At 31.4% G+C, this 61,158-nt stretch overlaps 3 protein-coding genes and 2 long non-coding RNA genes across 6 annotated transcripts; 1 reads left to right on the top strand and 4 right to left on the bottom strand.

Annotated features, from left to right (window-relative positions):
* Nucleotides 1–4,874: 4,874 nt before the first annotated feature.
* On the bottom strand, nt 4,875–6,378 carry LOC125596861. The gene is made up of 2 exons (XR_007331288.1): nt 5,483–6,378; nt 4,875–5,229 (listed from the first exon to the last, which is right to left on the bottom strand). It is a non-coding gene; the product is annotated as an uncharacterized LOC125596861 (long non-coding RNA).
* Nucleotides 6,379–17,528: 11,150 nt separating this feature from the next.
* On the top strand, nt 17,529–20,261 carry LOC125596864 (phosphatidylinositol/phosphatidylcholine transfer protein SFH4-like). The gene is made up of 7 exons (XM_048771881.1): nt 17,529–17,738; nt 17,840–17,957; nt 18,061–18,149; nt 18,226–18,272; nt 18,368–18,459; nt 19,193–19,326; nt 19,472–20,261. Exons 1-7 carry the CDS (start codon nt 17,664–17,666, stop codon nt 20,120–20,122), a joined length of 1,206 nt encoding a protein of 401 aa, XP_048627838.1. The 5' UTR covers nt 17,529–17,663; the 3' UTR covers nt 20,123–20,261.
* Nucleotides 20,262–30,283: 10,022 nt separating this feature from the next.
* Nucleotides 30,284–36,376, bottom strand: LOC106352821 (linoleate 9S-lipoxygenase 5-like). The gene is made up of 9 exons (XM_048771876.1): nt 36,003–36,376; nt 35,572–35,870; nt 34,388–34,631; nt 33,962–34,300; nt 33,772–33,857; nt 33,554–33,661; nt 33,165–33,469; nt 32,808–33,071; nt 30,284–31,276 (listed from the first exon to the last, which is right to left on the bottom strand). Exons 1-9 carry the CDS (start codon nt 36,250–36,252, stop codon nt 30,508–30,510), a joined length of 2,664 nt encoding a protein of 887 aa, XP_048627833.1. The 5' UTR covers nt 36,253–36,376; the 3' UTR covers nt 30,284–30,507.
* A 1,371-nt stretch (nt 36,377–37,747) lies between these two features.
* On the bottom strand, nt 37,748–39,220 carry LOC125596857. 2 transcript variants are annotated; one of them, XR_007331287.1, is made up of 3 exons: nt 38,995–39,220; nt 38,386–38,886; nt 37,748–38,308 (listed from the first exon to the last, which is right to left on the bottom strand). It is a non-coding gene; the product is annotated as an uncharacterized LOC125596857 (long non-coding RNA). The 2 variants fall into 2 exon arrangements; XR_007331286.1 differs by having other exon boundaries at nt 38,386–38,912; nt 38,995–39,176.
* Nucleotides 39,221–47,440: 8,220 nt separating this feature from the next.
* LOC106355520 lies at nt 47,441–47,891 on the bottom strand (the record flags this gene model as incomplete). Its single annotated transcript, XM_013795454.2, has 1 exon — nt 47,441–47,891. A coding segment is annotated over one exon (451 nt), but the record flags the coding sequence as incomplete, so codon positions are not given.
* Between the last annotated feature and the right edge of the window lie 13,267 nt (nt 47,892–61,158).

Raw genomic sequence — 61,158 nt, 5'->3', positions numbered from 1 at the left:
AAATCGACTTGGGGATTTTTTTTTAGGGTTCTTAATCGATATAGGAGTTCGATTGAGGGTTCATTTAATCATATTCTATCGTTATTATGTGCTAATAATTTCGATTTGTGGCACAGATGGATCCGGCAGAGGAGAGAAGACATTCAAAGAGGCAAAACGATTACATCAACAGGTTAGGGTCCGTGGTCGATTCAGAGTATGGGATTCCTAGAAGGTGTCCATGTGGGGGGAGAATCATTGATGAGGTTCGCCGGAAGGACGACTACGACACTCTTCCGGGGAAGCGGTTCTTCACCTGCAAGAACTACGAGGTAAGTTAGATTTTACACGCTTTGATTATCGTTTATGGGATTACGAATCGACAACTCTCTGATATTTGTTTATGTTGTAACCAAGGCTGATGGGTTCCATTATCGTCAGCCTTGGGTGATAGGTGTGCAGGAGGAGATCGAAAGGTTGACTAAGCGGCTGGAGGAGGCTGAACAAGTGATGTTGGGGACGTTGAATCTCAGTAAACAGATTGAGACACTGGAGGTTAGTCAACTTTCTTTGCTCTTTCATTCCATATACATTATAGTTTTGTAGTTTTTTTGCGTGACTAACAGTTTTTCTTTGATGTTTCCATGTCCAGGAACAGGTTAAAATCCTCTGTGGGCAGGTAGATTACCTCACCGTGCAGGTGGCTACGCTGGAGAAGGTCAGCTTCGATTGAAAAGCAAAGGTAAGACTCAACAAACCTGTAGAGGTAGTTCGTAAATGTATGCTAGAAATTCTTGATTGCTATATGTGTGTTCGATAATGTTAATGTTTTTTTAGAAGTAGAGGTAGTTCAACTTGTTTAATACAAAGCTAACCGTATGAGAAAACTTAATGAAAGCTTAAGATAACTACAACTATAACTACAACTACAAGCCAAGTAAACTACAACGAGAACTAGTAGTCTAACTACAACTTAAAAAAAACTATAATTAATTCTCAGTTGGTTGTTGGTTGCTGTGATCAATTTGCGATTGTACTTAGCTGTAGTTAATATTTGCGATTGATTTGATGTGTATTCACTACTCTATGTGAACTACTTGTTCTGTTAAAAACTTTTCTAATGAATGTTTGGTAGGTAGACTTTGTTTAATTGTTCTATCCTATCACACGAAAAACTAGTTTATAAACATAGCAAATCCACAACTAAAAACACACTAACATATAAACACCAAACCAAACCTAAACGAAAATGGAACCTTTCTCCTTTAACTCTGCCGGGTTTGTTAACCTATTAGCTTCGCAGAGCAGTCCACTAATAGACGTTGACAAGGAAAAGATTGAAAAGATAATGAGAACTTGTGTCATATTACACAATATGATAGTAGAGAACGAACGACACGGGTACACTCAAATTGATACATCTGAGTTCGAGTCAGGGGAGTCAAGCAGAAGTTCCAAGGTGAAAAGGAGAACAAGTATTCATGTCGGTAATATGTTAGGCATTCGCAATGAAGTTCGAGATTCAGAGAAACATGATCGTTTGAAAGCTGATTTAATGGAAAATGTATGGCAAAAGTTTGGTAATGTAGATGAATAATCTTTCTATGTTCATGAATTTTCAATGTATTGAATAAAAAAAATTTAAAAAATATTTGGTTCATGTAATCTATTATTAATGGATTGAATAAAAACTTTTAAAATATTTTTTAAAATTATTTATTTTATTCATGTCTTGTTAATATATTAAAAAGTTAAAAAAAATATATAATATTATTTTATTCCTATAAATTCCTTCTTCAGGTTCAATAATGCAGGAGCACAATAGATAGAGGTTCATCACTATTTATGGTCCCACCAAAAAATATTTAAAAATTCCTATGAACCCCAAGAGAAAGTTCACTAATGCGGATGCTCTAATAGGTCCGGTTAAAAATGTAAATTATGCATGCATAAATTAATATGTAAAGTATGCATGCATAAATGCGTGAGTATACACATCACGTTTTACGCTAATAAGATGCTCTGGCCTTATGTCAGAGACAACATCTCCCTGCGTTCATACTTACCAAAACGTTTTGCTGGGATCAATTCGTCGTTAGAAGAAATCTGATTCCATTTCGGGTAAACTTCTTTTGGAACCTCTTCAGACCCTGCCAATGTCAAATTATGCTACTGGTTCATGTCTTCCATATGCCCAATCATCATGACCGGAGCCGAGTAAAATAGTATAACCCCAAACACTGAGTACGCCTGGTTTTAAGGGTGTTTCCACCACAACGCATTTACACCCGTGACCCAAATGTTTCATATTTTTAGCTTAAAAGGGCCTAGGTTTTGTAAAACTTTCACGGCCAGGTTAAAAATTTATAGTATATACCAAGAAGGTTTGTAAAAAATAAAAAAAAAACAATTCAGCACAAGGCCGAAATAATAAGTTGAGCCTGATCTAATTAACATACTGGAGTGAGTTAAGGTCGTTAAGGTTGTTTTCCAGCGGCAGTTATCAATAACATTATATACGATTTTGGAACGTATATGTTAAACAGTTGTCATGTGACAGAAACTTTGGATGCAAGTGAAACTAAGATCGATGTTCTTAGACGCGATATATGATTATGTTCCTTGTATCCGAATTGTGTTCCTAAATGAATTTTTGCAACAATATATATATATATATATATATATATATATATAATTTTATCTAAAAATTTCCAAAAGTCTATTTTATTATTTGTATTAAAAATCTTGAAGAGGGAAAATTATAAACAAAAATGTTTTGGAAAATATATCTGTAAAAATGTAAACGAAGTTGTCTTACAAAAGAAAAGTGGGTTTCCTAAATTGTTGACTGTCTAAAAAGCAAATGACCAACCGACTTCATCAAGTAATAAATAAATAAAAGTTTAGTACTTTATAGTTCTAAAATTTTGCAGATTTTAATTGTTAAATAAAATTTAGAGATGTCGAGATCTATAAAATTTTCATCGAGCATACGTGGAATTTGTAATTGTATCATATTATATTTCGTTGCAATTTTAAAGCTCATCTAGTATTCTTTTGTGGACTCATGTTATCTCATTTTTCTTTTGAAGATTGAGAAAGAATTTGTCTACATCCAGCAAAATATTGATGCGATCTTCTTCAATCGACTGTACTTTTTATATACAGTACTCTTTCAAAAGAAAAAAGCTTTATGAATCTCAAATATTGTAATTGTCCCTAGAAAAATTAGTACTGAAAGAGATGAAGATTAACCATAGTTAGAATGCTTCACTAGCCAGTGACGACCAAACTTCAATCTGTTCTGGCGACTATCTTCATGTTCCTGCTATAACTAACTTTTTGTGTCGGCAACGCCCCTCAATGTACTGTTCTAACTTTGGATCGACCTATATTTTTTTTCCTTTTACTCTTATCATATCTTAGTTTAAAGATGTGCCGGTTGTGTCTCCATATATGATTGACGTGGGTATATTCGTCTTCAAGAAACATTTCTTTTACTTGCCGACGCTTTGTTTCGTGTTTCACATTTTCCACAACATGTTTGGTCTTGATACGTTCAACTCATGTTTCTGTAGAATCGTTAGGTTCTTAATTTCTAATCATAACACTCTTCATCGCTCTTAGAAACATGTAACCTCAGTACAATTTAACGCATCCTGCCAAAGCATGCTCGTGTTTGGTGCAATCGAGAAAACTCATCCTACGAAATTCTTTTGAATCAAATTACCAAAACACATCCCTAGCTCCATAAATAAGTCACTTAAATCTAATTGTTATTGTCACATAACTATATATATTAAAGGGTGTATTCAATCTAAAGTTTGAGGTGATTTGATTTTTAATGAGGTTTTAGATAATTTCAGTGAATTGTAGAGTTTAAGGTGATTTTTGTTAAACTACTCTAAGATATCACCTAAAACTATGAGATTTGAATTTAAATATTTTAACTAAAAAACTTCATCCAAACATTCTAAAATCACTTGAAAATTTTAAAACTTAACAACTTTAAATATTTTCAATAACAGCGAATTTCATAATACTTTACGGAATATCAAATTCAGTAACAGCGAATTTTAAATGAATTTTTAAAATTTATATTCGAACAACAGTGAATTTGTCATTGTAATACAAAAAACTTTAAGAAATTCATCTGAATACACCCCCCCCCCCCCCCCCCCCCCCCCAAATATTTATCTCTTAGAAAAGGATTTTCCCTAGCGTCTGATAAATAATTAAATTGTATCTCTCTTAAGTACATCTAACACATGCTAGTTTTTTTTGCTACAATTTTAAGAAATTCTCGAATTATAGCCACTGGAATGAATGTTTTGATGTAATCCACACCTTCGACATTTAATGTGGTGGCATTTATGCCAGAAGAGTGGTCTGGTTTCATTTGGTTATCTCAACCAAACAAAAATAATAACAATAATAATAACTAAATCATAACATTCTTTTTTGGCTTCCCTCAATTTTTTTTTCTTTAAAGAATGCTAGCTTAACTTTCAACTTATATGTATAAATTTTACCTCAAGAAAAAAACTTATAAGCACGAATAGGAAACGCAAAATAAATTCAACCGCAAATTTCCAAAGTCCAACTAATTAACGTCATCAACCGACACAAGCCAACAATCTCCATGACAATTCAACTTCTATTCACTCTCCTTTCGCCATCAACCTTAACTTTTCATGTCTACCAATTATAAGAACATATGGTACATCTTCACTTGCTTTCTTGTCACGCAGACTATTATATACAGCACATTTTCATATACACAATCATATGCTTTTAAGTCATATCTAAAGTATTTCTCCTTATAATGCAATCTATATACCAATATTTTAAGTATGCATATACGACCTCAAGAGAACCGTACATACACCAATATTGTCACGAGAGAGAATATGAACTCTCTGAACATTCCATATACCAATATAGTCGCGAGAGAGAAAATGTATAAAACCATAAGGAATTAGAATCTCTGTGTATTTATATTGTTATGTACAAGTGAGAGTAACACATATATATGAATGATTCGCCAACAATTTTCTCCTTTGTTTCGTCCTTGAGCATGAACATTCCATATATGAACTCTGAACCAAAACGAGAGCTATGCACAATGGAGGTTTTATTGTTTGGGTTGCAAAGTGTGTGGGTGAGACTCCACGAGTATAGACCACAAAACATGCACATCTTCATATGGACATGACTTCACGTCCTCGTATAATATGTATATTCCTCTTCCTGCACATTATCCATCTTTCTACTTTAACAAAATACCGCATGCACACATATACATAGGTGATGCAAACAAAACTCATTTTCATAGTTTCATACAGAGAGTATATATGATCCACAAAAAAAAAAAGTATACCTGATCTACTGGGTCATTAATTATAAAGATATATATGTGTGTGTGTGAATTCATATATAATGCTGGAAAATATATATAGAATGGGTAGAGAGAAAGAGATAGAGAGGGAAAGAGAGGTCATACTCTTCTTTTGAGTAGAATTGACGCGAAACCATAGTTTCTTCAAGGGAGAGAAGAAAGAATTGAGCCACCCCATTTCTCATACAGTGCCTGAGGAGGCTCTTGCAAATTATGAATATTAATGATACTATCTTTATATATATAGTTCTATAGATATATGTATAACATATATGGACCCAAATCAAGAAACAACCAATCACAGCCACCTTGGATAGTGGAGAATGAAGGCAGCCACATCAACGTGTTTTATATGTTATTTTTTTAAGTATGGCCCAAGCCACCATCTCCTTCTACATCTATCTTTTTTCTCTTTTTCTTTTTATTTCACCATACAAATTTATTGTTAAATAAGTTTCACAATACTTTTAACCATGACACATGGATACCAGCTTGATTAAATATAGTAGTTTATTAGATTTCTGTTCTTCAGTTTTGATGAAGTATAACGCAATATCGAGGAAGAATGATGAACCTGTAACTTAATGTTTTATTGTGATGGGGTCTCTTTGGTATTAGGTGTTTGTCAAACATCTTTCTCTTTCTATATCTTTTTTAAGCTCACTTGTGCCTCAAGAACAATCCCATTTCACCTATCATGTTTTCTCTTCTACACTTCTTCTTTCTAGATGTATTTTAACATACATGGATTTGCCACCTTATATTTTCTCATTGAATTAGGCTTCATTAATTATATATACGCATGCATGTTTAATATTGTAATAATTTTGTTTTCTCTAGTGATTTTGGGTACCATATTTTTCTTAATTTCTATATCCATGTGTTTGTCTAAATGTAATATATATTTTACTTTGGTTAAGTAAATAAACAAGAGTTGGCCGACCAAAAAGGGTTCAGTTACAAAAAAAAAAACAGGGTAAATTTCTCCAAATTTTATGTCCTTAATATATGACTAGATTTCCACCCGCACAACCGTGCGGATATATATTTTCAAATTTATATATATATAAATATTTTTTTTACATAATTATTATATATTTTTAATGTTACTCACATATTTAAATGTTTGTATAAGTATGCCAAATATAATAATTTTATATTTTTCATGCTGTAAATTAAAATCATTACATATATATGTTGCTTATTATATATTTGTCTTATTGAATTTGCGTTTGATTAGTAAACTAAATTTTTTAATGCATGAAATAACATATATGAAAACAATTTTATATTTAATTTATTATAATCATGATCCATAATTCAAATCGCAATATTTTTAAGTAATGTTTATTAATTTTATATAATAAATTACTGAATATTAAAAAGTTTAAGATAAGTTAAATTTTTATACATGTATTATATAATTTAAATGATGGTCCAAATAAAAATATCACTCATCAAAAAATCATGATTTTTAGTTTATTAGAAAACAAATTTGAAAAAAATAAAATTAAAATAAATATTTATTTCTAACAAAATATTTAAAAATTATTAGTAAATGTATTTGTGAAATTAATTAATTTCATTTTATTTAAATTTTCGTTTATAAACCAAAACTATATTCAATTTTAATTTCTAATTATATTTTATGATAATTTAAATTAAAACTAACTAATTTTTGAAAGTAAATTTAAAAAGATTCTAAGAAGATTTTAAAAAGATTTTGTTAGAAAATTTTAAATATATTCATTTGTATTTCAAATAAAAAGATAAAGATATTAAAAGATATAATAATGAATTTATGTTAAATATGATATTTTCTAGGAATGGTCCAAACTAAAAAAATCACACATGAAAAGAAGTCATGACTTCTGTTTTAATATATAAGATGAGCTTCATACCAATTAATTCGAGAAGAACAATTATTTTCTATGAATATTTGGCTTTTCCATCTCAATTCTAAGTTTGGAAATTTCTTGGAGAAATATAATTTTTATCAGTGTAGACTTTCTTAGTGTACCTTTTGTAAGAATGCAAAGAGAAACAATTTAAATTTGATGTGTAATTGCATGTATATGAATGTAATTAATTGAGATGAACATTTTTGTGAAGGTGTATTTGTTATAAAATCATTTATTTTTATTCACTGAAACGTCTATTCAGGTACATGATCTATGATGTTGAATATGTCATTTGCTCAGTCACCAGTATTTTAAATATATCAGTTTAAACAATATACTTTCAGTACATAAAGGGCATAAAACCATATAACCATTATCAAATTCTTGAATAAATAGTACTAAATTTTCTTTTCTTTTTATAATAAATGTGAATATAATGGTGAGTGAAGAATTGATATCAAATGTATGTATTTTAATTAATATGGTCTTCGACCCCGCAAAATAAGTGCGTGAGCCAATCTCAGTAAGTAGACTACATAATTGTAGATTCCTGTTCAAGATACACCAGTGTGGAGTTTGGACCAACATCTAAAGATGATTATATTTTACTTAGGAGTAATTGAAATGAAAATGAAGAAAGAGTAAATATGCAAATGGAAGGAAATGACAAACGTGGAGATGATATAGCTGTGGTTATGTTAGGGTGCCTTAGAAGTCGTCAATCTGCTTTTTCTTTCCTTCGTTCAAAATCAATCTCACCAATATCACCATTTCTATACACACATACACGTATATGATCATTCTTTGTATATTCTAAAGATAATACGGTTTTTGCATAATAGTTCTGATATCCTTCCTCTCTTCTTTCGATTGAGGAGTACTTAACCTACAATTGATTAGATGGGTTTAGAGGATTAACAAGTATATTTATCTTAACATTGTGAGTTCTTTTGAAGAGTTGTTATGTCGTGAATGATTTGGTTAGAATATAACCGTAAAACTTTAAAATTTGCTATAAATTTGGCCTTGAATAATTGATGTTATAAATGTATATCAATTAGTTATAAAAATTAAATGAAAAATTAAAATATTTCTACAACAATATATACTATTATTTGCGAGTTGATTTTACACGTTCGAACTCTCAAGATTAAAATTTAGAGTGGTTAATCGTTTATACAATTAATGAATAAAAATAAAAAATCAGCCACAAAATAAAAATAAATTTAAAATTTTATGATTTTTTATGATTAGATAAGAGATTAAAATTAATAATAGTAAGAGATATCCAAATCTAAAATATATATATATTAAAATAAAAATATAACAAATTCTATATATTGTGATATTATCTGAAAATATATTTTAATGAAAAAGTTAAAAAATTAAAAAACATAAAACACATCTCTATAATATTAATAAAATAAAATTCTTAATTTTTTATAATTGAAAGGAGATATTGAGTGATTTCCAAGATTTGTTTATAACTATGAAATATAGTGTACAAATAAATTTCAAAAATAGTACGTAAGAATTTTCAAATAAAAATATAAATAGTAATTTATTATTATAGTGTAATACATTTCTAGAAAATGTAACTTCGCTACTTAAAATATAATCAATTAATCTAACTAAAAGAGAAAATTCTAAATATATAAAACTTAATTAGTATATAATATCGAGAAGTCAAATTTCTTTCTTTTAAAAATTGGAAAAATATTTTATAAATATATATCGAAAACTAAAATTTTCTTTGAAATGATAAATTATTATAATCTCAAATTTATTAGTTTGTGGAACTTTTACTGTATATGTAACAAGATTAAAATAGTTCAAACTATATTTATTAAGGAGAAAATATTTTATAACCAACTAATTATTTGGCCAGCGTTTGCAAATTATTTGGAAGATATAAAGAATTTGAAGACAAGTTTGAACAGCTCAGAGATCATTCATATACCAAAGGTGCATAACTCAAGGGCGGACAGTCTTGCACGCAGTGCAAGAAAACAACCGTCGTTTCTTGTCCACATGGATGCAGAGCTACCAGTTTGGTTTGCAGAGTCTATATGAGTTTGTGTATGTTTATGTTAAAAAAAAACATTACCAACTAAGTAGGATTCCGTACTATAAGGTTAATTTATTTTATTTTTCGTTGTCCAGACTGTGTTTCTTATAAGCTTTGAAATCTTATTAAGCAAAAGCAAACCAATTATAATAAGAATTGAATAATCAATTTTTGTAAACTAAAATTAAATATATAAGAGATAAAAAAGAATAAATTTTAGGTTAAACACAGTCAAACATCCATTATTTTGGGCTTTTGTAAAAGGTACATGTTCTATATGAAACACATTTGTCGAATTTGGAATGTAAATTTTGTAATGATCAAAGAGCAAAATATATTCACAATTTTCATATTTATTTTACGTGTGTGGATTAAAATATTAAAAACATATCAATACCTCTAGTTTTATTATCGATTAATGAAATATTTTATCATCTAAAGATATACATGAATATTTGAATTTTTCGACTGGTCCTAACTCAAATGAAATTTCAGCCAAAATAATAAATGAGTTTAGCCGAAACACCTTAACTTTTTTTGTTTGTGTAACTGTCCAAACTTAGTAGTTTATATTTTATAGGATTGTGAGGGTTCGGCCTGAGTTCGGCTATAGTGTCTCTCAAGAATATATATAATGCCATAAGCAGGCCCAGTAAAGGCCTAACTAAGTAAAAAATTATCTCTCTCTTTTTCTGTCAACGTTAAATTATATCATTTGTGACAAAAAAGCATGAGTGCTTTCAGTTTTACGAAGGTTTGGACAGATTTGGAGTAGAAATCTGTTATCGGCATATATTTTTTCCTGGATAGAGGGGTTTCTTTCATAGCACAAAATGTGGCTTGGTCGAATCCTACGTAGCGGCAAGCTGCCATGATTGGTTTGAGGTCTTTTTGTTAATCAAAGAACCTTGTATATGAAAGAAAAACAAGAGTTCAATTTTACCAAGGCATCGCATTATTAAACCTTTTTCCAACTTTCACTTTACTACACAACCAAATGAAAAGCTCCATTTTACTATTTTCTGCGAAAAAACCTCAATGTGTTTTTTCTTTTTTGCAATTTAACCCATAAAATCAAAAATTCACAAATTAGTCTACCGAGTGCTCTGATGACAAAAAAAAAGTCCACCGAGAGCTCTAGTCAAACCGCATTATAAACCATTTTGTGTATTGATGACGTGGCAACCGTTTACTTTTTAAAATCAAAATTACGTTGTTTTGATACTAAGCATTAAACTAAAAATTTGAATTCTAAAGGATTCGAACCTTGCACCATCAAACAAATTAACAAGCTACTTAACCATAAGGTTTATCAGACATCTCTTATATATTAATTGAGAAACACTACAACTTTTTTTTTGTAGCACATGTTATCATTAGGATGATTCTTAAAATCATTAGAGAAATAAGTTGGTCCATCTAATTGTATAATAAGCTTTTAATTAAACTAACCATAAATTTATTATTAATGTTCTTTATTATTTCCTTAAATAAAAGTTACAGAATTGCCTAATATGGCTAAAATATATATGACAATTAATGTTTTTGAATAATAAAGATTTGATAAAAATTAGTGTAGCTTCTATCATATTTTTTAAAATTTTGAACTATTAAAATAAACGAAACAACCACCATAAACATATAATGCTCACAGAAAAAAACATATGATAAAATTTTAGATTTTTATGTATATGTTAAATTTTGAACTTTTAAAAACGACTATAAATTAGTAAAACTGCAAAATCATAAAGTAAAAAGTCTAATTTAATTAATTATTAAGATTATATATATATCATTTCAAATTAAACTATAAACCATATAATAAATATTTCAGTTTCAAATTTACTTTGAACAATTTTTTTGATAAAATCTTTGAACGAACATTGACAACTTAATTTTTTTAAGATTATAAATTACTAAAACTATTAATCCCACAATGAAATTTTTGTTATTAGTAATTTAAAGTTTTTGCTATTAAATATACAAATGATCAAAAAACCATATGAGTAGAAAGCATCATTTAATAGACATTAATATTAAAAATATACTACGTATGTTAATATCATTTAAATTTAATTACATATCCTATCAAATAGAAAAAAATATTTTTTTGATTAATAAAATTGATTTATATGTTCGCACCAATTTAGTTATGTATGTAATATTTATTGACTTTTAATTATTCAATATATATTTATTATTTTAGAATATATAAAAATATATAATACATAAAATAATTTTTATATATAATGTTCATTCCGTGCAAGATGCGGATCTTAGCCTAGTATTCATTTATTTAATAAACGAAAAGTATATATACTCTAGGTTCCATTAAAACATCACATTTTTTCATTTTAATGTTTTCAACCGAAAATAACAAGTCTTTGAGATTCTGATATTGCAATTTAGGGTTTTTAAAGTAAGGGATTGGGGCTTTCAACTCAACCTTAAAGAAATTCAATTGATTCGGCAATTAATAATAATTTAAGGTGATTCTATCAGTTATGTGCTCTGCTTTGAGAATTGAATAAGAGAATCAGCCATGACGTTAAGAGAATTGAGTAGAAAAAGAGGCCATGGCGTTGAGGTTAAAAACAATATTAAAATGGAAAAAAAATGTTGATTTAATCGAAACACAGAATATATACACACGCTTTCGTTGATCAGATAAATGAATATGTCTGATTGGCATAATGGCTAGTTAACTTGTTTTGTGTTACTAGGTTCGGATCCCTTATGATTCAATTTTTTAGTTTAATGCTTAGTGTCAAAAGCATTTGATAAATTGACTCGTGGATTTTTCATTTTGTGGATAAAACTGGAAAAAAAAAAATCAAATTGAGAATTGTTTTGCAGAAAACCCTTTTACTAACATAACCTCACTGGTGGAAGCACCGTAGCCTACTGCTTAAGGTTTAAAGGCTTCTACACCCAAGTCTGTGGTTCGAATCCTAAACTATGCAATTTATTGCAGATTATATGAAATCCAGGTTTCAAGTCCCGAAGAGAGTAGTTTATTAAACAATTATGGTGCAAGTAAATCTGGCAAGACGTGGATCTTCATAGGACGGCTCAGGTGATGCAGTTAGGCGTAGATCTTCATAAGACATGTAGTATTGTCGGTTGTCAAATCGTCTATGTAATCTTTCTCAAAAAACATAACCTCACTTATAAATTCGAAATTGTTTATGCTTTTGTTTCTTAAGAAAAATTGGGGATATTCACTGACGGCTGGCCCATTTTATTACACATGTGACAAGTTGGAGTCAGAATCCCATTTCAACGTGCTCAATTTTTGCAGAGATGGGCATACTTTGCCACAAGGCTTGGCTGTCGTTTTTTTCTTGTAACTTCATGTCTTTGCTTTTTGATATATTTTGTTGTTAAATTGTCCTCTTATATATGTATATTTTGTAATTGTTAGTTTTTTCTTTCCTTTTCTAATTTAGGGATACGGATGCATGATTGAAGGAATGTGCAATACGCAGAAATGGTCGGTGTGATTGTTGTTTGTGTGATCAAGTATAAGAACAAACGGTAAAATTAGAATATCAATGGTAATTTTTTTTGTTTATCAGGTCATATGTTTTGGGACGAAACTTGATAAAAGAAATTTTGCCAAGAATTGATCACGCCATCAAATTATTGCTTATAATTAAATCATTTTTGAATTATCATTTCAAATTGTAGTTAAAATAATATCATAATATTCATTTTTAATCTTATTAAATATAGAAAAAATAGGATTACTGTTTCTCCCAAATTAAGTTATCTTACCTTTGTTAACTTCTTAAAACGAATCATCATGCACCCAAAATTCTCCTTATGATTAAGCATCATGATTACATAATCACTTTGCATTATCCCCATTCCCCACCACTTCCACATTGTATATGGGATAGTGAGGACCATCGATGCAATAAATTATATATTCATATTTTGAATTTTGAAAAGTAGGTTAAAATTTCCATCCTAATGAACGATTTTAGAATATAATTATCTGATTTGTATTAAAAGTGGAATTAAATTGTGGCTCCTAATAGTAACAGTAGACTGAGCGGTGCGGGACAAGCGGTACAGCTGCGGTGCGGTTCTGACAGTTAAAAAAACATATAAATATATGGTATATGTAAAGATTTTTGTTATTGTTAACTGCGGTGCAGTTCATGGCGAATTAAAACATTTGAATCCTATATATCACCTCCAATTAATCTAATTTTAAAATATTGAACTAAAATTTAGAGTTAACATTTAAAACTTTGAAGCAGCCATAAATCTTTGAAACCTTCTGCTATTAGTAATACAAAAAAAATTGACTTAAACACTATTGCTGATTTTTTTAATGATTGTTAAATTTATTCAATAAAAAGCTGTGTGGTACATCAAGTGCTACATTGTTTGAATGCTATAGACTATACTGATTTTTTTGTCATTATTCCTAATAGCTTCATTGTTGCTCTTTGTCACTATTTCTAACAACTCCTCTGTTGTTCCGTGCCATTATTATTATTATTATCAACGACCACAAAGCATACAGGGTAGTTTCGAAAAGAAAAAACAAAGCATACATGGCATATATATTTTAAATATAAAATTAGATACAAGAAGAAGAATTATTAATCTGAAAGATCATATATCAGGAAGAGTATACGCTGAATATTATATTTGTTTCAGAACCTATATAGAGTGAAACTATCAACTTTTATAGTCGTCTTTGATCATTATAACAGATCTCGCTGTCGAGGTAAACTTATTTTATTCGTCACATTCTTTAAAGATTTCTTGTTGCATTTTATATGACATTTGTAGTTAATACAGAAGAGATCATCAATTGTCTTTTGACTTTCTTTGTCGGTGTGTGGACACTAGACATAAAGCATTATAAACGAGCACGTGAACTCGCTTTTGTATTATCCTTGCCTTTGACACTTGGATATAGTATGATATATTACTGGATATTTCTGTAATTTACAAAACACGTAAGATACGAGCTAGTCGCCGCCGTGACGACAACGGTCTCTTTTCTTCAAGAATATTTACTCTCACTAATTGTCTTTTGGTTTTGACCATTAAAACTAGAGTTTAGAGTTAATAAAAATGGTTTAGTAAAATTAGCCACCTATTAGCTAAACATTGCGAGGTTTAAACTAATAAATTCAATTGCTGTTGTACGGATACAATAAACTAAAAAAGTTACCCGTTTGAGTGGGGGTAAATTATGGTGTAGTAATCAACACTAATATGGGTAACTTTACAAAGCAAATACGTACCAGGTGGTTCTTCTCTGTGAGATCGCAAGTGTTTATTTTTTATTTTGAACCACCACAAAAAGTATTATAGTACATGGTGGTTTTGTAACTTAACCTGGTTAATTGTTAGAGCATTTTAATTTCTAATTTTCAAATAGGGTTTTAAATAATAATAGCAATAATAATAATAATATAAACAAAGAATAATTCATCGGTAGTTCAAAACTTCAAAAAAAATATGTAAAAATCATATGAGAATCTCAAATTTTGAAATGTTCTTATATTATTTATTATTCTGTATTTATAAATTATTAGATAACTTTTGTTGTTTATTGTTTTTGAGAGTCCTATTGAGATAAGATGTTAGTATAGAAAAAGAAATAAATTATCTTTATTTTTACCGGATGGAAACTTAACCTGGAAGAGTCGAAGAGATGGGTACCATAAGTTCAAAAAGAAAGACATGGTACAACAGTTTGGAACTGGCAGGCTATACATTGCACCTACAATCGAGTAAGAGTAAAAACAATAGTAACATTTAGTCACATCAACAATTTCTCTTTAAATTTGGAAAAAAATACAGGGGATTCTCGTTTTTCAACTAGATGAAGACTTGAATAAATTATTTAATTGTATGGAACTGTATAATCTCACTTGGAAAATATATTATATAATTTGAATGAATCAAAAACAGTTTTAAAACTGAAAATATAAATGTTAAGATAATTATAAGTCACCGTCTCTACAATATGTCAAAGTAGATGACAGGTTTACTAACGTTACCTTGCAGTTGCAGTGGATATCTCTAATGGAATTTTTTTGTCATTCTTCTTACCGAGTTATAGAAATCTTAGAGTGCGTAATTGTAGATAAGAAACCAGTTAAATCACTAATATCGGTTCATTTTAGAATCATTTGATCAGAATCTATCTTATTAAAACTCAAGTACAAAATTGGAGTGTTTGGAGACTTAAATAGGACTTTTAAAAATTTGGAGTGTTTGGAAACATGGATTGCAGTCTTTTAAAAAAAAATATTTTTGTTTGAAAACAAGGATAGTAGTATTAAGAAAAAAAGTAATGGGCTTATGTTTTTTTTTAAAATTGAAAGTTATCTAGGCCACTTTTAAAATATACCAAAATGGGTCAATCTAATTCCCTAAAAAAAAATTTTCTAAACTAACCATAAAACAAAATTTAAACTTTATATACATATTTCAAATCAAAATAATAATTCAAATTTGATTTATATCAAAAATTGATTCAAAAATATACATATATTCACAAATGGATTTTTACTAAACTATTTTTCAATAACCATTATAAAAAAATATTGTCAATATATATAAGAAAAATATAATACAAAGCCCAATTTGAAATACCAACTCAAATTATGGTTTTCATATTTCATATTAAGTTTTAAAAATATAATATATGTAATTATTTATATGATGGTATGTATAAAATACTATTAATTATATGATTACTTATATGATGGTACATATAAAATACGATTAATTATATGATGATAAAATACGATATATAATAATGACTAGGGATGGGCTTTTGGATACCCATACGGGTTTAGTTCTGATCGGTTTGTATTTTGGGTTTTCGGAGTCAAAGATTTCAGCCTTATTAGAATGTTTCTAAATTTTGGTTTGAGTTCGATTTGGATCTTTGCGGGTTTGGTTTGGGTTTGGATAACTAATTTAAATTATTTTTAAAGTCTTAAATCATTATATATTTTAAATTTCTCAAAATGTATAAATAAAATAATATATTACGTATAAATTTGAATAACATATGTCATAATACTTAAGCTTAACATATCAATTGGCTTGATTTAAAATTTTGGATACGAAATCAATAATTATTTTAAGTATTTTTGGTGATTTGAGTATACTTTAGCTATTTCAGATATTTACTTTTGACTATCTATATATATTTTCAAGTATTTAAACCAATTTAAAAGTATCATTTTTGATGTTTTATATACGTTAAATCTAAAAATAATTAATATATATAAGTATATAAATCTATTTTTAGATAAATTCGGATACCCAAATACTTCGGTTCGGATCAGATTCGGTTCTCTAAATAACAAAATTTTGAATAATTAGAATATTTAATCAATTTATGTTTGGGTTTGGTACTATATGTTTGGATCGGTATCGGTTATGTTCCTCGGATTCATTTTTCCAAATCCTAATAATTACATGAAAAACAAATATCAACATATTTTTCAAAATATACATCCGCGCGCCTGCGCGGATCAAAATCTAGTTGTTATTGCGGCAAAAGCATTTAATTGGCTAACGTCACAGTCGATCATTGTAAGTACGTGAGCTAGGTTATTTATAGACGTTGACTACAAAGGATCTATGTATTATTATTTTAGTAATCTACGAGCTCCATACATTATGATGGATCAAGGCTAGAGAAACCGACTAAATTCATGTAACATAAAAATTAAATTCAATTAAAAGAAAGTTCTGAAAGAAGACATTGAACAAATTGGTTAGTACTCAACTTGCCGCAAGAGATTTACTATAATAAAACTATTTTTTTTTTATTTTAGATAACAATAAAACTGTATTTTCTAAAGATTAAACCTTCTTTGTAAGTTTGAGCTCAATTATTTGTACTAATAAATGGAAATAAACAAACATTTGACTAGCGCATGCATTTTATAATTTTTGTAAAGTTGAGAAAGTTAAAAATTTACACAAGCGGAGCCATTTAACGGCGTTAGATACCGTCACTGGCGGCCAACGGTTTGTAACACATCAACGTCCGCAAAACGACATAACGGCGTCATCGGCCAATAACTCCCCCGACATTTGTAAGGATTTGGCAGAAACCGTTTCCATAACACGTCATACTACTCTCTCTGTTTCTTCTCTCTTTATAGAGAGAGACATACAAAGGTTTTGCTCCAATAAAGAAACTTGCGGTACACACACATATTTACAATCATCGTCAGCTTCTTCTCCTTCCTCTCCAAGAACAAAAAAAACGATCTTTTTGATTCTTTATCGAATCTTCTGTTTCGTTCATCATCAAGAAATGGGCAAGAGAGATGAGAAAGCCGAAGCTGTTCTTCGTTTACTCAGGAAACAAACTCCACTCACTCTTAAACAAGTACGTACGTCTAGTTAATATCTCTTAACAAAAAACACATATATCTTCATGTCTATCGTATGTTCCATGAATAAAGCTTCCACCTTTGTACACATGTTTAGGAGAAGTTCTGTAACAGAGACTGCGTGGAGAGGTTCTTGAAAGGAAAAGGAGATAACGTCAAAAAAGCTGCGAAGCAGCTAACTTCATGCCTTTCGTGGAGACAAAACTTTGATATTGGTATATATTTTCGATTTTACATGTATATATATAAATATGTTTGTTTTCTTACATTAAAAACTTCTCTTATGGTGTTTGTTTTGTTTGTTTTTTATAACTTAAGAGCGAATAGGGGCAGAGGAGTTCTCGGCGGAGCTAGCCGACGGCGTAGCTTACATCGCCGGCCACGACGGAGAATCCAGACCCGTTATCGTAACTTTTTTTTCACTACCAACTTGTTTTCACCTAACGTAAGTAATATAATCACAAAGTTGAGGTTTATTTACAGATGTTCCGTTTCAAGCATGATTATCAGAAGCTGCGTAGCCAGAAACAGTAAGTTCTGATCATTTTAATTTATATATATAGTGAGCTTTTCTTATATATATATATTTGTTTCTTATGTTGAACTTTGTGTTTTTGGTTTGTAGATTTACGCGTTTAGTGGCGTTCACGATGGAGACTGCGATCTCGAGCATGTCCAGAAACGCGGAACAGAGCGTTGTTCTACTCTTCGATGCAAGTAAGCAACTGTTATTACGAATTTACATTTTTGACCCTCATAACCTTCCAAGTTCGTTAGTGGGGTCTGTACTAATCCGTAATTTACTCGCCGTATTTTGGGTTTTGGTTTTCTTATTTTGGATTGAGGCGTGTCGGGGACCGGGTTTCGGACATGTATTATGCATTTAATTTCATGTCCGAATTGTCCCTTTTATGTGTCAACGTCAGCTTAAACTACCCACAAAGCGTTAATCGTGTGGCAATCATGACTAATCACGATTCTCGTCTTCTAATTTATTTTTGAGTAATTTGTTGAACCAAATAGGAAAATATCCCGGTTTAAAATTGTATTGCTTAAAATTTAAAAAAACATTCAAGCCTGATTGTGTTTCAAAAAAAAAACATTCAAGCCTGATTATAAAATATTATCTAACTTTTTGCTCATTTTGTTTTAAAAGTATACTTTTATAAAGACCAATATTTTTACAATATAAATAATCTGTATATACGTTTACAAACAAAAGAACTAATATTGTTTTGCATCACGCTTATAAAGATTTATGCTTTTCTCTTAACTGCGCAAAGTTTTTAAAAATTTCACCTTTTACGATTTTCATTCTTTTGAAGGAAAATGAAGTACAAATTATTCTCTGCAAATATCTTTAAACTTTTTTTTTCAAACCTGATTAGACAATTAATTATTAGTGCCACTTGATTAATATTCTCTTTGTTTTTGTTTTTTGTTAATACAGGCTTTTTCAGATCATCCTCTGCTTTTGCAAATCTGCTTTTGGCAACCCTAAAAATGATCGCAGATAATTACCCATGCCGACTTCACAAGGCCTTTATCATTGACCCTCCCTCCTTTTTCTCTTACATTTGGAAGGTAAATAATGATTATACAACTAATAAGTCTAAGATTAACATTCTTATAATTAAACTCATTAAATTTAATGATTCTATAGTTAAACTCATTAAATTTAACGATCATAACTAAGATGGATAAGCTCATAATTCATACTACTCGACAGGGTGTACGTCCTTTCGTGGAGCTATCTACTGTCACTATGTTAATCTCGTCTCTAGACTACGACGAGCAGCTAGATATTAGCCACGTGTCATCATCGTCATGTCTTAGATCAGCTTCCCTACGTTTCGATCCATCGTCGATTAAATCAACGGCTAAGATTGGTTCAGCTTCTTCAAGATTCGCCTTCACCGTATCTCACAACTCAATGAAGCCGTGGTACCTTTCCTTAACCGACACATCACCGTTTCACGCCGCCGTCGACTCCACCGCTTCCAAAGTATCTCCTCTCAGCGTGCGTTCTCTATCTTTCGCGTCTCCGGCGGGGCGTGGTTTAAGAGACCCGAAACCAGCCGCATGCAGAAAGAGTTTGTTTCCCTCGACGCCGTTGCCGGAGAAGACGAAAACGGTTCCGCACCGAAAAACTCCACGTCCGTCTTTTTTTCAGTCTCCGGCGATGTTCTTTCGCGGGGAGAAAAATGTCGGCGGAGGCGAGAAGTCATCACGTGAAGCGTTCGTACCGTATCTGAAGTTTTATCGGAGACCGTACGATGAGACGGCCTATAGGTCTAAACTGCGGGGTCCACGTGGATTTGTGTCAGTCGTGTCTTCGCACAGAAGATGTCGCCACGTATCTTTATCTCAACGGTTCTAGTTATGACGTTCAAAGACCAGATTGGAGAGCAAAGTGTATATACTAGTTTTACATTTATCTGTTCCGACCACTCTCTCGTAGAGTAGCAGTCATATTACACTGGAGTATTATTATTCAACGAGCTTGTTTTATTTATTTATTTTTAGAATCTCAAAATGATGGTTAACATCCTCTCTTTTCTAATAAAATGCATGCAATCGTTTTTGTTTTTCATATCCAAATTAATATGTAGCTGGACGCAGCAAGACCACTAATCCGTGTCAATTCATGATATAACTGAATATTAAGCTGATTTGAAATTTGGTTATGAAGCGCTTAGCAAAAATATGATGGCAGTCACACTACAAGAAAACATCGGGATACTGAGGGAAAAAATCGTCGGTATGTCGTCGGAATAACGCTATTCCGAGGACATACCGACGAAACAAGTCCTCGGAAACATCTCCTCGGAATTTCATACTTCCTCGGAATTCCGTCGGAAAATTCCGACGGAATTATGAAGAAACAAAATTCCGAGGAAACTCCGAGGACACGAAGTTCGTCGGAAGGTTCCTCGGAAAATACCGAGGGAATTCCGATGGTCCAATCCTCGGAAGTTTCGACGAAATATTCCTCGGAATGTTTATCGGAAAATACCGAGGAACAAATGTTCCTCGGACTTTTCCGAGGAACTTTCTTCCCTCGGAAAATTCCGAGGTAGTGGAGTTTCTCGGAAAATTCCGAGGAACTTTTTCCCTCGGAAAATTCCGAGGAACTTAAAGTTCGTCGGAATTTGCCGAGGGGAGAAAGTTCCTCGGAATTTTCCGAGGAACTCCATTCCCTCGGAATTTTGAAAAAAATTATTTTTTTAAAAAATTTATTTTTTAAAAAAATTTATTTTTTTAAAAAATTTATTTTTTTAAAAAATTTATTTTTTTTTAAAATTTATTTTTTTAAAAATTAATTTTATTTTTAAAAATTAAAATTTTTAAAATTTAAAATTAAAATTGAATAAAACATAAAATAAAACATAGTAGATAATATTCAAATTTAAATAAAACATTCAGAGTTTTTGGAAAAAAAAAAAAACTACGGGTCTTGAATGTTCGGGAACGTCTCGTTCGGGTACATCCTCTTCATCATCTCCATCATCTGCTCGTTCAGCCTCTTCTGGGTCTCATAGCCCGCCTGTTGAGCTGCCATCTGGGTCTCCAACGCAGATATCCGATCATCCTTGTCCTTCAGCTGAGCCGTAAGAACTTCTGGATCAACATACGCATGTGGTGCAGAAGAAGGAGCAGCCGACCGGGAGCGACGACCCAAACCGACCAAACGTCCCTTTTTCTTTGGAACCGACTGAAATATAAATAACCAAGTTTAGATAATTTAAATTGATGATAAAATAAAAATCAAGAAATAATTAAATTGAACTTTAAAAAAAAAAAAACTTACCGATTCAACGATTTCGTTGATTCGAACCCGAGACAAGTTGGTCGAGGCCGTCGAATCGTCATCATCGGTTTGAAGCTGAGACACTTCGTCATACACCTGAGTTTGGACCAGGTCGACCACGTCCCTCACAAGACCATCATCAATCTGGCCGGTCTTCTTGTTGGTATACGCCCTTTTCATAAGGGCGAGATCATCAACTGGGTGGCCTTCATTTTCTTCCGCCTTGAAAAAAAATAAATTAGACAAACATTAGAAATTTGAAAATGCAAAAAAAATAAAATTCTGAAACTTAAATAATTGAAGAAAAAGCGGTTGAGCTTACCATGCGATCCGCCAGAGTGGCAATAGATTGAGCACCCAAGTTATGCTTGTAGATGCCCTTTCCTTTACGGTCGCTCCTGCGGTTGTTGGAGTTGGTGGAAGAAGTTTCTTTCGTCTCTTCTTTATCCCAATGCGCACACAACTCCTTCCAGACCGTGTCGTTCATCGACTTTGGGACCTTTTAATTTAAAAAAAAAAAGTTTAATAATTTTAAAAATAGTTTAATAAATTAAAAATTGTTAATAAATTAAAAACTACCTTGTTTACTTCCCACTTCTTCTTCCACTCGTACATCTGCTTCCCATAGTTGTCCATAACTTTATGGACAAAATGGTGATAGATAGAGAGCGTATCATCGGAATTCCAGTTGAATTCTTGCTGAAATAGTTTAAAAATAGTTTTTAAGCACAAAAATATAATAGTTTAATAATTACAAAAATCGTCGTTTTAATAAATAAAAAATAGTTTAATAATTAAAAAAATAGTTTAATAATTACAAAAATAAGTTTTAATAATATTTAAAATGTCTAATAAATATATAAATTAGTTTAATAATTACAAAAATAAGTTTTAATAATATTTAAAATGTCTAATAAATATAGAAAATAGTTTAATAATTACAAAAAATAGTTTTAATAATATAAAAAATATAATTTAAAAATTAGAATACTTACCGCAAACTGACGAAACCACAGATGCTGCTTCTCGACAGGGAAGTGAGTGAAAGTCGGATGTCCGCTGTCGAGGGCCGAGTACATCATACGGTTGATCCATGCGCTGATCCCGTTCCCGGATCGGTTGAACCTAATAAAAAAAATAAATTATTAAAAAAAAAAATAGTTTAAATAAAAAATAGTTTAAAAAATAAAAGTTTAAATTACCATGTTTGACCATGTCCATGTGGATACTCAGTGAGATAGGGAAGATGGTCACGACCGGGCTGTCGAACCAACTCCGCAACCCTCATCACTCCCGGAGGACCGGGTGCAGCAGCGGGACCAGGAGCGGGTGCAGCAGCGGGAGCGGGAGCAGCAGGAGCGAGTAATGGAGAGGGAGATGTATGGTATGAGCTGTGGGGCGAAACGGAATCCTGAACATGGCTGGAAGAACCCCGAGACTGGCTCCCCATACCACCCCGGCTACGACGCTGGCGAGGCCGGATCTGATCATCATTAGACCTGTAAATTTAAAAAAAAACATATTTAAAAATTAGTTCTAATAATTTTAATTTAAAAAAACAGTTTAAATAAAAAATAGTTAAAAAACATAGTTTTTAATCACAAAAATATAAATAGTTTAATAATTAATAAAAAAAGTTTTAATAAATAAAAAATAGTTTAAAAATTTTAAAAATAGTTTAAATAAATCCCAAAAACATAATAATTACGAAAAATAGTTTTAAAAATGTTTAAAATGTTAAATAATTACAAAAATAGTTTTCATAATATTAAAAATGTTTAATAAATATAGAAATTTATATTTTACATATAAAATACATAAAACGTTTTATAACAACAAAAAAATGTTTTTAAATATTATATAAATGATTTTTAATCTTAAAAAAAGTTTTATAGATTTTTAAAATGTTTAATAAATATATAAATGAATTTAAAATGCAAAAAATAGATTTTATATACAAAAAACGTTTTCAATATATATATATAATTTCAAATTCGATTTTTATAACCACAAAATTAATAAAAACTAAAAAAAAAATTCAAATCAAGTGAAATACATAATCAAACTCGATTTTACACAAATCTACCATTCACCCTAACAAAATCTATAAATCTCATTCCAAAATCATCAAATCTACTTAAAAACCATACAAATCTAACCTAAAAGAGTGGGATAGGGTTCTTACATGATTATGGGGGAGGATTAGGGGAGATTCGCCGGAAAAACGCGAGAGAGAACGGTGGAGTCGCCGGAAATCGCGAGAGGAGAGGCTGTGCGGCGCGGAGAGAAAGAGAGAAATGGGGAAGAAGATCGGGCTCGCCCTAATATTATGAGGCGTCCGACGGAAACTATCCGTCGGAATTTCCTCGGAAATATTTTATATTTCCGTCGGAATTTCCTCGGAATTCTTTGATTCAATTTTCCCGAAATATTTGGCGGCTTGGTTTACCCGGTTAAATGAAAATATTCCGACGAACCAGGATTCCTCGGAATACCCTCGGTAATCTCCGAGGAATTTCTGAGGAACCAGGGTTTGGGGTTTTAAAACATCGATTATTTTCGCCGTATTTCATTTCTTATACAATTATAATGCATACCATTGAGGATTCTTTGTATAGATGATCATAAACCATGAAATAACACAATTTCAAAAATAATTGTAAGTATTCCCTTTACCGTTTATTAAAGTGTATAAGTGTTTCTCTTATGTTGTGTGGTTTTCGTTCATGCAATCGTAAAAGTGTTTGTTATTGGATAAAACACCAAAGTTCATAGTTCCAAACATCATAATCTGGTTATGACACTTAATGAAGGTTATATACGTGTTATTCAATCCGTAAAACGTTGTTTTCGATTTAAAACCCCAAGTTCCTCGGAATTTCCTCGGAATATACCGAGGAGATTCCGAGGAGATCCTTATGTTCGTCGGCATTTCCTCGGAATATACCGAGGAGATTCCGAGGAAAAAGAATCTATAATCAAATCCCCAATTCCTCGGAATTTCCTCGGAATTTTCCGAGGAAATGCCGACGAACATAAAGAGTTCCTCGGAATTCCCTCGGAAAATTCCGAGGAAATTCCGAGGAACTTTGGGTTTTCAATCGAGAAGATCTATTCCGAGGAAATTCCGAGGAAAACCTATCTGTCCTCGGAATTTCCTCGGAATTTTCCTTTAAAAAAAAAAAAAAAAAAGGTCGACGCTAGTCTGTTTCCGAGTCGTCATCACCAGATGAATCTGAATCTGGATCTTGGTGAAACTCTCCAATCACTGGTTCATCCTCTACGTGAACGGCGGCTTCTTCTCCGAAGTCGGTTAAATCGACTACAAGGCCAACTCCACCTAAATCTTCTGCTGCACTTAAGTTGCCGGATGTGCTTGGTTGTAGTGGGTCTTCCAGCTCAGAACTTCCCTGAACTCGGCCTCTCGGGTTGAGTCTTGTAACAGTAACCCATGGATCATCTCTGTTCCTTACCCGGGGGTACTTGATATAACAAACCTGATCGGCCTGAGAAGCAAGAATGAAAGGATCATAATATTGCAGCTTCCGTCTTGAATTTACTGATGTAACACCAAATGCATCTGTTCTCACACCTCGATCTGGAGTGTTGTCGTGCCAGTCACAATAGAAAACAGTACAGCGCAATCCAACCATGCCCAAATACTTGATTTCCAAAATCTCATTTATGTGTCCGTAGTATACATCATCTCCTGATGCAGAACAAACACCAGCATCGTAAGTCGTACTCGAACGTCTCCTCTTCTGAGTTGTGAATGCATATCCTCGAGTACAAAATCTCGGATATGACTTCACAACAAAGTTTGGTCCAACGACCATCTCGCGTATCCAATCGTCAAATGTTTCACCTCTGGCCAAACCATCACTCACATAAGTAAACATCCATCCACCAAATTCTCTCTGCTTCATTTCTTCTAGTTCGTCCTCTGTGGCGTATCTATATTCTAACCGCTTTTCTGCCATGAAAATCCTTTCATATTGAAGAACATCTTCGCAGTTGGTGAGTAAATATGTTTGCAAATGACTGCGCTCCTGATCAGTAAGTCGACGGTCCTTTGGTTTTCCGCTAAGTCGTCCAACGTCTGTGAAAATGTCTGGAACCTTCCAATGATATGTTGCCCGTTCGCCTCTATCATCATGCCGAGCAGGTCTTCTGTTTTTGGTCTGAACTTCTGCTGGAAAGTAGTACTCGGCAAAGTTTGAAGTTTCTTCATTGATCATCTGTGCGACTATAGACCCTTCCACCCTACTTAAATTTTTCACCATCTTCTTCAAATGGAACATATACCGCTCATACAGATACATCCATCTATACTGCACAGGACCACCAAGTTCCAATTCTCTTACCAGGTGAATAACAAGATGCTCCATAACATCAAAAAATGAGGGAGGAAATATCTTCTCAAGGTTGCACTGAATCACAGCTATGTTAGTCTTCAAATTTTCAATACCTTCAAGAGTCACTGATCTTGTGCATAAATCGCGGAAGAAACCACTTATCCCTGCAATTGCTTCATGAACATTTCGTGGTAATAGTTCCTTGAAGGCAAACGGAAGGAGACGCTGCATCATTACATGGCAATCATGGCTTTTCAAGCCAGTAAACTTTCCTTCCTTTCTGTCGATACAGTTACGCAAATTAGATGCGTAACCGTCTGGAAATTCCACATCGTTTGAAATCCAATCAAAGAACGCATCCTTTCCCGCTGCATCAAGTCGGTATATGGGAAAAGGAGCCCTACCACTCTCATCAACATGAAGTTCTGAACGAGCACATATATCGACTAAATCCAGTCTTGACTTCAAATTATCCTTTGTTTTACCTTGAACATTAAGGATCGTGTTCATGAGATTGTCAAAAAAGTTCTTCTCGATATGCATGACATCTAAATTATGCCTTAGTAGATGATCCTCCCAGTATGGCAGATCCCAAAAAATACTTTTTTTGTGCCAGTTATGTAGGTTTCCAACACCATCTACCGGAAAATGCTCATGTCCACCGACGTCTGGCGTCCTTTCTGCACCAAAATCTCTAAGTTGTGTCTTCAAATCTTTCCCACGAATTTCCGGAGGTGGACTGTCAAACACCCTCTTGTTCTTCGTAAACAAATTCCTACTTCTACGATATGGATGATCTGGTGGTAGAAATCTCCTGTGACAGTCAAACCAACACGTTTTCCTTCCGTGTTTTAGTTGGAAAGCATCAGTGTTATCTTGACAATATGGACATGATAGCCTTCCATGCGTTGTCCATCCAGATAACATACCATATGCTGGAAAATCACTTATTGTCCACATTAGTACTGCCCGCATTTGAAAGTTTTCTTTATACGAAACATCGTATGTTTCAGCACCTTGAGTCCATAGTTGTTGCAACTCATATATTAGTGGCTGAAGAAACACATCAAGTGATCTCTTAGGATGCTCTGGTCCGGGAACGAGAATCGAGAGAAACAAAAACTCTCGTCGCAAGCACAAGTTTGGGGGTAGGTTGTATGGTGTAAGAATGACTGGCCATAGAGAATACTGTCTTCCACTCTTGCCAAACGGGCTGAAACCATCAGTACATAATCCAAGGTAGACATTTCTTCTCTCATACGCAAAGTCGGGATACTTTGATTGGAAATGCTTCCACGCTTTTGCATCTGAAGGATGTCTGATCTCACCATCTGTTGAGTGCTCCGCATGCCATCTCATTGGTTGCGCTGTGCGTTCAGACAGATACAGCCTCTGCAACCTTTCCGTCAAAGGCAAATACCACATCCTTTTATATGGTACTGGAACTCTTCCACTCGTATCTTTATAACGAGGCTTCCCACAAAATTTGCATGAAACCCGCTGTTCATCCGCCCTCCAATAAATCATGCAGTTGTCTCTGCATACATCTATTACCTGATACGATAAACCAAGACCAGCTACGAGTTTCTGAACCTCGTAGTATGAGCCAGGAGCTACATTATCTTCGGGTAGAATACCTTTTACATAATCAGCAATCGCATCCACACAGTCTTCAGCCAAATTATAATCCGTCTTAATGCCCATCAATCTTGTAGCAGATGATAAAGCTGAATGACCATCTCTGCAACCTTCGTACAATGGTTGCTTTCCAGCATCCAACATATCATAAAATCTCCTAGCTTCGGCATTGGGTAAATCTTCCCCTCTAAAATGATCATTTACCATCTGCTCAGTACCTACACCGTAATCTACATCCGTTCTAATTGGATCTTCTAATCTAACCGCTGGCTGAGGTTCGCTAGTACTACCAAGTTCATAATCAGTTTCTCCATGATGATACCAAATTTTGTAACTTCGTGTAAACCCACTCAAATATAGATGAGTCCAAACATCCCATTCTTTAATAACTTTTTTATTTTTACAATTAGAGCAAGGACATCTTAACATACCTGTTTTTGCTTCCGGTTGTCGGTGAACTAACCCCATGAATTCGGTTATACCTTGTTGGTATTCTTCCGTAAGCAATCTCGTGTTCGGATCCAAATGAGGTCGATCGATCCAAGAACGAAAATAATTTGAAGAAGACATGTTTTTATGAATCAAATTCGTGTGTAAAGAAAGTGAGAGGGATGATGAAGATATGGAGTGAATGAAGAGGAAGAGGGGTGCTTGTATTTATAGTTGAAATCCTGCCGACGGTCCGAGGAAATTCCGACGGAATTCCGATGCAAACGGCTAGTTCGTCGGAATTTCCTCGGAATTTTTAAAATCCCCCAACGGCTCTCCAACGGCTCTCTAACGTCTATAATATTTCCTCGGAATTCATCGGTTTTTTCCGAGGAATACTAGTTTCCTCGGTATTCCGTCGGAATATTCCGACGAGATGAATTTTCCTCGGAATTCCGTCGGAATATTCCGACGGAATACCGAGGAAGCAAAATTTTGTGTTTCCTCGGAATTTTCCTCGGAAATACCTCGGTATATTCCGAGGAATTCATTTTCCGTCGGAACGTCCGTCAGAATACCGCTGTTTTCTTGTAGTGTCAAATATGGTAAAAAAACATGCATATTTTGACTTTAGTGAAACCTAGACTCTCTTATTAGCCATACTCCCTATGAATTGAAAATTATCAAAGAAGAAGAACGAAGCTCGAAAAAAAAAGAGATAGAAAAGAGATTGTTAGATTTCTTGATTAGTCAATGTTTGACAACAACTTCTCTTTTATACTAGGAAACCTGGTATCAGTATGAGTTCATCATCAATAATAATTAGTTGTTAACCACGCTTGACCAATTAATATATTTCTCATATTCTGTTACAAATGACTTGATCGGTACTAGTTATGGATTCCTTCGAAATTCGTAAATTACATTAGCTTACAATTATATGTACTCTAATTACTAACCGACTAAGAGACAAAATGTATTCTATTTCAGCCTTATTGACTTGATTTTTTTTTTAACTGAAAACATTTATTGACTTGATTTTGACAAAGCGAGTTTTTAGCGAAGATGGAAATGTGAAAACAAAATAAAAAAGACCCTTTTGTATAGATTGAATTCTGGTCCCAAGGATCATTAACTTCATGTAGAATCCCAACTTGAAAATACAAAACCTAAAAATGCACGTGCGACCTTTGTAGGAATCCGAAGTCAATTGTCACATTTACATTTCTTAAGACAGCGTGGTCGTGACGTTGAACAACTAATCGAACAATATATATATGATGTAGTAGTATATTTGATGAAAACAGACTAGAAGCCTTAATATTATTATTAAATTGTCAGTGTCGTTCTTAAAATAAATGTGATTAGCATTTAAACAAATTATGGTAACAGTATAAATATGGAACGAGCTAAGTACGGTACAGTAGTACTCCATATTTTATCTGGGTGTTTATATGTTGATTGTTATATGTTAAATGCATTATTATAAGTTACAACAGGTTAAGGAAAAAAAATGGGATGCAAGTGGTAAAGAGTCACATAAATAAGCGTTTTTAGAACACACATATATATATAAGCCTTGAAACTCAGAAACATTATGGAAAAAGATTAAATATCTTATTCTCTCGTTTTATAAAGAGACTCTTTTTGGTTCCAATGTTTAATTTTGGACAAAGTTTTAATCCTTCTATATAAGTTAATTTTCTTTGGATTCAAGTCGTTATCATCTAACTAATTAATGATATACTGAATAAGAATATATTTGTGGAAACAATAATTTGTTAAATTAGTGTGAAATAGGTCAAAACGAAACTCTGTAAAATGGAAGACGGATCTATTATATAATTTGGAAACAATCCATGCAAATGATAACTAAGGCAATTCTTTGTTGAATGAATTTAAAAACTTTGTTAATGATAAGCCCTTTGTCAATTTTTTTTGTTAGTGATACTTTTGGATGCCGATTAAGGGTTTCGTTTCTTGGGCCGTTAAACAAACCCAGCTTTTGGTCTATAATTGTTATTATTGAATTGTACAGTTGTCGTGTCAGATTTCAAACGCGATAAAATCATTGGAAACAAAATGCGATTAAAAATGATTACCAAAAACTACTTTTTTTTCGTACGTGTGCCTTAGAATGGTCCTCTTCATTTGATGTTCTTTCCTCGAAAATAAAAAAACTTTATCGAACTTTAGTAGAGATTCTTTAATTTTAGCTTTAATATCTTATCTTGTGAGATTTTATTCCTTGAAGATACTACATAAACCTTTTTGTATAAAAACGTATATTATACTTTGTACCCTGACATTATAAAGTTGTTATATTAAATACGAATCCCACATACCAATTAGTACATTACCACAAGCACACAAAACCAATAGAAATATAATCACCTTGAGCTACCAGGTGATTGGTATATGACATATGAACAATGAACAATGGATAGTAACATTAATTAGTCTACAAACGACGCAAATCCAGACACATAATCGTAAATTAAGAAAATAAAAATAAAGAAAGAGTATAAATCTCTAAATAGAAACACTGTTTGGAATCCCTTTACCAGTAAGTCCACCCTCTCTCGTGTAGTCCGTAGTATTCGGGTACAAGAGAGTGTATGGTATGTTAACCGGACCGGTCCGGTTCTTGAACTTCTTATCATTGTTTCTTTGTATAATATTGTTCTCTATCAATTCCAAACTCTTCCCAAACCGCTTGAACGCCTCTAAAGGCTCATCATCTACCGTCCAGTTGGGTGAGTCTCTCTGCCCTAAGTAAATTTCGTCCGTTGAATGCATAGACAAAATCTCGATGATGGAGATACCAAGCAGAGTTTGTAACTGCGGCGTGATCGTCTTTAAAAACGCCACCTCCTCGTTTTCCTCCAGTTCTGTGTACTCTTCCGTACCCGGTTCAGGCATGAACCGACGGCTGACGGTAGGCCGGTTTGGGAGAAACCCAGCGTAAGGGTATTGCCCGAAGTTAACTGCTGCGTGGAGAGCAGAGGCGACCCAGATGATGATGGTGCAGGCTTCCATGAGGTCGTCGCAGGTTTGCATCGACGGCCACCATGACTCATGTTGTAAATCGCCGTGACCTTCGGTTCGAACCTCGTTCCACCATTCTTGGATCTCTGTATCGTTTTGCACAGCTTTGTCATTCTTGTAGTAGATTGTGCAGTACTCTCTCACCCACGTCTTAATCGCTGACCATATCTCTAAACCATCGACTGCAAACGGGTAGTCCTCAATCAGAAGCTCAATCCCGTTATCACTGCTTGGATTTTCAACGGCAACTCCACTGCGAAAACATGATATTTAATGTTACTTGTTACACAAAAAATTTAAAGGTTACTTGTGCATCGAATTAAAGAAAAGGGGAAATGACTTAGATAGCACAAAAAACATTACGATAAAAATTAGCAGAAATTGAGAAAAATGACTACATTAACACTAATTAAAAGATAAAAATGATTAAAATACTCAAAATCCTATTCTCTTACCCTAATCCCATCCTTTAAATACTAAACACTAACCTTAATCACTAAACCTATTCTAAATATAAAATAAAAATGTATCTTTAACTTGTAACTAATGCTATTTATTTTTGGGAATTCGGCCAAAAAAAGCATGAACTTTACACGAATTGCCAAAATAAACATGTACTCGAGCCTGGCCAATAAAATCCTAAACTTTCGTTGACTTTTTTAGTTTATTAAGAAACTTACGATTGACTGACCAAAATAACAAACCGTTAACCGACAGTTAAAACTGTGTTAACCCACCGTTAAATACTACCGTTTAGTGAAACGACGTCGTTTCATTCAGTTCTTTTGTTTAAGACAAAATCTTAAAATTGTTGTTGGTTGGACTCGAACCCACACACTCTTGGACTTAACAGAGGGGAGTTTTGCCACTGGGCTAGTGAGATATTTTAAAAGATTAGATACAAATTTGTTTTTATTGATCTAAAGACGTGGATGATTGAAATAAAACAAAACATAACCCTAATTTCTCATAAACTCAAAAAATTCTCTAAAAACTTTTGAAAAATCTTTAAATTTCCAAAAAATTGAAAAATAATTATTTTTTTTTAAATTTTATTTTGAAATTAAAAATAAACTTTTTCTTTCTTTAAAAAATAAAAAATCTTCCAAAATTTTCTTTTAAAAAAAAATCCAAATTTTTTTAAAAATCAAAGAAAATGCAAAAAATTAAGTTACAATTATCAGCTAAAAATTAAATTTTTAAAAAGTTGAAAATTTTGGAAGATTTTTTTAATAGAAAAATAATTATTTTAGTTTCAAAATTAATTTTGTAAAAAAATTATTTATTTTTTTCAATTTTTAATTTAATTTTAAAAAATTGAAAATTTTGGAAGATTTTTGTTTTTTTTAAAGAAAAATAATTATTTTAATTTCAAACGCCTTTAGCCCAGTGGTTAAATACATTATCATTTCACCCAAGAAACCCGAGTTCGAATCCAGGGTTCTATTTGTTTTTATTTTCAGATCATGTAAAACAAAAACGACGTCGTTTCAGTTAACGGAACAATAAACGACGTCAATTTTTTCTGTTAAGTTACTAACGGCGTGCTAAATTGGCTAGTCAATAAAGACATTGTTAATAAATTTTAAAGTCAATGAAAAGTTTGGTATTTTTTTGGCCAGTCCAAAAGTTCAGGTTTATTTTGGCAATTCGTGCAAAGTTCGTGCTTTTTTTGGCCGAATTCCCATTTATTTTTATTATTTGTGTGTTGATTTTGGAACAATAAAGTGTTTTATTGCTATTTATAGGGGTATTTTCTAAAGAAAAAGACTTGATATGCATACCGCTTGAGGAGATCTTTGGGGAGAGCCTGATCAGTGAAAACCCAATTCTTGTAAATTGAAGAAGACATTTCCATTGCGTATCGACCAGGGAACACCGTTCTCTCCAAAACTCCATCAGAGTTTATAAGGACATGTCGTGCCAATGCGTTGATGTTCATCGTGTCACGGAAATGAGGATGAAGAAGCTTATAGATCGGATGGACTACACTTAGTTGCCTATTCGACGCGATTATGAACGGTTCAATTACTGCATGCGTCTTCAACCTGAAAAAGACATGAAAATAACCGGTTATGTTTAGGTCCTACCCACTTAAACCAAACACTAATTGTTTTAACAACGTCTTTGTTTTTTCCTACCAGTGGCTTATAAGCTGGTGATAACCGGAATCATTAACCGCGGCGTAAGCCTTAGCAAGCTGCCAAACCGATCCCTCCACGCCTTTCTCTGCTGGTGTGAAAATCTTGCTCACCGCTCCGTGTGATTCACCTTGTGCGTGAGGAAGACTCAGCTCTATGGCTAGAGGCTTCAGTGTTCCGTCTTCTTGAAGCAACAGAAGCGTTCGGGTCGCATAAGTTTTAGTGTTTGTCGAGTTTATCCGTGTCAAGTACGGCATCAATGCATCATGATGATCTAATATATATAGCTTGTTCTGTCCCAAAGCCTTTTTTATATAACACAAAACAAAAGTTACGATATGATAAAGAAACTGTTACTTGCTAAACAAGGATTTGTATATTATACTTACTTCTTTGACACTGAGACCGTTCATGTGTGGTTTTATGTGCTCTTCTCGTATGGAACTGTGTTGGTTTCCATACCTTGTAGAGTCTAAATTGCTCTTTGGAGGAAACTCCTGCAAATTTGTTTTTGTATAATCACATTATGACTAATCATATAAATATATAACTTGGACCATTTTATACAATTGAAAGCAAAAATTGAATGATTTGATGAATGGTATGCCTGGAGACGACTTATAACCACTGGATTGAGTCCAGCCAACATTTCTCTCGCAAACTCTTCATCAGTCCTCCAAGCCGATCTACTTTCTGTAATAACAAACGTATCATTTATGTCAAAATCTATATAAAATTTTGCTCTGAATCCAATCTCTAGTTGCATCTTTATTTAATTATATACTATTTAGGTTTACCTTTAAGGACGTCAGGCAAAGGAAACTTCAAGAACCGTTCACCATCATTGCGAACGAGCTCACGAAACATCTCCCATGGGATAACATCACGTAGCTTAGATATGGTGTGACCATTGGCGAGTTTAATGCTACCGTCATAGAGATGGAAAACGTCTTCGAACGAGTCAAACTCGTTGATGGTCTTGTCGCAAACTGAGGCTATTTCAGGGACGAGCACTTGAGTCACCGATTTGAGTGCGTACGCGAGGAAATCAGAGAACTTAACATGGCTAAACCGCTCGTCCCTCGGCACGTAGATGTTCAGGTTTAGTAACGCCAGCCTACTCTCGGACTTAGGGTCTGATCAAAAAACGGTGACGTGTATGTCAAGTAACCCATTGAGTTTCGCAATATATGTGATGGTTTTTGAGTGTTGAGGTTACTAACCGGATTTGGTGGGTTTACGACCGGTTTTGCCGCGGCGAGGATAAGGAAAGTCAGGTGAACCGCCGAGAACCGGACGGGCTGAGTCAGGACCTTTGTCGGGTGCACCTAAGTCGTTGTAATAAGCGTAGTCGTAAACTCTGTCCCATTCTTTGAGTTCTCCTCCTTTCTCGTTGTCTCTTAGATTCTTTAGCTCTTCCTTTCTTAGCTCTTTGAGTAGCTCTGGTGTTTCATTTGGAAGATATGCCTTTTGTGTTTATGTAAAAGAAAAGAAAAATAATTGAAAATTAGTAGATAATCACCGTCTATACATTAATCGTTTGTTGAAATTTGGGTTAGGTACTAAAGGATGTTTAATGCATTATGCTTTTTGAGTTTGACTGTTAGGTGGTCCAACCTAATGCCTAGTTTAATAAATTAACGTTGTTGTAAAAATTAATAATGATAATTTAACTTTTAATAGTTGTCCCTATCAAGTTATAGAATGATTCTCTAAATTATAAAAAAAAATCGTAATAAAGGGAGAGTGCGACTTGTAAAGAGAAGACAGCAAGGTCCGGTTTCATTCCTTGGTACGATGTGTTAAACACGCACACGAATATTCCAACCCTCTATAATAAACATTTATAAAGATCATGTCATGTGGATTACGAATATGTTTCCTGTACTATATAGTAACCACTAATCAGTACCCATTAATAAAATGAAAGTATTACTTACTCCCCTCTACCTATCCAGACAATAACAAAACCAAAACAAACTACAATCTCAAAATTGAAAGATTAAGAATGACCTGGGGTCAAAGATTACTTTTGACAACTTTTATGCACATGGACAATCAGATCAATCCAGATTAGTTATAAATCATTACACAAAATGCCAAGTAGGATATTAGAAAAATAGTATCTCGGTCAAATTGGTGCGTTACATACTCCCTCTAATTTTTTTTTTAAATTGATGTTTTAAGATTTACACACCTATTAATAAAAATTTAATACATATTTTATTTATTAGTTTTTGTTATTTTTATTTGCTTTTTAATAAAGTTTTACCACTCATATTTTTAGGTTTTAATGTATGTTTTAGTTTTAAATAAAATACATTAACTAAAACTAAAACATCAATCTTTTGTGTACAAGTAAAAAATTAAAAACTACTACTAATCTCCATTCGTTAATAGCGTTTACCTTGTCAGAGAAGAAAACGCGGTCAGAGCGGTACCGATGGCTTGGATAGATCCAAGAATTGCAAACGAAGTGTATCGGACCGCCTTCACCGCCAGGGAAGTTGCGGAGAGTGAGGGACTTAAGGTAGAATTGGCTATGGTGGTGGTTCTTGATCACAAACGCAGCCGGTGGTCCCATTGACTCGTCCCAATCAAACGTCACCGCAAACGCGGTTTCCTCCGCGGTTACAGACGTTTTTATTTTTGTCACCCATTTTTCCAGATGTGCTGCTTTTCCAAGTCTTCCTCTCTTCTCATTGGCTGATTTATATTATAACAAAAAAAACATTACTATCTTTAAAATAAAACAGAGTATCCTCTGTTTCTTTAGTGAAAAATGCAGACTTAGTAGTACGAGGTGGATCTGATGAAAAACTTAAAAGAATGAAATACCAGGGTCGGGTTGGAGAGAGCTGACGAGGTGGAGAGATACGCGACGACCAAGAAGCTCATGGACTCGATCGAGAAAAGAAGCCATGGCGTCTTTGAAGTCGAGAAAGTTCTTCTTCATCACAACCACTTCTCCTTCTATCTTCATCGTTTTCTTGTTCTTCTTCTTCTTGACGTCTTCCTCCATCGTCTTTGTCCTTTTTTCCGTCTTGGGCTTCACGCATAAGATCTCTGCGATGTCGGTGTGGATCATGGCGTTATATATTGCAGAATTTTCTCTGAGTGAGAATGAAGAAAAGGGAGAGAGAGAGAGAGAGAGAGAGAGAGAGAGAGAGAGAGAGAGAGAGAGAGAGAGAGAGAGAGAGAGAGAGAGAGAGAGAGAGAGAGAGAGAGAGATTCTATGCTTGGAGAATGAAGAGAGAGATGTGTGATTATAGAATGTTCTTTTTCATCTCTTACGCATATATTTATAAGAGTACTAGGATAAACCCGCCCTACGGGCGGGCGGATAAATAAATTAATAATACAGATTTATTTAAGAAAATATAATTTACTTTTAACTAAAAATAGCATTAATCATAATTATCTAATTGTAATAAAATTTAAAAATATAATTATTTAATTTCTCAAGACACATAGACAAAATACCATGAAACATTTGATATTTTTAAAACATATATTTATTATTAAACTTTTTACAATATATTATTTTTAAATTGCCATTTTTTGACTTGTCTTATTATGTTTATCAATTTTTACGGTTAAAATAAAATATACATTGAGAGAAATTAAATAATTATATTTTAAATTTTATTATAATTAGACAATTATGAACCTTAATGATATTTTTAGTTAAAAGTAAATTTATTCGATTTCTCTTATTATGCTTATCAGTTTACGGTTAAACTATAACAAATAGAATAACTTTTTATTTTTATTTTTTGTTCATCATTCTGTTTATAGAGATAGTCTTAGCCATATGAAATTTATCATCCTCAAAAGAGTGTATCGGCCTGATAAACAAATAAATTAGAATTAATTTCACATACAATTATTATAGGTAACATTGGAGAACAACAAAGTGGAAAATAAATGTGAATTAGTGTCAATTTGCATATTCATGTTTGACAAAAACAAAAACACCGATTCTTTACAAATATGTACAGTATACATATTGTTTACAAATCAACTTTCATTTAACAAAAACAAAATTATAAATGTGATTTTTTTACAAAAAAAATATGTGCAGTATATATATATATATATTGTAATAATGATTAATGTCATGTTGCATATTCATTCATCATTTGTAAATAAAGATGAGCAAACCAAAAATACGAATAACAGAGCCAAACAAAAGTTTTTTTTTGACACAAAAGCTACTTACTAACTAAGTTAGAATGTTATTTATGATTAAGATTAAATTTTTGTCGAATGCATAGCCTACCAAAAAGCTTATGGTGACACTTGAGTTTCTAGCTAGAGTTAGAAAATTAAAAAGCTAACTTACTATAATAATTGGTACAAAAGTTTTCAAGTTTAGAGATCTTTTGAAATATAGAACGAAAATAGTGTAACAAACTTCATGAAACACATCAAAAGGAAAAAAACCATTTTTTATCCTAACTATATGATAGGTTTTACGGTACAAAACAACACATCTTCCACCAGTTCATTAACCACTATCAATTCTTCATTTCACATTTGATTAAATTCACACATTTGCAAGATACGGAAGACTGAAAAAGAATGCATTAAAACTGGTAAGTCAATGTATTTCCCATGATTTGACAATGAATCCTAACATTACAAAATCTAATAGTCTCATCTCAAATATATTATATCAACACACCACAACTCCAAACCATCTTTTTCCCATCCTATATATTCTTACTCCTCCATGTGAAACCTTCCAGTTTCATAGACATGGTACATCCACACAGGCTAAAGCAATACTCTTGCACTCTCGATGTTCTTCACTTCGTCTTGGTCTCTCTCTTCACCAATCTCTCGCTCTATTATCAGGTAAATTTTAGGAAGTCAGACTAACATTGGGTCAAGCTCTTTCCCCACTTTATCTTCTTCCCTACTAAGCAAATTCACGCAGAGAAAATACAACAACCCTCAAGCTGTACTGTAATCTTTCTTTTCTATACACACTGCTGAATATATCAAAAGAACATTACCGATTCCATCTACCACTTAGAATTACCTTTCACCAACAAAATATGGTATTTCTCAGCCATATTACGATATCAAAGATATCAGTCTAGGCCTCTGATGCAAATAGGACATCCCCTTGATGATGGCTGCAAACAAAGAATTAAATAAACGAATTTTCAGGATAGTGAAATCTATGAAATTGGTAAAGATCTTTTCACCTAACCTAATAGCAGAAACCGAGAGGGATTGTGGAGCTGTTCATAGACTGCAGGATCACTGAAACCAATACGACGTCGTTTTGGAGAAACGGCAACAGTCAATCTTTTTTTACCATCGAAACGGAGCTTCTCAAATCTCCGCCGGCGGGATAGCGTTTGGCTGAAGCACCTACGGATACATTGTTTCTTCCAAACAAAAAAAAATGAATAAAATTTCTTAAAACCTGTTCATCAAAAGTTGAGCTAAGTTGGAATTGTTGATTGCCATGATAAATCTGAGATCAGATCTGACCAAATCTTCGTAAAAATTAGTCTCAATCACTATGAACTAAATAAAGGAGAAACAATTACATCGCAAAGCATGTTCCTTGCAGTCGTCGTACCATCTCCGCCGAGCCGTACGGAAAGACACACGACAGTGCAAAGAAGAGGACCAAGAGCGATGTAACAATTCTTAGGTGTGAATATTGTCTGGAGATGATGCCCCACCTACTCACCAAGCATGCCTATTTATACAGTGAAAGCACCGCCTCTAAGATATTTAACACACATTAACTGCATATCGTGGCCGAAGGAGTAAATTAAATGTTTAATGCAATGGATCTCGAAGCTACCTCGTTTCGGTTCGTAGAAAGAAGGTGAAAGGACTTGATCAAAACCAACAGACGGAATCATCACACCGATTCTGAACACCAGTCGCTGTAATGGCAGAAAGCGACGATCATGGTGGAACCCTAAACTACGCCGTTAATAGCAGAGACATACCAACACAGTCTAACCTTAATCAGAAAACCATGTGGATCAATAACAACACGGCGTAGCATATATTAACGCAGTATGGGCTTGATATCTTCAATCACAATTTCAAGCCCAAAAACGTAAGAAATCGACTGACGACAAAACACATCGTTTTACTTACCCGGACAGGTGTCAGCTTGTGGGAATATTATTTGATGACGTGGCTCTCTCAGGAGAGAGGCCAACATCTTTATATATATATATATATAGATATAACACAAATCTGATGCGAATGTCATATTTGTATTTATACTAGATCCAAATAACAAGCAGTATTAGTTTCAGAATAAAACAATTACAACCAATAATATTGGCAACGTCAATCTTTCGTTTTTTGAGATAAAATATAGCTTTAAATTAACTGTAGATTTCGTGTGAATATACTTTTGTTTAAATTAATATTCTTTCCATTTTTATTATAACTTTTAGAATTAAACACATAACTTAAGAACATTTATTTTTACCATTTTAAACAAAAATATCATTAGTTCTTGATCTATACATATTTTGACCAATAATAAAACAAAAGATGCCATGATTATAAAACATAAAATTTATGAATTTATATTAAAATAAACTTCATCTAGTTTTAAATAACATAAAATTTCAAAAACATCATTTTAAAAAAAATGGATATAGTAATTAATTGAAATCAAATTTGTTTACAAGTCTATTTTTATTATTGTAAAGAATAAATATAAACAAAAAATTATATGTACGTAAAATACAAAGTTGATAAATAATTATTAGTTTTTGGAAATAATTATTTTAAAAGCATTTGAAGTCTTAGCCATTTTAGTTTTCATGTATATATGGTTGCGAATTTTGTTTTATATTAAACTCCAAATATTTTAGAATTTACATGGCTTTTCCCTTGACTAATTTAGTAAGAAAACAAGATAGTAAGATACAATAATTACAAATGAGAAACAAGTGTATATATTGTATATAACTAATGGTGTTGGAATCAATTTTTGAATGCATGTATACACATATAAGTATCATACATAATTTAGAACATCATGATCCTCTAGAGCGAAATAACATCGCAATTTCTTCTCCTTAATATCAGCACACCTTTTCTATAATAGAGGAAAATAATCCTATGAAGTATTACCCCTTATGACTTACCTGTGAAGGTTGGGGATGTCCTTTTCTCTAAGTCAAGGCCTTTACAAAAGTATTTTCTTTGTTCATATTGACTTGTTTACCTACTTTCTGCAAAACTCGACGTGATGAAAAACTTTTATATTTGGGAGAGAGCCTGGCAGATAATGAAATGGCCACCCAAATCTTCTCTTACGATTTGGTTATAATTTTAAAATAGAATTATTTTCTTAAAAAATATTATGAAAAAGAAAAAGATATTGTTTAATTTGTAAAAATATTGAGCTCATTTTACTCTTTTGTCGGCTAAAAATATTATTATTGCTTTTAAATCTTTTTTTTGTCAACCATTTATCTATATTCTATTAAAAAAAGAACATAACCAATTGATATAAGTATGATTCAACTATTTTAATACAATTATTAAAACATTTTATTAATCATTTAAAACAAATACTATACAAAGAATAACATAAATATGACTAAAGCACACACAAATATAAAAATTAAATTTCTAAAAAATGTAAAACAAAAAATATATCCACCTCTTAAATCAATAACATGCATTTCAAGGACTTTGAACAAGGGTTGTAACTTGTAAGGAATGGGAGCATTGTACTGTGGTGGTTTTCAGCTTAGCTACTCAGTCAATAAAATCATGAGTCAAGCCTTGCTCACTGTTATTTTAAAACCAAGGAGGCCTCGGGCTTGGACCGAAGAAAAAAGTGACACAATAATAATATTATTATAAAGTTATAAACCACGTCTTGGTTGAATATCATCATCTGGGGATCACGATGAAAGATCATCTGGGGATCACGATGAGGAATCATCTGATTCAAATGAAATAGTTATATATAAGAATGTGCATATATAACCAAGAGCTTTTGGTCTAGTGATAAGGGAACTTCAGCTGGAATGTCCATTCTGAGTTTAAGTCGTCTTGGCCATGTTCCCATCTATAACCGTGCGTGTCTGGATGGAATAGCTTTGTGGGGTACCGCTTGGGATCCCCACGAAAAAAAATGTGCATATATATTTAGTTTTTTTCATATTTTTATACGTTGACAATGGCACCATTTGCTAACAATATAGAGTTATGGAAATATATTGGCACATGAATAGCTGACTATCCTACTGGTAACCATCGTGAATCAAGCTATGAACTACCCTTATACTTTAGTTTCAAAGGATTCTCATCCATAATTACTTTCATATTAGTATATTTGAACGTGACTATAGTGTATTGAAAAAAGCATTCGCTTCAGACCCCCGATTAATATGATTGTTTTTAGGGCCTCAAAATTTAAAATAATTTCTAGTTTAGTGGTTTAGACTTATTTAAGAAAAAAACATTTCTACGAAAATTAATTAACTCACTTTCTGAATTTATGTATTTTTTTTTCTATATGATATAATATACCACATATTTACGTTATAAACTTATTCTTTTACAGTATTAGACTTGTGCATTTAGTGAAAATAATATATCATATTAGAAAATTGTTTTCATTATGGTTGTAAAAAATTTATTTTTAAAACTTGCCTTAGGCCCCTAAAACTTTTCGCACGGCACTGTATTTGATATGTCTGAATATACGTATACCAAATATTCTTTTGAACCAATTAAAATAGGTATAGACCATTAGTTATTTGTTTCTTTTGCTTATACGTTCACGTTTGTTTTGTTTTTCTAATAATTCACTAATCAAGATGCATGTAACAATAAACCCAGTTGTAATCTGTAAACCATGACCAACTAAAACTAATCTCATAAGAACACAAGAAAAGAATCGATCTAGACAGATCACCTTGCTAAAGGATTCGAATTTGAAGTTTCTAGTTATATCATAAAAAAAGAACATATAAATATTGTGATATTATTGAAAATTTCCCTGATTTTCATCCGTATCTTATAATATCGTCGATTATCGTCTTTACTTTTTCCAGTAGATATCAATTAAATATTAATCTTCTTAATTAGGTGGGAATATTATCTTTTTACGTGTTAACCGTGTTTGGAATCAAGACACCCACAACACGTTTGAAAAGTCCAATACTCCAATATATAAATAAAGAAAATCCCACAAAAATGGTTTAGCTGATGCTTATTTTTGCCTTCAGAGATGGTATTCATTGCTCACACACATAGAAAGCTAATAGTAATGGATAACAACTTTGAAAAGACACGAAAGGAATATTGAATTTTTAATTATCGTGGAAATTTTAGGTACTCGCTCTTCATCGCATTGAAATCAAATGAGAATTCCTTTTTGATGCCTATCAGTTAAATGAAGATTAAAGTGAAATGTGAATCACATGCACCTTGATAAGGACTGGCGGTGTGGATTTATAGCTGTTTGCATTATTACTTTACTAGGGAGCGTCCGCGGTTAGCACGGAATATTGTTTTATTGTTATTAAAATTATGATTTTTTGGATAATGTAATTATGTGGTCACTTTTATTTATTAAGAACGTTATTTAGTGTTTTTATTGTGTTATGTAGTAGTAATAGTGATATGTAAATATATTTTGTCTTTTTTTCTTTCAATATTGAGTTTTGTCTGTATAGTATTTGTTAGTACTGAATTGAGCCTATCAGTAAAAATATATTGAATTTCAATAACTTTGCATCTATACATTTGTTGATTTTAAGATTAACACTTTCAGCGTCAAAATTGTCTTTTTTCATATTTTTTCATATTATAATTTTTAAGATGTTTTTGCTTTTTTCCCATATTTAAACATTGATGAGTCTTCAACATCTATGTATTTTGTTTACCTTTCTGGTATGTGGTGTTTCTCATCATCACCGAAAAAGACTCACCTCCTGCTCTTGTTCTTTATCACCTTCTTCACCTTGAGATTTCTGGTATTTGTTGTAGATCGGGTTTAGGAGTTCCCAGTTGTGCGGTTGTTTCTCGCGTCGTTTTAGGCTGCTCCATTCAATATTGGATGCTTCTCTTCTTCCTTAGATTTCAGCTGATGTTAGGAAATGCATCTCTTTGGGTTGAGTCATAGTTTAGTCGTCATTGAAGTTGTTTTCCTCGTCGTTGGCTTACCATCGATACTCTCTTCTCGTCTTGGTTTTCAAGATATGATTTTTGGTGATCTGACTTCTATAACTCGAGGACGGTTCCACGATTTGATGATTTCGTTTTGTCTACCCTTCCATCTATGTTCCCTCATCTCGTTGCAGCTTTCATCGCTGCTTGCGTCTATGTGACTCTCCCTTTCACCATGTTTGCCACTCCAGGTTTGGATAGTGTTCTCCTCCGAGTATGCTCTGTAGATTTGGAAGATTGTTAATGGTCTCAAGTCTGGGCTCATGTTTCTTGGGGTTGGCTTCCGTTCTCCCTCACTCATATTGTTCTCTCTTCCCTTGCTTCTTTTAGTATAAGTGTGCAGTATCAGTCTATTAGAGCTTTGGTCCTTTTATCCAGAGCTTTGTGGTGCTTCACCGGTATAGCCGTCTTGTTTGTGCTTGTTTAGTTTACGAGGTGCTTCTTACATCTTAGCTGGTGGTTGTGCTTATCGTTCGTTATGTATGTCTCTTCCTGCTTCGTGGTGATTTTGGCCTTATGTTGATTATTCTTCCTCTAACCCGCTTTCTTGGTTCTTTGCATTGGTCCTTGATCACACTCATTTGTGTTTGACGGATTGCTTTATCTCAAGATTATCTTTCTACATTTTACTGATTTTTGATTGTTTTGGCCAAGACACTCTATGATAAAGTGGGGTAAGTTAGTTTTCGTTCTTGATCGCCTTTGAGCTCTAGACCTTTATTGAGTTAGTGTTACTTTGGCATTTTTTTCTCTGTGATTATGGAAGTTTTATGTTTAGATTACATGTTCTGCTTTAGTTTAATTAATATTAAGATAAATATATAGTTTCAAATGAAATAATAGAAAATAGTAAAAAATAATAAAATAGCAAAAGTTTATGTTATTTTTAGCTGTGAATAAATTAAATATTTAAAATATATTTATATTTTTTACTTATTTCTTTATTCGTTTTGCAATTTTTTGAACAATAAAATAGATTAAAATAGATTATCAAACTTCAAATGTTCATGGTTAGTGTAAGAAGGATTAGAAAGTGTATAATTAGAAAATAGTAAACCAAATTACATTAATCTAAAAGAAGAAAGATCTAAAATGTAAAAAGACAAAAAAAAGAGGACATATGTCAACAAATCCCCTATCCACATGTCATAAGAAGAGAGAAAAATCTACTTTATATATATAGATTTATTACTAGGATTTAATTTGTGCTATGTGCAGGCTATTTTGATTTTTAAATGTTAACTATATAGCTATTCTTTTGGACGTTGTATTTTGAACAACAACAAAATTTCGAATTGTATGTTTATGTGAATACATATTTCCTTAGAAAAAACCAGAAAACTGGGTCTGACTGGTGACCATTCGGGAAACAAGAGGAACGAATAGAAAATGAATATACAGGAATAAAATAGCAGGAATGAAAATGAATGGTTGTTCATTCTCAAATTTAACAAGGAATAATTTTGTTCTTTAATTCTCTACAAAAAAAAGGAATGAGAGGGAATTATTATTCCTTGTGAATGATGATTTTTTATAGGAATGTTAGGGAATGCATTATTTTTCATCATTCCTTGGTCACCATTCATACCCATATATTTTTCAGATAGATGTTTGATATAGTTTTCCATTTTTTATATTGTATATTTACTTATTATTTATTTTTCTTATATTGTAGGGCAATTCTCTCAAATAGCCATTTTAAAGTTTTTGTCAAAATAACCTTCAATAAAGAAAATGACCAAAATAGCCATTTTTATTTTTAAAAATTTAATTTTATTTTATTTTTTAAAATTTGAAATTCTATACTCAAAACTCCACCCCTTAACTCTAAACTCTAAGTCCGGATTAGTTAACCCTGTGGTATAAATATATTTTTACTCTTTAATAAAATTTCTTTTGGTCATTTTTCTCATTGATGGTTATTTTTGTAACAAAAACTAAAAAAAATGCTATCCTAAGTAATTTCTCCATATTGTATATTTATTATTATAATTTTCTTTCTCTTATATCAGATCGTAATATTACGATAAATGTTTAATGTAATGTTTATGATTCTTATATTGTATATATGATTATTATTTATTTAACTATACATTTTTTAGATAGATGTTTAATTTAGTTTTTCTATTTTTATATTGTATATTTACTTACTGTTTATCTTTTCTTATCTTGTATGTTTACTGATTTTAAATTTCTTGCTTTTATATCAATGATAATATTACGTTATATATTTAATGTAATATTTTTGTTTCTTATATACTATATTTACTTATTATTTATTTTTTCTTATATTTTGTATTTATTTACTTATTATAATATGTAACATTTATATTTCTTATATTGTATATTTACTTCTTCCTATATTGTATATATATTTACTTATAAGATTATTTGAAAATAATAAAAATGTAAAAAAAATAAATTTTCAGATAGATTTTTAATATAGTTTTTTTTATTTCTTATATTGTATATTTACTTATTATTTATTTTTTCTTATATTGTATATTTACTTATTCTATTTTTTTGTTTTTATATCAAATGGTAGTATTACGTATAAATGTTTAATGTAATATTTATATTTTTATATTGTATATTTACTTATTATTTATTTTACTGTATGTTTTTCAAATGTTTAATGTAGTTTTTATAATTCTTATATTATATATTAACATGTTTATTAAGGTTTTCTACGCTGAGTCAAGATATGTAAAACTCATATTCTTAAATATGTTTTTTTGTCTTTGTTTTACTAAATTTGACTAAGTTTTTAACACAAACTTGTAAAAATTGTGATATGTTTTGACTAATTACTATTGTTTGTTTTCATCTCTTAAATATGCACCAGTGATGATTATTGCTATGTGTGGGTAAAATATTTGTTTCTTAAAAATGTTGTATCAATGACTTTAGTATCATTATTGTTATATGCATTAATGATGTTTTTTGCTATGAGTGAGTAGAATGGTTAAAATAATTCTTAATATGTTATATCAATGACTTAAGTATCAATATTGTTACTAGGGCAGTTCTCGGGCTACGCCCGGATTATTTTCTATGAAAATATTAAAATAGAATATTATATTAGTTTAATATATTTTTGTTTAAATCATGTTTTAATGTAAAATAATGTTTGGATTAAAATAATCATTGAATGAAAAAAAAAGTATTATCGATGGCTTTTGGAACTTAATGATACAATGTTTATTTTAATTGATATAGGAAGCAGTAATGTAAATTTAAAAACAGTTGGTAGATCAGTTTTAATATTTAAGTTTGTTATAAATCATATTTAGAAGCAGAGTAAAGTTATTAACATTATTAAGAGCAAATGCTAAAGTCTTAAAACAAAGAAGCAGAAATTATAAATAAAATGGTAGAATTTTTGAGGGAGAGGGTGGCAGATGTGATGGAAATTTCTTCAGTTAAAGAGCCTGAAATTTATTTTGAAATAAATCAGTGAACATAACTTAGTAATAGGAATCAATTTACTTAACTAATAGAATATGGAGACGTACTTGGAAGTAGCGAGGTATTCATCATAAGGGAATGAGTTTTAACACTGATTCATTTCTGTTGATAGCTCGAATACTGCATAGGAGATAAATGTAAATTATTAGATAGATAACCCCTAAAGAAACTTTCAATGAGATTCTGAGTTTAAATTTTACTTACTTTCATGTGAACGAAGGCGGTTGAAGATTTCTTTGTAGACTATGTTCTTCATTTTTTGTTTGTGTGAGTCTTCGTCTTTGATGATTTTTTAGTCATGCTTTGCTTGTTACACGTGAGAGGGCCACGTAGAGTTGACCATGTGCGAAGACCGGTCTAGGTAGATATATGATAACCTCTTTTAAGCTTTGCGCCTGGCTTTTGTTGATAGTCATTGCATAACACAATCTGATAGGGAATTGTCGTTGACGTAAAGTGAACGGTAGCTTTGTTTCACCATGCAAGAGGACAATTCTTGGGATCAAAACTTCTTTTCCAATGTGTGAGCCAGATATTATATTTGCCTTAAGCACTCTTTCGCCTATATGGATTAGGATCATACGGGTACCATTATATAATCCTTTTTTCTGATTTATGTTTCACAGAAGCATAATCGGGACCCCAACTTTGAGAGTGAGTTTATGAGAAGGCAATCCTTGAAACTCCATGGAATTGAGATACTCAATCGCGTATAAAGTATCATTTTGATTAGATTGAGTTTCCGAAACCTCAAAGCTATCGTAACTGTAGTAGTCTCTTGACTCTCCCTCGGTTTTGGAGATTGTATATGCATTGATTTCATCGACTATATCATTTCGGAGTGTAAGTATAGCTTTATCAGTGTAGGAACTCTGGGAGGCCTTTATTTTGTTGACATCACCAAACGCAGCATCAAGAACTTGTTTTAATGACTCATCCTTAGTCTCTTGGACCAATGAATTGTCGACGATTATCATTTGGTCATGGTAGGCATCATCCTCATCTTCTTGTCCTGATTCTGGACGACCTTCTCCGACTTTGAGAAGCCACTCAGAGAACTTTGTAAAATATCTATAGACGGTTAATAAATAATGTATTCATAATATGTGAGTTTAAAAAAAAATTAATACAGTAATAGATAGTGCAGAAAATTATTTAAAAAAGTTTATCATATATTAAAAATTAATATTTAGCTAATTATTAAATATTTCATAAAAATAAAAATAATTTATTTTAATGGTTTTTGAATTGATGATATATGTATATACTATTTGAAAATTATTAGGCCTGCGAGTGCAAGCAAAACACCTATCATTCATACAAAGAAGAAGAAATTCATACGATATTATAGTTGTCTTACCTACAAAACTTCTAATAGTATAGTTAGTTAACTTTTTAATAATATATGAGAACTCCAGCTTCTATTATATGTAGTAAATAAAAAAATAACTAAAATACAGTTCTTTTTATAAAATCAATACACATGTATAAATTACTTTTATGATAATTTTTGGAATCATTAATTAAAAAAAATACTAAATTACAGTTCTTTCTATAAAATCAATACTTATGTATACATCACTTTTATGATAAATTTCATAATATGTGAGTTTTTATAAAATTTAATACAGTAATAAATAGTGCAGAAAAATATTTTTAAAAGTTTATCATATATTTAAAATTAATATTTATTTAATTATTAATTATGTTTATAAAAAAAGATTATTGTAATGGTTTTTAAATTGACAATATATCTATATACTATCTTATGTTATGTGCAGGGAAAACACTTATCATTCATACAAATAAGAAGAAGTTCATATGATATCACAGTTGTCTGACCTACAAAACTTCTAATAGTAGAGTTAGTTAACTTTTTTTAATATGAGTTTTAGTTTGTTTACTATATAGATAGATTTTTAAGTTTTTTTTACCACGTTCTTATTAAAAAAAAGAATTATCTTATTTTTATCAAACCATATACGTGTTTTTTCCTTATCAATACTAACTCTTATAAAAAATGAAATAGTCATATATGAGATTCCAGGTTCTATTATATTTAGTTAATAAAAAGATACTAAAATATAGTTCTTTTTATAGTATACAAATAAGTCCACTACAAATAATTTATGGTTTTTTAATAACTGATTACTAACCTTACTAAGTTTTAAAGGATTTTTTGAGACCAGTTGCATCCCATCTATAATTCAATTCTCAATATTATAGTCTATATGTAATTATACTACAATATGATTGAATTCTATTTTATTAGTTTAGTAAAACTGTATCTGAGTTTTTAATTTAAAAATATTTGCATCATTAATATGGTTTTAGTAGAACCATCTAATAATACTTCCCAAATTCTCCAAACTCTTTATTGTTTTAACATTTTAGAAAACATTAATTTGTCTAAAACAAATCTATCAAGCTGATCAACGTTAAGAATTTTATTTGAAAGCTAGGTTTGATAAGTCCAAAATGAGAAGATAATGGCAGTTTTGTGGTTAGATTTATGTGGCATGATTTGAGTCACATAATTGATAAGTTTGGAGTTTTGATTACCCGGAGGATCTAAGTTTAGTTTAAAAGTTTTCTGGCAAATTAAAATGATAATATTATAAGTTAATGTTCTGGCTTAATTTAACTTCATCTACATGTAACTAAATTATAACCACAGTTTACCTGAGCGAGAAGAAGATGTTATTTTGTGGAATGATCTGAGTTACATAATTGATAAATTTTGTGTTTTGAGTACCGGAAGGATCAAAGTTTAGTTTGAAAGTTTCCTTTATTTATAAATAAATCCTTTATTTATTGCCTTTATTTATTGCCATCTTTTTAAATTTGTAAATATATTTCTAAACTTATTTACGATTTTATATTTGTGATTTTAAATTTTAAAATAAATGTTAATGGGTGTCAAGTTGCATTTTCACATATAACCATTAATAGACTGAAAATATATTCATACATAAGAGTAATTATTTTAAGCATAGACGTGTACAACAACGATTTCGAAATCCTTTTTAAAAAATATAAGTCTTTCAAATTGTTTCACATTGCTTTTAAGATTTAATTAGGTTAATATTATTAAAAATAATTTGATTTTTTTCTTATTTTTGCAAGTATATATTTATAAAATTGTGTATACTTTTATATATCTTGGTTCGGTATAAATTTAAGTGATAAAAACTTTAGGTTCTAGTTATTCAAGAATTACGTAATATATTCTATTCTATAAGTTTATATACGGTTTTGTAGTTAAAGATTTACAATATAATCATATCACATCACATATTTCTCCAACATAGTTATTTGATGTTAACATAAACAAATAATTTTGACAGAAAAAAAAAGATGATATCAAATTATCAGACTACATTAGAATATCTGTATTGTATAAATGCAGTCAATTTACAATATGCATAGGTTCGTAGATATGTCACAGTCAATATTACATAAATATCATGTGGCAGAGTTATTATATATTATTATAGATACTACGGAAGTAAATGTTTGTCATATCCAGCCCACTGCAAATGAAAGAAAAACGTGAAGCCTAGATGTGACTGAAGCCCATCTGATATGTAAAAACGAAATGAGCTGATTGGTCGATTATTTTTGATGATGTGGACAGCCTAATTGCTCACTATATCTTCCTTTTAGTATAGGATAGATATGCATCAATGATGTTTACTATGAGTGGAATATTGTGGAATATGAACATATTTACCAAAAAAATTATTAATATCTCTTCAAATTCACAAATAAAATCACAAATAAAGGAGTACACATGCAAATCAAAAAACAGACCAGAAACATAACTATTATAGATCATTTCTCTGTAAAGACAAGCTTGGACTCCACTTGATATGGAAGAAGACTCTGTCAGAAGAAGTTTTTTAGAAAAATTATATTTTAGAACACTTTGGAAGACTTATGGAAAGTCTTTTCGGAAGTCTTCTAGCGTATTATATTTTAGAAGATTTCCCATAAATCTTCCAAAGTCTACAACAGATCTGAAAAACATACATATCAAAGAATGTTCAAATGGCTTAAAACAGAGAAAATGAGTGAAAAATTATATAGATATACTTTTATAGAACACATAAAGTATATATCCAAGTGGAAGATGAGAACCATCTCATTAAAAATCTGCAACAAAAAGATAGATTAGTGAGAAAGACATGAGCAAAAATGAAAAATTTATATAAAGTTTGGTGTTTTCAAGCCAAAGAGACTAGAATGGATTTGGTGAGTTTTAATTTGAGAAAAATGTAGGAACTTTGTGCAACATGAACTTACCAAATGAAAAAAAAAATCAGATATAAAAACTTGTCAAACACTCAGATCTGTTATGAAAGGAAGACATGTGAGAAGACTCCGTCAGAAGACTTCCAGGTAAGTCGTTTTGGAAGTATTCTAGCGGATTATATTTTAGACGACTAACAGGTAAGTTGTCCCAAACGTCGTCCCAAAAGTCTTCCAGATCTAAAAAACCTGCATATCCAAATCCAGATCTGAAAAACATGCGTATCCAAAAACGTTCAAATAGCTTAAAACAGAGAAAATGAGTGGAAGATTATATAGATCTACCTTTATAGACCACACAAAAATACATATTTAAAATTAGTAGATCTACCTTTAAATAAGTGGAAGATGAGAACCATGTGATGAAAAACCTGCAAAACAAGATAAACTAGTTAGAAAGATATGAGACAAAAACAATAAATTGAAATAAAGTTTGGTGTTTATAAGTTTAAAGAGATTATAGAGAGTTTGAAGAGTTTTAGAATGAGGAACATTCCATTTTTGCTGCAGCCATTTGAGAGGAGAAGATAAAATGTTTAAATTTTTCTTTATATATGAAGACAAAAATTTCAATTAGATTAAATATTTTCGATTCAAAAGACTTTCAAGTAAATTAGAAGACTTACTAGACGACTTACTTGTAAGTCACCCAGAAGACTTCAATATTTTTAGCGGGATACTAAAATATTTTTAGCGGGAGTTAGAAGACTTTCAGAGAAGTCTTCTAATCGCCAGCCTATTTACATGTTAGTCCTCTAGACCCTAAACATAACCCCTAAACAAAATAAACTAACTAAACACTTCATAAAATCAAATTAAACTTAAAAAGTGTTTAATATACACATAAATAAAAACATATAGGTAAAATTTTAATGTTTCAAAAAAACATTTAAGCTTTCCAAAATCTAACCCTAAGAATACATACAATACTACAACATATATTGTCAAACCCTAAGCCAAAAAATATCATGATTAACTATTTTCATTCATCTATGTTGAAAACTATTCAATTTTATTATATCTTAATTTATATTACTTAAAACTGTTTATAATTACATGATCTTAATTTTTCACTTGTCAAATTTTTTTTTCTTTTAATTATAAATTATTTTTAAGATCAACTACACCAGGAGACTTATAGTATCTAGAAGACTCATACGACTTTCCGAGGCTATATTCGTAAAAATGAGTTCTATTTTTTGTTTGGTCAAAAGGGGCTGACTGTAATTTCGCAAGGCTTTTAGGTTAGTTTTGCATTTGATTCAAGTTTGGGTATAATTTTGTATTTAAAATCAAGTTTTGAGTCATATTTGGCAAATCCACCTATTTTTATTTCTTATATTCTATATTTACTTATTATTTATTTTAGTATACATTTTTAGATATATGTCTAATTTATTTTTTCCTTTTCTGATATTGTATAATTACTTATTGATTATTTTTTCTTATGTTGTATATTTATTTATTCTAATCTTTTGCTTTTATGTCAAATAATAATATTACACTAGATGTTTAGTTTAATATTTCTATTTCTTATATTATATATTTACTTAATATTTAGTTTTTCTTATATTGTATATTTATTTATTCTAATATACGATAAGTGTTTAATATAATATTTCTATTTCTTATACTGTATATTTACTTATTATTTATTTTTTCTTATGTAGTATAATAATTTATTCTAATTGTTTTGATTTTATATCAAAATTGTAATATTACGATAGATTTTTAATGTAATATTTCTATTTCTCATATTGTATATTTCCTTATATATATTTATATTAAATTATTTTTTGATTTTTTGGTATTAATGCCACGTCGGGGTGGACACTTTACCCGAAATCCGAAGTGTCACCCGAACCCGATCCGAAATATCCGAACCCAAAATTGGTAATATCCGAACCTGAATGGATATCCGAAGATAACCGAACATATGTATAATTAACCTTATATTTCTAGTTTACATCTTTCATTTTATATAAAATATTTATATTGATACTACACATACTTTAAATTCATATGATATACATACAATTACGTAGAAGATGATTTGCTATTCACTTAAAATGTATGTCAAACTTTTTATTTCAACAATTAGCAAAAAGTTACATCCAAATTTAAAAACAATAACCAAATTAATGTCTTTTTAGTTTGAAAATGTTATGTACAAATCTATTAACCATTCAATCTATTAAAAATAAAAAAAATAGTTAAGTAAAAGTTATATATTTAAATACAAGAAATTTGAGAAATGAAAATTTTCATTTTTTTTTCTTCAAAATCAAAATATACGAACCTGATCCGAAATAACCGAAACCGAACTAAAAATACCCAAACCCGACCTGAAGTACAGAAATACCCGAACGGCTTTTACACCTCTATACCGAAATACCCAGAAATCAAAAATACCCGACCCGAACCCGAACGGGTACCCAAACGCCCACCCCTAATGCCACGTGTCATCTTTCGGAAAAAGTTTTTTTCACTGATGTGGATGCTCTATGGAGCCTCAAAAGGTCCCTTTTATAAGTATAGATTGTAATAGTACGATATATGTTTAATGTAAGTTTCTTATATTGTATTTACTTATTATTTATTTTATTATATATTCTTTCAGATAGATGTTTAATGTAGTATTTTTTATTTCTTAAATTGTATGTTTACTTATTATTATTTTATATATATGTATTTACTTTTAATTTTTTTTTACTTTTTTGGTAATAATGTCACATATCATCTATCAGGAAATTTTTTTTTTTGCTGATGTGAACGCTATATAGAACCTTAGAAGATCTCTTTTATTAGTATAGATTATCGCATATCTATTCTATTAAAGGGGAAGCAGTCTTAATAAATCTACTTATAAAGGTTGTTTGGACTCTTTCATTTTTTAGTCCAACCTATTATATATAACTAAATCTTATAACCAACCTATTTTATAGCAACCAAATAAAAATCTCCTACATTTAAATAAAACATATTACTGTTTATTGACTTTAAATATTATAATCTAAACTGTCGACCTATAGCCTTTTAAATATGTGCGTAGGTTTTGTATGAACCATTGTTCTATTAGTAATGTTTATATAATATGTTTGTATCGAATGATGGTATGACATTATTATAAACCAACATTATACCTCATATAACAAAACTTTAATGAACCATATAGATATCTATTATTTAAATGAGTCAGTGTTTTCATCACAAAAATATAACAAATTAGTGTTTTCATCAAAGCATTTTAACAACTTACAGGTTTGGTAAAATGTTCATACCTAAGAGAGAGTTATATAAGAGTGTACATATATTTGAACAAAAAAGAATACATACAAAATCTTAAATAAATTAATTCATGAATTATATAATTTAAATAAATTATTTTTTTGACATCATATAATTTGTAACATAATAATTTACAACATTTTCAAAATATTAATTCACAAATTTTGTATATAATCCAAAGAAAAACGCGCTTTCAAAACGCGGATCAAAATCTAGTTTGTGCGTTAAGAGTACAAATAAGTCAATACCGTCACTCCACTAGTCCACTTCCCTTACTGAGGATTCAAGATCCAACTCGTACGAAAACATATATTTTACTCTTCATATTTATTTTATTTATTTAATTAGGAAAAGTTTGGATCTTCGACCCTAATTTACATGTGGTATGGAATTAACATGCATTAATATCATGAACATGTGTTTTTCTCTTTCATTTTCCCGTGAAAACCACAAAAACATATTTTTCCATCAAAAAACATTTTCCGTAAAACTCGAAAAACACATTTTCATGCCAAAACTACAAAACGCGTTTTCACGTCAAAAATATTTTTTCACGCCAAAAACGCAAAAACGCGTTTTCCTGCCAAAATCGTAAAAGGTGTTTTCTCGACAAAACCAAAAATTATCATTTTCCTGCCAAAACCAAAAATCTTGTTTTCCCGCCAAAACCGATAAAACGTGTTTTCCCGCCAAAACCGAAAAACGTGTTTTTCCGCTTAAACCGAAAAATCTCGCCCCCCCACCCCCATAAACTGCAAAAATGCATTTTCTCGCCAAAACCAAAAAAAACTATTTTTCCGCCAAAATCTTGTTTTCCCGTCAAAATCAAAAAATTTCATTTTCCGCCAAAACCGAAGTTACAGTCGATTTATTATTAATACTCTTTTAGTTTGAAACTCTAAAGTTTTTTTTTTCAAATGCATGTTTATCAGTTTTTTTGTTTATTAGAAGTTATTATTGAGTAAATTTTAACGTGTGATTAAATCAAGATAAAAGTATTTTGATAGTTTGTTTACTAAACTCATTTAGATGGAAATAAAAATAAAGAAACAAACATAAAATTCATTTAGATGATTCATCGAGATGAACCATCTGCATGAACAAATAAACAGTCCCACAAATGTGAATTGGTCATCTGAATAGATCATATAAATGGATTATCTAAATGAAGATGACAGACGGTGAAACGAACAGCCCTTAGATAGATTGGATGCTTATCACCATGATCTAATATTAATCCCTGGTCAACAAAACATGATGATGATGATGATGACGACTTCTTAACAAAGAGCTTTCTGAGCAAAAATCCCGATTGTCTGTTACGTCTGCTCGGTTTAATTCAATACAGCCCATATATCGCACGGTCGCGTTAAACAACACAATTACTAAAATCAATTCTTCTCTCTTTTCCTGCCGAACTAAGCCATATATATGTTTAAAGCCCATCTCTAATTCTACCCGACCCATGTTCTAATTCTTAGAGCACATCTCTAAACTAGTTTATTATTAGTACTAGGGGCAGAGGTCCGCGGAAGCGAGGGGTTGGGTCCATGATAGTTTTTTAATCGATATTGCTGTAGGAGAAACTGATGTTTGTTTAGATGTTTTTATAATTGTGCTGCTGCTTTGCAGAATTTTAAATTTTAAGAGGCGTGGGGTGGTGGGATTTGCTGAGAGGTTTACTGTGTTAGCCTTGTGTACGTTTTGTGTGGGGACTGTTGACCTAGTGCGTGTTTGAGGGGGTATATAGTGTTGGAACTTGTTTTTTTGACGAAATGGTTTTAGATTATCTTTCGGTATAAATTTTCGGATGAAGACGTTCATCGGAATAACCAAATGTTTGATACTATGAGTAGTGTATTTGTATGTCAAAATCGGAGTTGGTTTTGAATGAGAAATGAAAGTCTAATGTGAAAGTATTCGTAAAATATCCATATTAGAAATATGAGGTGAGAGTCCTATTGTGTATAAAATGGAAAAAATAAAGCAAAGCTTAAAACTTTGTTTATACTGAGAAAGAAAGATATTTGGACCGAACCTAAATTTCAGGTTTTGAATTTTGGTAAACGGGTCAAAAAATTAATAAAGAAGTTAGACTTGTTAGTCTAGTCTTTACTTAATTTATCTGTCTTTATTTTTAAACTTTGTGGTAAATAAAGTTTGAATAAAATAAAGAAAAAAAAATTTGCTAATTAAATGGGTCAACGTGAAGCAGTGAAGGTATGAAAGCAAAATTGATTCTGAATTTGTAACCTACATCTAAATGCACATCCATATAATTATGATGAGAATCTCCATTTTATTGCCAACGTTTACGGTTTGGTTTATGAAAAACTTAAGGTTTGGTTAGTGGACTATATAATAGTCATTGCTCTTCTCATTCTATATATAATTCTTACAAATAAGAAAACAATTCTTCCATGTTGAATAGTGATGCTTTATTTTTATTTTATTTTTGTGTTCGAGAGTACAACACAAAATTAGGTTCGATAGATTTTGTTTTTCGGTAATGGTAAACCGAAACAATACTGCAGTTGTATCATGGAAATCTGAGCGCTATGAAACTGTACACTACGGGATATTTAAAAATTTAAGGAAAGAGATTAATTATCTCAGTTATGTAATTCTTCTTTATTCTTATATTTTGTTATTATAATTTTAATTTATGTTATTATTATTCTTTATAAATATCAGTTGTAATAAATACTACGTATAGTATCGGTAAATTACTAATTTGTAGTCCCGTACGCTGGAATATATTTTTTGGTTTTCCGATAACGTAAGTTTAGAAGTTGTTATAAGGTTAGTTATTGGTTTTGCTGGGCCTTAATGAGGCTTAAAAATATGAGTTTAAAAGTTTTGCATTGGTAAAGTTTGAAATGGGAGGAATGAAAGTGGGCCCAGTAGCCCACTTATGAGGAGAAAGTGATTGAACAGTGTTCGGTGACCGCTAGTCGTTGCTCCGTTGCGTCTTCTTAATTGACCTGCAATGTGTGGGATTCTTTTTTTTCCTAGGAATAACACATAATTGAATAAGATTTTAGTTTGATATGTGTAGCATTTCTTACCTCTTTTGTTGCGTGATGGGGACGTTAGGTATTGTTGACGATGTTGTCGTTTACTATGTTTACAGAGCCGACATTTATGTCGTGTTTACGTGAAGGCCATGTTTACATGTACTGATGCATTTAGTTTAAATTAAGGTTATTCTTCTCCTTAGGAGAGGGGGTTTGTAGACAATAGAAAAACAACCCAAATTCAAATAGGAAAAAAAAAAGGAATTTAACATTTATAAAAAGACAAGAAATGAAGGTTGGGTTAACGGTTTGATGGTCTTGAAACTATCACTAACGGGGGAGTTTGCCTTTTTTTCTTTGCCTTCAGAGCCGAGAGGTTTTGCTTAATCAGCTTCATTTGCAATCTTAGCCGGTTCAACCGCATCTGGCGCTTGCCCACATTCCACGTACATGACTGGAGACTGATTGTTGCTGCTAATCTGAATCATACTTGCCTAAGTGAGAAAGAAGCTATCATCACTAACTGCAGAAACGGTAAAGGTACGGTGGTTGAGGGTGATATATTGTATGGAGTGAAACGAATTTGAAAAACGTAGTCCTTTCCAGCTAGCTCTTTCAAGGCAGATGGGTAGGTCATGCCCTCCACTGCCATTCATCTGTAGTACGTTTGAGGTATGCATGCATTGAGAATTTTAAACGTAGAACAAATGGAGTTGAGGAGCGACAAGCATACCTGCTCAAGAGCCAGAGTAGCTATCTTTCTTGGTTATCTTAGTCATATCTTAGTCAGCAACTTCTAGTTCAACACAGAACCTGGAATAAGAGAAAGCTTTTAGGTGAGCGTATAGGTAGAGAACGATGTGCCTTTAGATATGGGTCAGGATTATGCACTTCGTACCTGATAACCCCGCGGGCCTAACTGGCTTTAGTATAAACGGACGGACCCGTAACCCGTTTATTATGATATAATTTATACCCGTTTAGGCCCGTCTCGTTAACGGGTATACCCGCTAAATAAACGGGTATCTGTTTAAGCCGTTTATGAGTTTTTTTTTTAAAAAAATTATATTTAAAAATTATATTTCAAAAATTACTTTTTATAATTTTTGTTTTGAAACAAAATAGTAATATTATATGAAGTTTGTGTTACAAAACAAATATATATAGTTTGTGTGTTTTTTTTCTAGGAAAAAGTTTAGGTTATAATTGTGTTTAAAACCTACTAAAATTTGTTGATGTTTTTTATGATATGATGAATTGATTAATATTTAATAAAAGTAAAGTATTTTTTCCAAATTTTGGTTTAATTGGAATTTCTATTTATTATAAGTTTTAAAATCAAATAAAAACTATTAAAATTATACAAAGATATGACAAAAGATTATTGACAAAAATAGAATTCACAAAAAAAAAATTAACGGGTCTAAACGGGCTAAACGGATACTATCAACATAAATGGGCTTAACATTAAACGGGTTTAAACAGATAACGGGTCTAAATGGACTTGACATTAAACAGACCTAAACGGGCAGTGTCTAATCGGACAAGGCCTAAACGGACCCGGGTAGCCCATATTAACATCATACCCGTAACGTTGGGAGAAGAAAATCTGTTGCACCAACGGAAAGTGTCAGATCTGTCCAACTTCCTGCTGCATCCGGTGCAAGCGACAGATGACCATCCATTATCTTGGAGGACCCAAATAAAACCAGCTACATGTGTCTTAACAGAGACAACAAAGTAACCATTTACTGTTTCTATTTTTTATCCACATAAGCCGCAAATATGTGTTCAAAGACTGAGTAGTGTTATCTGGTCGTTAGAGCCGGAGATGTACATGTTTAGTTTTCCAATTAACACAAGTTATTTCTTTTGATCCCTTCTATGGTATCTACACAAGGTAAACCTCTGTTGCTGCATTGTCCAAACTGCAAGAACCACAAATGTTAGACAAATATTAACATACCTTTGGAGATGAGTTTAAGCCAAGACAGTCTGTATTGCCACCTGCTTATGAACTCTTTGATGGCAGAAATAGTGGCCGAATAGTGGCCGAAGCAAGAGTGTTTCCTAGTCTAATTGGTATGAAGACAGAACAGTAAAATCAGACATGATTTTGAGGCTTTCATGACACATGTTTGGACTATGTGATTCGTGAGAGAGTAAAGAGTATGATATCTTTTCATCAAGGAAGAAGAACGGTGATTCTCATAAATTAACCGTTTTTCTTCACGTTAAGCGAATCCCAGAAGCTGAGGATGTGAGATACGGTGAACTGAGAAATCCAACCAAGTGGGAGGGCGTCGTAGATATATAAATGAGGAAAATAAACAGTTTATGGATATAATTTGAGAAGTAGAAAGAGTAACGTATGTAGTGCTTGATGGAGGAACCCTAAATCTAAACTGGAGAGGAAGATAATGCGACTAAGACCATGTACAATGGTTTCAACATCCATATCATTTTCAACACTCTATTTTTCTCTTTTTAACATTCAACATCATCTTATCTTTCATCCACCTAATTTATTAAACATCCTCTTCATTTTTAACAAAATTTCAACACTATACCCCACCATTTTTAATTCATACTTTTATCTTTATAATATAATAACTATATATAAATAATATTTTTGATTCTAATTAACTTAAAAACTAAAATAATGTAACTTTTAAGAAGAATTTTGAATTTTAAAAAGGTTATTATTAGGATTTATTTAACAAAAATAGTTTAAAACAATAAAATAGTTAATTATAGGAACAAATAACGTTTTTTCTGTGTCCAAATGAAATGAGAGTAGTATTTATTTATAGATTGTAAAAAGTTATGAATTTTGACATAATTTTTATTATTCAAAAATAAAAATATTTATGATAAATGAGTTTTAGTTATTGAAAATAAAAACAAAATAAATCTACACAACATTTTATCTAATCAATTTATGCCAAATGACAAAACTGGCCCACATAAAATTTATCAACATGTTCAAATTTTCCAACGAATATTAAATCTACATAGATAAACATAATATTCCAACACCATCATTGCATGGTATTCAACAGTTGAAACCCACTTTCAGCACTCCCATTGTGGGTGGTCTAAGAGATATTTTTTTCTTCACGATTTGGTCCAAGTAAAAAGCGGACTGGGCTATACATATCCTTTGAAGCCCACATTACATCAACAATGAATCCTTTAAGCATTTGTTAAACATTACGATGGATTCACGACTTAAATTTCCTGCGGGACTCACTTCACTCCTAGGTGCTGACGTGAACACCTTTAGTAGAAACTAAACTGTCCCATTATAATGGGAGATTTGCTAAAACCAACCCAAATATTCAAGTCAAATGTAAAAGTGTACCCTACTTTCAGTCAAATGCAAAACCAACCTAAAGGAGTAGTGAAACTACTATTAAACCTTATGACCAAACAAAAAACAGAAATGTATTTTACGTTTCTATCCTTTGGAAGTCTACACGTAATAAAAGAAGTCTACATAATAAACTTCATACGAAGTCTACTTTATAGACTTGTTTTGTAGTCTATACTCTAATTTGATCTAATAATTTAATTTGAAAATGTATAAAAATAATTATTGTGATATTTTTAACTAATCATCAATATATGATAATATGAAGTAAATAAATTAAAATTTCATATAATCGAACAATTTTGAAGAATATATACTAATTTGGTTATTGTGTTAGAAATTCATAGTT

The sequence above is a fragment of the Brassica napus genome, unplaced genomic scaffold (assembly GCF_020379485.1).
Source record: "Brassica napus cultivar Da-Ae unplaced genomic scaffold, Da-Ae ScsIHWf_1314;HRSCAF=1877, whole genome shotgun sequence".
NCBI classification, from domain to species: domain Eukaryota; kingdom Viridiplantae; phylum Streptophyta; class Magnoliopsida; order Brassicales; family Brassicaceae; genus Brassica; species Brassica napus.
Note: the sequence above shows the minus strand (reverse complement) of the source record. Positions and strands in the feature narration are given on the sequence as shown.

Excerpts from the sequence above, each read along its gene's own strand:
- LOC125596864 (XM_048771881.1), top strand. The coding sequence starts at position 17,664 with ATGGGCAAGAGAGATGAGAAAGCCGAAGCTGTTCTTCGTTTACTCAGG. Across the intron at positions 17,739-17,839 it reads CTCCACTCACTCTTAAACAA|GAGAAGTTCTGTAACAGAGA; the intron begins GTACGTACGTCT and ends ACACATGTTTAG. Across the intron at positions 18,150-18,225 it reads GAGAATCCAGACCCGTTATC|ATGTTCCGTTTCAAGCATGA; the intron begins GTAACTTTTTTT and ends GTTTATTTACAG.
- LOC106352821 (XM_048771876.1), bottom strand. The coding sequence starts at position 36,252 with ATGATCCACACCGACATCGCAGAGATCTTATGCGTGAAGCCCAAGACG. Across the intron at positions 34,301-34,387 it reads TCGTAAACCCACCAAATCCG|ACCCTAAGTCCGAGAGTAGG; the intron begins GTTAGTAACCTC and ends TTTTTTGATCAG. Across the intron at positions 33,662-33,771 it reads TGGTTATAAGTCGTCTCCAG|GAGTTTCCTCCAAAGAGCAA; the intron begins GCATACCATTCA and ends ACAAATTTGCAG.